Source organism: Nicotiana sylvestris, chromosome 4 (assembly GCF_000393655.2).
Source record: "Nicotiana sylvestris chromosome 4, ASM39365v2, whole genome shotgun sequence".
NCBI classification, from domain to species: Eukaryota; Viridiplantae; Streptophyta; class Magnoliopsida; order Solanales; family Solanaceae; genus Nicotiana; species Nicotiana sylvestris.
The window spans coordinates 156,051,069-156,123,157 of NC_091060.1; the positions used below are offsets into that span (position 1 = coordinate 156,051,069).

A 72,089-nucleotide genomic window follows, 5' to 3' on the forward strand; every position below is an offset into this window, starting at 1 on the left:
TGGATCCAACACATTATTGTCACACCTCCTTTTTCTATCTGGAAGGGTATATAAAGTAGTTTTTACAATTTAAGTGACGTTATTCGAAATGGAATTATTTTATTTAATTTTTCAGAGTCGCCACTTAGAATAATTTGTTTGGTGTTCCAAGTCACCGGTTTATTTTAAAATCCCAAATCGAGGAAATTGCGACTTTATTTTGATAGTCTGCGAACCACAAATTCTAAGTAAGGAATTTTGTTAACCTGGGAGAAGGTGTTAGGCATTCCCGAGTTCCGTGGATCGAGCATGGTCGCTTAAACTATTAAAATTGGCCTAATTATCTGATTAATTACATGTTTTAACCTATTGTACATTTTAGTTTAACGCCGCTTTTAATTACTTTAAACCGCTTTTAGGAAGATTCAACGTTATTTAAAACACGTCTTAAATCACGCTACATGAAATGCACCCGCGATTCGCGACACGTTCTATTTAACATTGTTGAGAACTTGAAATTGGGTCACATGAAATGTACACCCGGATTTAGTAATTAAAAAATCACAACTACGTCACGGGAACCGTACCCGTAGCTATGATGAATTATTTAAAGAACGCGCCTAAAGCAACTACAACAACAACAACAACAACAACGGCCCAGTATAATACCACAAGTGAGGTCTGGGGAGGGTAATATGTACGCAGACCTTACCCCTACCCCCAAGGGGCGGAGAGGTTGTTTCCAGGAGACCCTCGGCTCAAGAAAGCAACAAGAGATGATATATTAGTACTATTAATAGACTCATAATAAAATAACATAAAATAACATAACATAACATAAAAATAACAAAATAACAGCAATATAAGAAATATAGGAAATACGAAAATGGAAGGTATAATGATATCCAATAGATAAAGCCCTGCATCAGTAGCTGACCAGTAGCATCCTAAGACTAACTCCTAACTGGCTAGTCTCACTCTAGTGCGCTGTAGAAATATTCACAATGTCCCCCTAACCTACAACCTTAATGCTCGACCTCCACAATTCCCTGTACAGGGCCATGTCCTCAGTAATCCTAAGTCGCACCATGTCCTGCCTGATCACCTCTCCCCAATACTTCTTAGGTCTCCTTCTACATCTCCTCTTGCCCACCACAGCCAATCGCTCACACCTCCTCACCGGTGCATCAGTGCTCCTTCTCTGAATGTGCCCAAACCATCTGAGTCTTGCTTCCCACATCTTGTCCTCCATGGGGGCCACACCCACCTTCTCTCGAATATCTTCATTCCTAATCTTATCCATCCTTGTATGCCAGCACATCCACCTCAACATCTTCATCTCTGCTACTTTCATCTTCTGGATGTGTGAATTCTTAATCGGTCAACACTCGATCACATACAACATGGCCGGCCTAACTACTGCTCTATAAACTTACCTTTTAGTAATGGTGGCACTTTCTTGTCACACAAGACTCCTGACGCTAACCTCCACTTCATCCACCCCATCCCTATACGGTGTGTGACATCCTCGTCGATCTCCCCGATCCCCTGAATAACTGACCCAAGGTACTTGAAACTACCCCTCTTAGAAATGACTTGAGAGTCAAGCCTCACTTCCACTCCCTCTTCCGTCGGCTCGGCCCCAAATTTGCACTCGAGGTATTCCGTCTTCATCCAGCTCAACCTGAAACCTTTAGACTCAAGGGCATGTCTCCAAACCTCTAGCCTCTCGTTGACGCCGCCTCGTGTCTCGTCAATTAGAACTATGTCATCAGCAAATAACATGCACCATGACAACTCCCCTTGAATATGATGAGTTAGTGCATCCATCACCAGGGCAAATAGGAAAGGGCGCCTAAAGCAACTACGAAGGTTCAAATTAATAAAAACATTTATGAGGGCCATGGAAACTTTAATTGATAACACACCTCAATTTTTACAAGGTTTGCATTAGTTTCTTGAGGGCCATGGGTTATTTAATGGAAAATGGCACACCTCAAATAAATCCAACTATAACAGTTATTCTAAACTCGAATTCTGAATCCTGAACCAGAGGTTCTGGGTTCTTGTCCCCAACGAAGTCGCCAGAGCTGTCACACCTGGAAGGGTATATAAAGGAGTTTTTCCAATTTAAGTGACATTATTCGAAATGGGATTATTTTATTTAATTTTTTAGAGTCGCCACTTGGAATAATTTGTTTGGTGTTCAAAGTCACCGGTTTATTTTAAAATCCTAAATTGAGGAAATTGCGACTTTATTTTGAAAGTCTGCGAATCAGAAATTCTAAGGAATTCTGTTAACCCGGGAGAAGGTGTTAGGCATTCCCGGGTTCCATGGTTCGAGCACGGTCGACTAAACTATTAAAATTGACCTAATTATCTGATTAATTACATATTTTAACTATTTTAGCTTAACGCCGCTTTTAATTATTTTAAACTGCTTTTAGGAAGATTCAATGTTATTTAAAACACGTCTTAAACCACGCTACATGAAATGCACCCACGGTTCACGACGTGTTCTATTTAACAATGTTGAGAAATTGAAATTGGGTCACATGAAATGTACACCCATATTTAGTAATTAAAAAATTACAACTATGTCACGGGAACCGTACCCGTAGATATGATGAATTATTTAAAGAACGCGCCTAAAACAACTACGAAGGGTCAAATTAATAGCAAGATTTTTGAGGGCCATGGAAAGTTTAATTGATGGCGCACCTCAATTTTTACAAGGTTTGGATTAGTTTCATAAGGGTCATGGGTTATTTAATGGAAAATGGTACACCTCAGATTTTCTATAAGAGCTAACTAGTTTTATGACGGCCATTGGCTTAGGAATTTTATTTGGCATGACACGCCTCAATTTATTTAAAAAGGTTTTTATTACATGAAATGCACCCCCGAATTTGGGAATTAGGTATCATGACTATGTCACGGAAACCGCACTCATATTCACGATAATTTTATTATAACACGTCTAAAGCAACTACGAAGATTCATTGGGTTGCAGTAGCGGTAATATAAAGATATAAGACTACTAAGCTACAAACAAATAAGTTGCAAGAATGCGGGACATTTAAATAGGTAGTCTGTAACTCAGTATTGGAAATCTTACTCCTGCAAATATAGTAGGCAAATAATATTTTTCCATTGTTTATAAAAAAACATTTAGTTGTACAATTTGATAAGCCTACATTCAGAATCAATAAAATAGAGAGAATGGTTCCAGAAAAAGTTAAAGAAAAAACCAATATCACATCCGTTTATGTTACCCAAATTCTAAAAAAAATGAGCTACAACAAATGAATAGCAATTAGTTTCAAAGCTCTAGCTAGAATTTGGTATATAGCTTGACTATTAGATGCTAATCAGATAAACAAACAGATTAATGACTATTTCTATACAGTTAGGCGTTCAGCACATTATTGCTAAATCAAATCCAGTTTTACATGAGATCTGTCTATTAAAAGCGAATAGGCCCAAATCTAAGAAGGGCAACCTAACAAATTTAATCAAATTTTAAGTAAACGCAGACTCAAAGAGCTTTAATTTGATAGGTTGTGCATCATACAACTCTTTATATCCATGTAGATATACTCCGCCAAAGTGAAGTCTTGCGCGTACTCATTTACAATTTTAGTCTATTATGTAATTTTCCAACTTGGCTTAGACTTAGAACTTTCCTTAAACCTCATATCACTTATAGTATGTTTCGTACACTTGCTACCATATCTAATTGGTATCCATCATGTTAATAGGTCGTCGGATGAGAAGTAGAGTCCGCCCCCAAACGCATAACATAACTTACCTTTTTTTTCGCACATTTCAATTTTCCCGAATTTTTTTTACTAACTCCCAAAATTTTCAAAAATTTTGCCAGTGTTTACTTTGTAACTGGGCCTATCCACCTATTAGAGAATCCAAGAAACCAATCCTAATAACATATACATAATCCAATCAACGTAACCCAATATGAAAACAATACCAACATTGGCCTCATAAGTAATATATTACTAGAAAAGGAACGATGTTCATATTAACTATTCAGGTGACACTAAACTCATATCAGGTAAGTTCTCGACATTTTCATAAAACACAGATAAATATCTAAATTAAAGATGACATTTTTGGGTCATCACATTCTCCACCACTAAAATAAATGTTCGACCTCGAACAGAATTAGAAAATCACCTGAGCTGGTGAAAAGATGTGGATATTTACTCCGCATGTCCGCTTCGGACTCCCAGGTCGATGCCTCAGCAGACTGACCTCTCCACTGAACACGAACAGAAGGGAAATTCTTCGACCTCAACTGACGAACCTGCCGGTCTAGAATAGCTACCGGCTCCTCCTCGTATGAAAAGTCCTTGTCCAACTAGACAGTGCTGAAGTCTAACACTTGGGATGGATCGTCGTGATACTTCCGAAGCATGGACACATGAAACACTGGATGCACGGCTGATAAGCTCGACGGCAACGCAAGTCTGTAAGCCACATCTTCTACTCGATCAAGAATCTCAAACGGGCCAATGAACCTAGGGCTAAGCTTGCCCCTCTTCCCAAATCTCATCACGCCATTCATAGGCGACACCCGAAGCAATACCAGCTCACCGACCATGAATGCCAAATCACGAACCTTACGGTTGGCATAACTCTTTTGCCTGGACTGAGCTGTACGAAGCCTATCTTGAATAATCCTGACCTTGTCTAAGGCATGCTGCACCAGATTTGTACCCAACAACCGAGCCTCTCCCGGCTCAAATCATCCAACCGACGACCGACACCGCCTACCATACAAAGCCTCATAAGGAGCCATCTGGATACTCGACTGGTAGCAATTGTTGTAGGCAAACTCTGCTAAAGGCAAAAACTGATCCCACGAGCCTCCAAAGTCAATGACACAAGCTCGAAGCATGTCCGCTCGGACTGCCCATCCGTCTAAGGATGAAACGTTGTGCTCAACTCAACCCGTGTGCTCAACTCTCGTTGAACTGCTCTCCATAAATGTGAGGTAAACTGCGTACCTCGATCCGAAATGATAGACACGGGCACACCATAAAGACTAACAATTTCCCGAATATAGATCTCAGCTAACATCTCGGAAGAAAAGGAAACTGCCACAGGAATGAAATGTGATGACTTGCTAGCCTATCAACAATAACTCACACTACATCAAACTTCCTCTGAGTCCGTGGAAGTCCAACAACAAAGTCCATATTAATACGCTCCCACTTCCACTCAGGAATCTCAATCTTCTGGAACAAACCACCAGTCCTTTGATGCTCGTACTTAACCTGCTGACAATTCAAACACCGAGCCACATGTGCAACAATGTCCTTCTTCATTCTCTGCCACCAATAATGCTATCGCAAATCCTGATACATCTTAACGACGCCCGGGTGAATAGAGTACCAGGGAACTATGGGCCTCCTCTAAAATCAACTCTCGGAGTCCATCCACATTAGGCACAAAAACTCGACGCTGCAATCTCAGAACTCCATCATCACCTAAGGTAACTGCTTGACACCTCTGTGTTGCACCGTGTCTCTAAGGACACACGAATGGGGATCATCATACTGCCGATCATGGATACGCTCCAATAAAGAAGAACGAGCAACCGTGCAAGCTAACACACGACTGTGCTTAGAAACATCCAACCTCACGAACTGATTGGTCAAAGCCTGAACATCCAAGGCAAGCGGCCTCTCACCGACCGGAATATAAGCAAGACTGCCCATACTAGCTGACTTGCTATTCAAGCATCGGCCGCCATATTGGCCTTTCCCAGATGATATAAGATGGTGATATCATAGTCTTTCAACAGCTCCAACCACTTTCTCTGCTTCAAATTTAGCTCATTATGCTTGAACATGTACTGCGAACTCTTGTAATCCGTGAACACCTCACATGCCACGCCATACAGATAATGCCTCCAAATCTTCAACGTGTGAACAATGGCTGCTAACTCCAAATCATGAACCGGATAGTTCTTCTCATGAATCTTCAACTGCTGCTAAGCATAGGCAATGACCTTGCCATCCTGCATCAACACCGCACCAAGTCCAATACGAGGTACATCACAATAAACTGTATATGGGCCTGAACCTGTGGGCAAAACCAACACTGGCGCTGTAGTCCAAGCTGTCTTGAGCTTTTGAAAGCTCGTCTCGCACTCATCCGACCACCCAAACTGGGCATTCTTCTAGGTCAACCTGGTCATCGGGGCTGCTATAGATGAAAACCCCTCAGCGAACCGACGATAATAGCCTGCTAAACCTAAAAAACTCCGGATCTCTATAGATGATGTGGGTCGAGGCCAGTTCTTGACTGCATCTATCTTCTTTGGATCTACCAGAATACCCTCTGCTGAAACCACATGACCCAAGAAAACAACTGAACTCAACTAGAACTCACACTTCGAAAACATAGCATACAGATGACTATCTCTCAAAGTCTGAAGAACCACTCTTAGTGCTGCTCATGCTCCTCCTGACTGCAGGAATAAATCAAAATATTGTCAATGAAAACTATCACAAACGAATCCAAGTAAGGCCTTAACACTCGGTTCATCAAATCCATGAAAGCTGTTGGGGCATTCATCAGCCCGAACGATAATTCTCGCACCGAGTGCAGAAAGCTGTCTTAGGGACATCGGACGCCCTAATCCTCAACTGATGGTAGCCAGATCTCAATTAGATCTTAGAAAACACTTGGGCATCCTGAAGCTGGTCGAACAAATCATCAATCCTCGGCAATGGGTACTTATTCTTGATTGTGACCTTGTTCAATTGCAGGTAATCGATACACATTCTCCTTGATCCGTCCTTCTTCTTGACAAGCAACCCCGGTGCACCCCATGGCGAGACATTGGGCCTAATGAAACCCTTATGAAGCAAGTCTTGCAACTGCTCCTTCAACTCTTTCAACTCAGGCGGGGCCATACGATATGGCAGAATAGAAATGGACTGAGTGTCCGGAGCCAAATTGATGTAAAAATCAATATCCCTGTCGAGCGGCATACCCAAAAGGTCTTAAGCAAATACCTTGGGAAACTTACGGAAAATAGGTATAGAATCAATAAAAGGAACCTCGGCACTAAAATCGCGAACATATGCCAAATAAGCCAAACACCCCTTCTCAACCATCCGTTGAGCCTTCATATAAGAGATAACGCTACGGGTAGAATGACTAGGAGTCCCTCTCCATTCTAAACAAGGTAGACCCGGTAAGGCTAAGGTCACCGTCTTGGCATGACAATCTAAGATGGCGTGGTAAGGTGATAACCAGTCCATCCCTAGTATGACATCAAAATCAACCATGTCCAATAGTAATAAGTCTACTCAGGTCTCAAGACCCCCAACCGCAACCACGCAAGAACGATGAACACGATCTATCATAAAAGAATCACCCGCCGGGGTGGACACATAAACAGGAGCACTCAAAAAATCACTAGGCATGACCAGATACGGCGCAAAATAAGATGACACATAAGAGTATGTAGACCCTGGATAAAATAGCACTGAAGCATCCCTACTACAAACCAGAACAGTACTTGTGATAACTGCATCGGAAGCCTCGGCCTCGGGCTTGGCTGGAAGAGCATAACATCGATGCTGGGCCCCACCACCCTGAACTACATCTCTAGGACGGCCTGCTGCTGGTTGGCCTCTACCTCTAGCACCTCTACCCCCACCTCTAGCTAGCTGGGCGGGATGTGGAACACTCGGTGCCTGAACCATGGCATGGGAACTCTGATGTTGTGAGCTGCTCGATGCTCGAGGGCAAAACCTAGCAATATGGCCCATATCACCATAAGTGTAACAAACCCTCGGTTGCTGAGACTACTGACCCTGACGACCTGAATGACCACCCCGAAAACTCTAGAGTGGCGGTACACTAATAGGAGCTGGTGGTGCACTGTAGGACTGCTGAATAGAATACTGCATATGAGAACCATGACCACCTGAAGCACTGTGAGAAACCTGAAGTGCTGACTGAAAAGGCCTAGGAGGATGGCCTCTACCATACGAATCCCTGCCTTCAGACGAGGTACCACTGAATCGGCCTGAATGATGAGGCCTATTGTCAGACCCCTGACCACCTCCCTACGATAGAACCATCTCTACTCTCCTGGCCACATTAGCCGCCTCCTGAAAAGAAATCACACTCCTTGTCTCCTTAGCCATCCGAAGTCAAATCGGCTGAATAAGTCCCTCAATGAACCTCCTCACCCTCTCTCTCTCTTTCTCGGTAGGGTGTATGATAAGAGCATGACGAGCCAAGTCGATGAATCTGGTCTCGTACTGAGTAACAGTCATAGAATCCTGCTGGAGACGCTCAAACTGCCTCCGATATATCTCTCTCTGAGTGATGGGGAGAAACTTCTCCAGAAATAGCTGAGTAAACTGCTCCCAAGTCAAAACTGGTGATCCAACCGGTCTAGCTAAGCAATAATCTCTCCACCAAGTCTTGGATAATCCAGACAAGCGAGAAGTAGCAAAATCGACCCCATTGGTCTCCACTATCCCCATGTTCCTGAGAACCTCATGACAGTTGTCTAAATAATCCTAGGGATCCTCAAAAGATGCACCGCTGAAAAGTAGTAGTGAAGAGCTTGGTAAACATGTCCAATCTCCACAAGGCACCAACAGACATAGCTGGCTCATCTCTAGTCTATGCTACAATACCAGGTTGAACTGCTCTAACTGGCTGAGCTGTTGGAGTCTAAAACTGGCGAGCCATCTGCTCCAAAGTGCGGTTATTAGGAGTTTGGGTTCCTCCCCCAGCCTAAGAGATGGTTGGTGCTGCAAGGAGAAAACCTGCCTGGGTGACGCTCTCCTTGAGGTCTACTAGACAGACCAGAGCATCCTGAAGTACTGGGATAGCAATGAACCCCTCTGGGACCTGAGTTGGGCCCACTAGAGCTGTCTGGGCCGGAACCTCCTCATCAAACTCAACCTGAGCCTCCGCCATTGGTGTCGCTGCTCCGGGCTGAGCTCTACCCCTACCTCAGCCTCTAGCACAGCCTCGGCCTCGGCCTCGCCCTCTGCCCCTCGTGAGAGCTACTACTGGGGGCTCAGGATACTGATCAACGAATGAAGAAGCGCGTGTTCTCGGCATCTACGAAAGAACATAGTAGAATTTCAATTAGCATTAAGAAACTAAACCGCACGACATGAAAGAATAAATGTGATGTTTTGCCTAACTCTATAGCCTCTAGGGTATAAATACAGACGTCTTTGTACTGATCCCTCAGACTCTACTAAGTTTGTTTGTGAATTGTGAGACCTTTGTAACCTAGAGCCCTGATACCAACTTGTCACGACCTAGATTTCCCACCCTGGGGAGTCGTGATGGCGCCTGCTAGTGAAAGCTAGACAAGCCAATCAGCTGAATTATTTGCCTTGTTTCTATTTTTAAATTCATTAATAGTTATAGGCCAACAGTTACTGATCAACAAAATTTAACAAGCGAAAGATTCAAGTTCAAGGTATAATAATCCTGCTAATACCACTCCATAACAAATCTGCCCCAGATTGGAGTCACAACTTCACAGACTATCTAAGAGTACTACAAATAATAGTCTGAAAGAAATAACAAAATATTGCCGCTGGGATTATATAAAACAAACAGGAAAATAGATAGAGAGAGACGCCAAGGCCTGCAGGACTACCTCGGGTCGCCTGATGAACAAGGAGCAGAAATCTCACTGCGGTCCGAAATCTACAGCACTTGAAGCTGCACAAAAGAGTGCAGAGTGTAGTATCAGCACAACCGACCCCATGTGGTGGTAAGTGCCTAGCCTAATCTCGGCGAAGTAGTGATGAGGCTAGGGCCAGACTACCAAATAAACCTATGCATGTCACTAATGTACAACGGAAAATAGAAGCAGAAATATACAGTCAAGGATAGGAGGGGAAACATGTTGTGGGGAACTACCAAATTGCAATAGGAGTACATCAGTTAAATATATGGAACACCACAATTCAATTATCAACAAGAATCAGAAATCAAATAAGTGCACGGCATCACCCCTCGTGTTTTTACTCTCATCCTCACCATAAAATCAATACAAACTACACGACATCACCCTTCATACTTTTACTCTCATCCTCACCAAAAAATTAATATAAGCAGTACGGAATGGTACATCGTGTGGCACGACATCACCCTTCATGCTTTACACTCTTTCTCACAAAATAATACACAGCATCACCCTTCGTGCCTGTGAGCACGTGATTTTTGCCCTATATGAATTACTCCCATAAATTCAAAACAAAATAATTTCTTTTCATTATTTGGAATTTGTGGATATTGTAGCATTTTCTGCTAATTGTTTGCAGTTGTCTGCGCATTTTTATTTTTGTTTAATTAACGAAAATACAAAAATATGCTGCATTTGCATTTATAATCTAATTTTGCATTCTTAAATTAATTAGTAAATTAGTTTTTTTATAAAAATGGAAAGATCACAAAAATAACTTATTTTGCATTTTTAATTTTTAGTTTTGAATTTTGGTGGTTTTCCTTTAATTTGGTATTTAATTAGTTATGGTAATTATTATTTAGGGTTGATTAATTTAATTTGGTAGCATAATTTGATTTAGAGAGTAATCTAGGTGTTATTTTTAATTTTTCTTGAAAAAAAAAAAGAAAAGGGTAAAAGAATTTTGGGAAATAAAAAGAAAAAGAGAAAAATTTGATTTAAAGAGGATCAGGTTTTTGGGCCAAAATTAGCTCATTTTCCCCCAGCCCAATTAAAATCCCCAAAACTCGCCCCGTCTCAGCCCAATACTCGCGCCCCAACCCAGTTTAGACCCCTCCCTCACCAAACGACCCCGTTTAGTTTAAGTCTAATCTGGACCGTCAAGGTTAGTCGATCTGACGGTCCAGAACTAACCTCGTCTGATATATAAATGTCCAAACGCCCCTACCCCTCACTCATCTTCCTCACCCTTCAGAACTCCCTTACCCCTAACAAACACTAGCGACGCCGCCTTAACTCCCACCGCCCTGGCCCGGCGGCGCCGGCTCCAAACGCCACCAGAATCACACCACTAAACCACCATGGCTCCCTCTTCCCCAATCCGGCACCATTTCCCCTCGAATCACCCTAATCCTTTTCGAATCTTAAATCGAAGATCGGAGCGCTAAAATCCCAAGACTCCAAATCGTTGAGTTGATGAAATTTTGAGGCCGAAATCGATCTTAATCGTGTATTTTCGCTTGAGAACATACGATTAAGGCGCGTTTCGATCAAAAAATCGAAGATTCCTTTAAAAGTTTGCAAGATTTTACCCTCCTGGTTTTAGGTATGTTCAGTTTCATTTCTTTCCTTTCATTTTTTTCTCTTCTTCTTCTTTTTGTTTCATTTAAAGTCCTAGTCTTCATCTCCTTTTACTTCGTTTTTTTAACAAATTGGTTCTGTTTATGTGTTTTCAAATCAAAGTTGTTCGTGCATGTCGTTTAATTTCTTTGTTCTATGTGTTTTCAAAGAAAGGAAATCTAAATTTCTCTTGGGCAATTCTGTCTAGCCCAACGATTCTATATGGGCTCTGTTAGACGGAGGCCCAGGAGAAAGGATTCAGCCCGGTCTTGTAGACCAGGTCCGGTTTGAACCATTGGGTTAATTTGACCCATTGGTTTCCTAAGGAAAACGGGGGGTCTGGGGGGTTATTTTACTAAGTTAGGGAATCTTCAATAACTGAACAAGGATGCTTCTTAGAAGCTGGGGTTCGGACTTGTGTGAAAACCTGATTTTTAAGTTAAGGATTAAATAGCAAAAACGAAAACTTCAGAAGGAAAAAAGTGCAAAAATTGATCTCATTATGGCTGCCCTAGTAACTTGCCTATAAAGGCATTGTTACTTGAGGCTCAATTCAGATTTCAGAGAGCTAGAATTCAAGAAAAAAGACGGACAAAAATTGTTAACGTTTCATTAATTTCTTTATTGATTTCTGAAATTTTCTAGTTCCGAAATACTTTCTGTTTCATTCTGAGATTGAGTATGAATTGATGTGGGATTTAAAACTGCTACGAAGTTGGGTCCTGGGGCATGTTTTATACCATTGGGTTGGGGTTGGTTTTCTGCTGATCGTTCTTGGATCTGGGAGCTGTGTTATTAGCTACTAGCTACTGATCCTGCTTTGCTTTGGATTCTGTCTTATTCCAGGTACACACTGTGAGGCTTTGTTGTTTTTGAAGTTGGATTTGGAAGTTGAAAATGAAAGAAATAGTCTGAAATGTAGTATCAATTTGCCTTCGACTTTTCTGTATTGCTTTGGAGTATTGTGTTTATTTTATCAGTTTGTTGTTATGGAATACTTGATTCTATTCTGTTTTGAGTTAAGGACTTTGATATTTTAATTGATTGGGAAATGTCATGAAGTTTGAGGGAAAGTATTGGTCTGACTGGATCAACAACTTAGTTTTTGCACTCATTTGTGATTTTATATAGTGTGCACTTTAATGCTTTTGGGTTGAATGGGGTATGGCTGTATGAGATTCATTGGACTAACTATAAGCCATACACTTATCAACTCATTTATTCCTGCTGCTAGTCAAATGAATCTGGTTTCATCTATATTTCCCAGTAATGTGTGTTCTGGATTTGCTTCTTCACTCTTCTTTAGCTCTAGTTTGATTTCAGGTTTAGTTTAGTTTTTTTTTAGAATCTGAGTCTTGCATCAAAGTCTTTTATCACATTTCCTTTTAGAATTCAATGTTCTCGTTATTCTTGTTCACTGTTCAGTTTCTCTTTCCCATAAAGTTAATGATCAGCTGGGGTATTGTTGCAAGCCATTTTGACATGTTCTTATGCGTTATTGAAGGCTCGATATAGAGCCTTGCACTCGTTGATATCAGGCTACAAGGATCTGGGCTCTACTGGGCCAATGCTAGTTGTTCATATAAAGAGACCATGCGAGTCTAAGGCAGACTCAGGCCCAAATCACGTTAGGGATTTAAAATTCAGTTCTAGTTAACTTATTTAAATAATCAGTGATTCACAAAAAATGAAATGTTAGTTTTATTACAAGTCTCATGTACCTTCAGCTGATGGATATCTAGTGGTTTATTGACTCATGAACTTTGGGCTTTATGCCAGGCCCAAGCAAGATCTTTAAATAATCAACCCTTTCTTTTAAAAAGGTATCTTTAGCTAGTTTGGGTCATAGTACAATCATAACTCTCTTAGTATTTTAGATAATTAAGTTCTTTAATTGATAGAAGTAAGCCATACTAGATAACACAATTCGAATTCCCTTTTTTAAAATTGGAATTGAGGGGTCGTGCCAAATAAAATCTTCAAATGCATGGCCCTCGCTTAGTTAATATTTTAATTCTTAGAATTCGAGGCGTGCCATTTAGCGAAATTTTCCATGGCCCTCGTAAAGTTAAAACGCGTAGTTGCTTTAGGGCGCGTTATTTAATAATTTTACTTTCTTAAACTCGGGTGCGCAATTCATGTGACCCAAATCAAATCTTAAAACGTTGAATGAAATATGTTTAGGATTCTGGATGCATTTCATGTGGCGCGATCCAAAGATGTGTTTTAAACGACATTCAATCTTCTTTAAAAATAATTAAAAGCGATTAAGGGTTTAAAACCTGCATATATGTTCAAAATGTTCTAAAATCAGATAATTAAGCTGATTATAACAGTTGAGCGACCGTGCTAGAACCACGGAACTCGGGAATGCCTAACACCTTCTCCCGGCTTAACAGAATTCCTTACTCGGATTTCTAGTTCGCGGACTGTTAAAACAGAGTCAATCTTTTCCTCGATTCGAGATTTCAATCGGTGACTTGGGACACCATAAATCTCCCAAGTGGCGACTCTGAATCTGTTAACAATAATATGATCCCGTTTCGATTGTCCTTTAATTGGAAAAACTCCCTTTATACTATAACCCTTTACATGTGTAGGTAAAAAGGAGGTGTGACAGCTCTGGTGATTCTGATGGGGATCAAACCCAAAATCTCTGGTTCAGGGTTCAAGAATTCGAGCTTAGAATAATTGTTATGGTTGGCTTTATTCATTATCTGATTTTGTTACATGATTTGGGCCTAATGTGCTAATTGATTGTTTTTACCGCTTTGATATTCCGTGAACTGTATATAAATTATTGTGAAATCCCTCTTCTCTCTGAGTCTTCTAAATCATGAAGAAGTGTGCACTTCGTGTGACTTCTTCTCTGTTAGAGTCATATTCCAAATTTAGAACGAGGTTCGGACAAGTTGCAAAGACGGTGAAGCTTCTGTATTCCCAGTACGCTGCCCCCCCCCCCGGCTCGAGCTGTCTGCTCGGGTAAGCCAGGTCTAGAACAATAAACCCCAGGATTTAAACCTAGTATAACAATACCTCATGTCGGATCCCTAGTAGGAACGTTTATTTGCATCATGTGCATTTTGACTTTGGAGACTCAACACAGGGATTGGGTCTGTCTAGGACAGGTGCACCCGAAACAAAAAGACCATCCAGATGCATCCTACTTGCTACTTGTACATTTATTTGCTTCGGACTTGCATGCTGACCGGCTTATGAATATCGGGAAAAGTCCAGGAAAGAGAAATAGCAGTATGAGGGGTAAAAAGAGTTAATCGCCTGTTCGGAAAAACCAATGTCCAAATAATGTCAAAAGGCTGCCGAATTTTCGAGAAAATGAAAAGAAAAAAAAAAGAGAAGGCTCTTGTTTTCGCAATAGCCTGTTTTGTTTTAATGGAAGAAAAAACGTTTTGTGTTTTCAGAAATGGCTTTATTTATAAAATAAAAAAAGAGAGAAAAAAGAGACTCTTGTTCTCAAAATAGTTCATCTTATTTTCCCGAACTACGCAAATTTATTTCTCACAAGGTGTGAGATACGTAGGCAACCCCCATCGGGTCCAACTTTCTTTTTGCAAAAATAGCCCAAAAGCCCAAAAAATCTACTTTAATTTGAAAATAATCAGGGTGATGCCATTCTTGTCAGAAACAGCCGAATGTTCCTTAAAAGGGCACCGGAAGGCTATTTTTGCAAGAACAACCACTTTTGGTCACTTTTAAAGGTTTAGACTGGTTAGCCGACACAGCCTTAAAATCTTCGTTTTCGAAGTGCTGAAAGGCCGTGTTGGCAAAGCCGGATGTTTTGTGGAAAATTTTGAAAACGGTCTTTTCTCTTAAGTCAGAATGAGTCATAGTTTTCTTTTAATTAAATTCACCTTAATAAATGTGCAGGATGAGCACAGATCAAAATGAACCTTTCTCAGTCCGTGAAGAGATTCCTTTGGAGCTACATATGTGGTGGCATGATTTGGGGGACGACAGCAGGAAAGTTGTGACAAAAACATTGGGCAGTCTTATTGGGCTTTTGAAGGTTAAGCCCAGAAAAGATGTGATTGAGGCCTTGATAGCGTTTTGGGACCCAGGACATAATGTGTTCCACTTTGCGGATTACGAGCTAACTCCTACGCTGGAAGAGATAGCAGGCTATGCCGGGTTCGAAGGGAATCTCAGAAGTCAGTACCCAGTAGCACTAAGAGCAGTGACCCCTCACAAATTTTTGGACTTGTTAAGCATCAGTCGGGACATCCGAGATGGAAATTTGGCCAAAGGAATTTGTACCTTCTACTTTTTGTACCGACGATACAGGAATCCCCGTGGCTTCGAAACACCAGATACTGGTCTTACTCATGCTGGGAATCAAGACAAGTGGGAAGCTCGGAGAGGATTAGCTTTCATAGTGGCGTTCTTGGGTATTTTGGTTTGCTTGAGAAAAAACGGGAACATAGAGATGGGGCTAGTAGGGATAGCTGACTTTATGATGAAAAAAGCAAATGGGACTATAGTGCTGTTGATCTTGGCAGATATTTACCAAGCTCTTACTCGTTGTCGAGAAGGAGCAAAGTTCTTTGAAGGGTGCAATATGCTGTTACAAATATGGATGGAGGAACACCTTTTCCACCGTCCCGGATACTTGAATTGCGGTATGACTAGCCTCGAGTGCGTTGAAAAACATGAAAAGCGAGTAGAGGGTTACGAGTTTCCAGATGGTACGGAAGCATGGCATGCTCATCTGAGATCTTTGACCGCAAATAAAATCGAATGGACATTCGATTGGCTTTCAGTCGACGAAATAATCTATATGTCGGCTGAGGTATGTTTTTTGCTATTGATGGGTCTTCGGAGTATCCAGCCTTATGCTTCGCACAGAGTCTTACGTCAGTTAGGCTGATACCAGACCATCCCGCACAATGAAGATTTGAGTCAGGAAGTCATTGAGTTAATGCCAAAAGCGGCCTTCACAGAAGAAAAAGTGTGTCGGGTTTGGCATCAGTGCAGATTCTTAGGGCCTAACACTCAAGTACGAGACCTATCTAGAGGCGAGGTGGAGCCTAGTTATATTGCTTGGTATGCTAAAAGATCCCAAGTTCAACATGAGCATGACAGGCCCGCAAAGAGGCCCCATGTCCAGCAATTCACCGACGGAGCTCAAGTACAATGGGATTGGCTGACCAAAGAAAACGAGTACAGGGCTACCATAAGCAAGTTAGAAAAGCAAGTCAGAGAACTTCAATTCGAGAATAGCTTGCAAATGGCGGCGGACGAAGGAGAAAAGAAAAAGCTAGCCAAATAAAATGAGGCCCGTCGAGCTCAAATTCAGAAATTGAAAGTAGCGGCAGAAAATCCAGTCCGAAGTGACAGAGATGAAAAGCTCATAGCTAACCTGAGACAGAAAGTGAGTGACTATAGTTTCGATTTGAACAAAGCATAAAGTGAACTAGCCAAGGCTCAAAAACAATTGGCTAAGAACGCAGACGAACGAGTACGCCTGGTTAAGCAATTGAGAGAAAGGTACGACGATGAGGTCACAGGGTTGAAGAAAAGGGTCATCGCCACGGAAAACAAAATGATCAAATAGGCCAAAGACTTCAAAGTTGAAAGGGAACATTGTTATACGGCATTGGTGCAATTAGAAATAGATTTGCAAAAACTTCAGGAGCAAAATCATGCGGCTAAGCAAACTTTGGAAGCCAGGGCCCAGCAGATTGGGCGTTTGTTACAAGAAAAGGGCGCCATAAGAGAGAGAATTAGAAGCATTGCTGACTACATCGTTATGAAGTGCCAGATTTGTGAGGATATGACTCGCACTACCTTCTTTGCAGCAGTAATGACATTTGTTAAACAAATAACGAACGACTTGGATCGACTTCAAAGGGAGCTTGCATATAGGCCCACGGCAAGACCGAATGATGTCCCGCGGGCACCAGGAGCATTGATGTATTCATGATTTTTTTCGCTTGAGTCTGCATTTCCCTTTTGTTAAGCGTCCGTCAGTCATGTTGAGTTTTTCTTTCTGATAGAGTCCATCAAATTGTTTTCGAGTCTGTATCTTCTGTTGGAATATGATGTCTATTTTTGGAGTCTGCATTTCATCTTTGCATCTGTTAGTCTTTCGGAATTTGTTAGTTTTGTAATGAAAGCATTTGTTTTTTTTATGAAAACTGAAAATCCCAAAAATGTTTTATTTCGCACTTATCCACAAGAACTACGCTTGGTCTGATTCATGCGGGGTCATGATACGTAGGCAATCTCTATAGGATTCGACCGTAACCAAATAAAAGAGAGAAAGAAAGAGCGGAAAAACAAAAGAGAGAGAAAATAAGAAAATCAAGAGAGAATAAAAACAAAGAGAGAACAAAAGGAAGGAAAAGAAAAAGAAAGAAAAGGGGGAGGTTTGCAATCAAAGGTAAGAAAAGGCCGGAATGACGCATGCAACTGATCAAATACATAATAGAGACGGTTAACTGTTTAGGTGCATTCATGCCCAATGTGCGGTTACCAATCTGTTAAAGCCTAATCGCTAACAAGGTTGTTGTTTGATGTATTAAGTTCAGGCAGGTGGTTAGTTGACTGGCATTCTGGCAACTCACTCCTACAACACCCGATCGAAAGACAGGTTGAATATGGTTGAACAGGAACCGAAAACAAGTATTGTCGACCCATCGAAAGAGGAGGAAGAAATGGACGTTAATGCGATGAGGGAAGAAATGTATAAGCTGAAGAAGCAAATGGCTGAAATGTACCAAGCTTGGGCGAAGGGGCATCCACCACCGGTTTATCCCGCCAATCCTGCTTATATCCCACCATCAGCCCAACCTCTGGAGCCTCCCACTGTGAACTCATCTCCAGCCTTCCACCTCTACCAACAATGTCATGGAACCACTTCCCATACTTCTCAAGCTCTACCACTCAAACAAGTCCCATACCCTCCTCCACCAATTACACATGTTTTTGTGGCACCTCCACCTGCTACATTACACCGATCTTCCAGTGAACCCCTGTTCCAAACTCACGACAACCAGTACTATCCCCCTGAACCCATCTTCAAAGTTCCAAAGCCATATCCTTACACTCTTCATCTTGATATCCCGGCAGAGACCGAGAAACCGCCTAAAAACTCTGAGCATGAAGAGATGATCAGAAAGGTCAAAAGCTTAGAGCAATCGTTCCGAGATATGAGGGGGCTGGGAGGTCAAGTGAGTGTGGCCTATAAGGATTTATGTCTGTTCCCAGATGTTCAGTTGCCAGCAGGGTTCAAAATGCCCAAGTTTGATCTGTACGATGGGCATGGTGACTCGGTAGCACACTTAAGGGGGTTCTGTAGCAAGATGAGGGGAGTAGGTGGAAGAGATGAATACCTGATGGCGTATTTCAGCCAAAGTTTGAGTGGGTCGGTGCCAGAATGGTACACCAGACAAGATCATAGCCGGTGGTACACATGGGACGATTTGGCCCAAGCCTTCGCCTGTCATTTTCAGTATAATCTTGAAATCATCCCAGACCGTCTGTCATTGACGAAGATCGAGAAGAAGCCCGGTGAGAGCTTCCGAGAATATGGATTCCGTTGGAGAGAGCAAGCAGCGAGGGTTGACCCCCTAGTGAAAGAGAGTGAGATAGTTGATTATTTCTTGCAGGCTTTGGAACCCACTTATTTTGGTCATTTGGTGTCAGCAGTGGGCAAGTCCTTTAATGAAGTTGTGAAAATGGGAGGCATGGTTGAGTAGGGACTCAAGTCCAATAAGATCATAAGTTATTCAGTAATCAAAGCAACCACCCAAGCCATTTAAAATGGTACTGGGGGTGTGCTCGGGAAGAAGAAGAAAGAGGATGTTGCGACGATCGAGTCGGCAGCTTGGGCCGGATCCAGAAACCTTCCCCGTTACTACAACCAGCCTCAACCCTATCCCCAAACTTACCCCCACACACCATATAGCCCACCACAACACTATTACCCACCGCCAGATCCCCATTTTTCTGTCCATCACACACAAACCAATACCCAACCCTCCGCTCACGCAAAATGGCGTGCGCCAGCTCCACAGAGTCCCTACCAAGCTCCACAAAATACTCATCCACCCCCAAAAGCCTACAGAAATCCTCCTGGAACAGGTTTTCGGCCCAATCAAGCTTTTAAGAATGAGAGGTTGCAGAAGCAGAAGACTTTCACTCCATTGGGAGAATCATATACCAGCCTATTCCACAGACTGAGACAGTTGGGTATGTTGAATCCGATCGAGGCCAAAATGCTGAATCTCCTTCCAAGAAATCTTGATCGCTCGGTGAGTTGTGAGTATTGTTCAGGGGGCCCAGGCCATGAAACACAGAAATGCTATAAACTGAAAAAAAGCTGTACAAGAGCTCATTAATACTCATCGGATCGAGGTTCAGGCCCCAGAAGCACCAAATATCAAGCAGAATCCGCTGCCAGCTCACCATGAGACCCATATGATTGAGTTGATACACAAGAGAGGGGAGGCTAAGAAACCCTCGCAGACGGTAATGATGATCCGCTCCAGTGAAACCAGTTCAAAGGAAAAGGTAACCAGTGGGAAATCAATGGTCCAGTTGAAAGGGGTAGAAATAAGCCAGCTGTGGTAGCCGGGAAAGGGTCGTCAAGCGCTGTCACAGTGAAACCAGAGAAAGCTAAAGTGGTGGTACCTAGGGTTACAAGTAAACCTGTTGTGGTCGTAAAGGGTGCTCGCATAGAGCCTGTTGTTATCCAACCGGTAGCTCAATTACCGATAGTTGACAGCAAGGCAGTCCCGTGGAATTATGAACGAGTGACAGTAACTTACCAGGGGAAAAAGGTTAAAGAAGAAGTGTGTGGGGCCCATGGTTTAACTCGATCGAGGAGATGCTTTGCCCCCAAAGAGTTGAGGAAAGCTAAGACCTCAAAAGATAACCCGGTGTTGGTGAAGAAAGTCGTGACCGAGGAAGAAGCAAAGGAGTTCTTGAGAAAGATGAAAGTGCAGGACTATTCCATTGTGGAGCAGTTAAGGAAAACACCGGCTCAAATTTCATTATTGTCATTATTGATCCATTCCGACGAGCACCGTCGAGCTTTGATGAAGATCTTGAACGAAGCCCACGTTCCTGACAAAATCTTAGTAAACCACTTGGAAAAGATAGCTAACAAGATATTTGAGGTAAACCGAGTCACTTTTTCTGATGATGAGTTACTCGTGGAGGGTATCGAGCACAATAGAGCCCTCTATCTGATGGTGAAATGCGAAGATTCTGTGATTACTCGGGTACTGGTTGACAACGGGTCTAGCGCGAACATCTGTCCTCTCTCCACATTGAACAAGCTGCAAGTGGAGGATGAAAGAATTCACAAGAACAATATTTTGCGTTCGAGGATTCGACGGTGGAGGGAAAGATTCAGTCGGGGACATAGTGCTTGAGCTCACAATAGGGCCTGTTGAATTTACTATGGAATTCCAGGTGCTCGATGTGGCTGTTTCGTACAATCTGTTGTTGGGACGACCCTGGATCCATGCGGCCAAAGCAGTCCCGTCTACTCTGCATCAAATGGTCAAGTTTGAATGGGATCGACAGGAAATTGTTGTGCACAGCGAAGATAATTTGTATGTGCCCAACGGTGCCATTGTTCCATTCATAGAAATTGACGATGACAAGGGACCATGGGTTTATCAGGTTTCCGACACAGTATCGGTAGAGAAACTTCCGGAAGGAAAGTGTGTTTCAACTCCAAAGATGGCTGCGACATTAGTTATGGTAGCTGTTGAAATGTTGAAAACTGGTTTCGTACCAGGCAAGGGTTTAGGTGCGTCTCTACAAGGTATTGTGCAGCCAGTTTCTCTTCCAAAGAACCTGGATACTTTTGGTCTTAGGTTCAAGCCTACCATTGCAGACGTGAGAAGAGCTAGAAAAATGAAAAAGAAAGCATGGGCATTGCCAAAGCCAATCCCGCGTCTGTCTAGGTCATTCGCCAGGCCGGGTACCAGAAAGCAACTGTTGTCAAAGGTCCCTGGACCACTGATTGGTGCCGATGGAGACTTGGAGAAGGGGTTCGAAAGGTTATTCGTCGAGGTCAACATGGTTCAGGCTGGGGAAGGGTCAAGCAAGGCAGATGTGCAATTCGTGGGACCACGTGCAAAAGTCAACAACTGGGAAGCTACTCCTCTTCCTACCCGGAGGGAGTCTTGGTAGTGGGTTTTGATTTTCTTTTAGTTGTCTGGATTATTCCAGGGTCTGTAATTCAGATATTATGTTCCGTCCAGTTGGATGTGTTAAAACCCTGTTATCTTTATATTCAATGAAATGCAATTGTTCCTTTTCCTTCATTTCTTCTAATTTTATTTTTGTTTTCTTCTTTTATACAGTTCTTTTTATGCTGATATCAATGACATGACATGCATGAGGAATCTTCGGCCCAGTTTTTAAAGCCAATCTAACTCTGAAATAATAATACAAGAAATTGAGTGTGATGACGAGTTGGAATTTGAGGATGATGAGGCCTATGAAGAAATTATGTAAGGAACTAAGTCATTTTGAGGAAAAGTCCAAACCTAATTTGAATGACACAGAAGCAGTTAATCTAGGGGACTAAGAAAATGTTCGTGAAACTAAAATAAGTGTCCATCTGGAACCTCAACTCAGGGAAGAGATAATTAAAGCACTGTTCGAATACAAAGAAGTTTTTGCATGGTCCTATGATGACATGCCGGGTCTAATCACTGATTTAGTGGTTCACAAGTTGCCCACTGACCCGGCATTCCCTCCTGTCAAACAGAAGCTGAGAAAGTTCAAAACGGATATGAGTGTAAAGATCAAGGAAGAGGTCACCAAGCAGTTCGATGCCAAAGTCATTCGGGTCACCCGGTATCCCACCTGGTTAGCCAATGTTGTGTCTGTACCGAAGAAGGATGGCAAGACCAGGGTGTGTGTTGACTATTGGGATCTCAACAAGGCAAGTCCAAAAGATAGTTTCCCGTTGCCGAACATCCATATCTTGATTGATAATTGCGCCTAACATGAGATTGGTTCTTTTGTGGATATTTACGCGAGTTATCATCAGATCTTAATAGACGAGGAAGATGCAGAAAAGACGGCATTCATCACGCCGTGGGGAACGTACTGCTATCGGGTCATGCCATTTGGTTTGAAAAATGTTGGGGCAACCTACATGAGGGCAATGACAACAATATTCCATGATATGATACACTAGGAAATCGAGGTGCACGTGGATGATGTGATCGTGAAGTCTAGAAAGCAGTCTGACTATGTCAGGGATCTGAAGAAGTTCTTCTGAAGGCTTCGCAGGTACAATCTCAAGCTTATCCTACAAAGTGTGCTTTTGGGGTGCCGTCTAGAAAGTTGTTGGGGTTCGTAGTCAGCCGTTGGGGTATTGAATTGGACCCATCGAAAATTAAGGCCATCCAAGAATTGCCACCTTCGAAGAACAAAACCGAGGTGATGAGTTTGTTGGGGAGATTGAATTATATCAGCAGGTTCATCGCTCAGCTCACGACAACTTGTGAGCCTATCTTCAAACTGTTAAAGAAAGACGCTGCGGTCAAGTGGGCAGATGAATGTCAGGAGGCGTTTGATAAAATAAAGGGGTATTTGTCAAATCCACTTGTGTTGGTCCCGCTAGAACAAGGGCGACCTTTGATTCTATATTTGACGGTGTTGGACAATTCATTCGGCTGTGTATTGGGTCAACATGATATCACTGGCAGGAAGGAGCAGGCCATATATTATCTCAGCAAGAAATTCACACCGTACGAGGTCAAGTACACTCAGCTCGAGAGGACATGTTGCGCCCTAACCTGGGTGGCGCAGAAGATGAAACATTATTTGTCATCTTACACTATCTATCTCATATCTCGGTTGGATCCATTGAAGTATATCTTTCAGAAGACTATGCCCACAGGGAGGCTTGCAAAGTGGCAGATCCTGCTCACAAAGTTTGACATTGTCTACGTGACTCGAACTGCAATGAAAGCACAGGCCTTGGCGGACCATTTGGCCGAGAACCCGGTTGATGAAGATTATGAACCTTTGAAAACTTATTTCCCTGATGAAGAGGTGATGCACATTGATGAGTTGGAACAAGTCGAGAAGCCTGGATGGAAACTTTTCTTTGATGGAGCCGCAAACATGAAGGGCATGGGGATAGGAGCAGTACTTATTTCTGAAACAGGGCAGCACTACCCTGTTACAGCTCAGCTTCGTTTTTACTATACCAATAACATGGCTAAGTACGAGGCATGCATTTTGTGTTTGAGGTTATCTGTGGATATGGGTATCCGGGAAGTCTTGGTCTTGGGTGACTCGGACCTCCTAGTGCACCAAATTCAGGGAGAATGGGAAACACGGGATTTGAAACTCATACCGTATAGACAGTGTTTGCATGATCTTTGTCAACGATTTCAGTCAATAGAATTCAGGCATATCCCAAGAATACATAATGAAGTCGCTGATGCTTTAGCCACTCTGGCGTCAATGTTACATCATCCAGATAAGGATTATGTGTGACCCTTTGCAGATTCAGGTCCGTGATCAGCATGCTTACTGTAATATGGTAGAAGAAGAACTTGATGGGGAGCCATGGTTCCATGATATCAAAGAATACCTCCGGATGGGGGTATATCCGGTACAGGCCACAGGTGATCAGAAAAGAACAATTCGACGATTGGCAAGCAAATTTTTCTTCAGCGGAAGGGTGTTATACAAAAGAACTCCAGATCTTGGACTGTTAAGATGCATAGATGCAAGACAGGCCACAACAATCATGACTGAGGTACACTCCGGAGTTTGTGGACCACATATGAGTGGGTACGTTCTGGCAAAGAAGATTCTCCGAGCAGGTTATTACTGGCTCACTATGGAGCGGGATTGCATCAGTTTTGTGCGTAAATGTCATCAGTGTCAAGTGCATGGAGATTTGATTCATTCCCCACCATCTGAATTGCATACAATGTCGGCACCATGGCCCTTTGTCGCTTGGGGCATGGATGTCATTGGGCCAATCGAGCCAGCAAGATCAAACAGACACAGGTTTATTCTGGTAGCCATTGATTACTTTACCAAGTGGGTTGAAGCGAAAACTTTCAAATCTATGACCAAGAGAGCAGTGGTCGATTTTGTGCATTCAAATATCATCTGTCGGTTTGGGATTTCAAAGGTAATCATCACGAACAATGGCGCTAATCTCAACAGTCATCTGATGACAAAGACATGTCAGCAGTTTAAGATTATACATCGCAATTCCACCCCATACTGCCCTAAGGCGAATGGAGCAGTTGAGGCAGCCAACAAGAATATAAAGAAGATACTTCGAAAAATGGTAGAAGGTTCTAGACAGTGGCATGAGAAGATACCTTTCGCATTGTTGGGTTATCGCACTACTGTTCGTACGTTAGTAGGGGCCACTCCTTATTTATTGGTGTATTGCACGGAGGCAGTAATACCCGCAGAAATTGAAATCTCATCCCTTCGGATTGTCGCTGAGGCAGAAATTGATGACGTTGAATGGGTCAAAACCTGCTTGGAACAATTAAGTCTGATTGATGAAAAGAGATTGGCAGTAGTGTGTCATGGCCAATTGTACCAACAGAGAATGGCGAGGGCATATAACAAGAAGGTACGTCCATGGAAGTTTGAAGTGGGTCAGTTAGTGTTGAGACGTATTTTGCCTCATCAGGCTGAAGCAAAAGGAAAATTCGCCCCAAACTGGCAGGGGCCATTTGTTGTATCTAGAGTATTGTCTAATGGTGCGTTGTATTTGACAGATGTAGAAGGGAAATGTGTAGAAATGGCTATCAATTCCAATGCAGTCAAAAGATACTATGTATGATTTCTTCTTTTGATTGTACTTGTTTGTATTTGGCATATTTGGAAGATTGAAATGACGAAGGCGTTTTGTTCTATTATCTAAACACTTTATCCTTTGTTACCCCCTTTTGAGCCTTATTTATTTTCTTTCATACCCCTCTTTCGGGATCAATGGTACAATTTAAAAACGCAAGTGCGGAGGATAAGTAAGTGAAAAGAAAAAGAAAGAATGAACAATAAAGGAAAAGGGAAAAGAAAAATGAAAAGAGAAAAGAAAGAGAAAGAGAAAGAAAAGAAAAAGAGAAAAGCAAAAAGAAAAAGGGAGGAAAAAGAAGAAAAAAAGAGGAACAACAGAAGAAAAAAAAAAGAAAGAGAGAAAATAAAATCACAACAACAAGGTGATTTCTACGATATGAACTACGTTCGACCTGATTCCTTTTAAGGATACGTAGGCAGCCTCATGATTCGGTCTCATCGAAACAAAATCCAAAAATCCCCATGCAAGAAACTGGGGCAGAAGTTGTGGTTGTTGTGAGAAACCTGATTCCGAAAGTTGTAATTTTAACTCATTTGTATTGTTTTGAGCCTTTTATACCCTTTCTTTTTAACCCTGACCAGAAGCCTACATTACGGTCCAAAGAAAGACCTTCTGATCAGTCTTTGAGAAATGCCAAGTCAAGCAGGTAAATGTAATTCATGTCAGGGGCAACACTCTGGTTCAAGCAGGAAAAATAAAAATGAGAGTCTTATTGGTGAAAACCTTCACAGGCACCGTAAGGCGACGGGAGTTGAGAGAAATAAAATGAGAGAGTCTTATTGGTGAAAACCCTCACGGGCACCGTAAGGCGAAAGTGAGTTGAGAAATGAACAAATGAAAGAGGTCTGTTGGTGAAAACTTTTCAAGGCGTCGCAGGATGAACAAGGTCAAGGTTTGGGTAAAGTAATCAAGTCATGGAAATTCTGGGGCAACGAAGTACGGCAACTGAAAGTTGATTGGTTGGACAGATTGGGCCGATTAATCCGAAATGCATGTCATGATCATTGGTACCAGCTGTTCCACTCAGATAAGTTTCTTTCTCTTTTTCCTTTTGTAGTAGTCATCTGGTTTTGGATTCTTCTTATCCTTAACACGCAAAGTCATTGCATTTCATTTTCTTTTGGGTATTTATCTAAAGATGTTTCAATGTCAGTCTTGTTCAACTCAAGTGAAAATGATTTCAAAGCTCACTACCAACTTCCAAAATTGCAAAGCACGGAGTGGTCAAAACATACTAAGGATAACATGATGTAAGAGGGAGATACAAGGAATCACCGGAAGTTTCATCGGGGGAATGGTTTGGTAATGTCATGGGAGATGCAAACGTTCAGATAAAGGGGTCAGAGGTAAAACAACAGCGGGGGTATAGAACACTCGGTTTGTCAAAGGTCATGGGGTTTGAAAGTCGGTCAGAAAGTCAAAGCGGTTCAGGGCCAGTTCGGGGAAGCCATTCAGAACAAAACAATGCAGCGGAAGATCTTTAGCAAGAATGCCATCAGCTAACCACCACTTTAAACTGACAAAATTTTCTTTGATTGAAACAGGGGCAGAAATAGGAGCAAGCACCAAAACAAGTTTGATTTTTGATTTTCAGGACCCTCCTGGAAAATGCGACCTAGTTTAAAGTTCAGAAATAGCATAATCTAGCATAAATATATCCCAAAGGAATATAAGTTGGTCTAGAAGTTTGCATGCTTGAGATAAGAATCAATTAAGAGTTTTCAGGACCTTCTTGAATAATGGGACTTAGCTTTAAGATTTCGATTAGATAACAACATTTAGCGTAAAGTTTGTTGTAAGGTAATATAATTCAGCCATAAAAGTTGTCACTCTTAAGATAAAATTGGATTTTTGATTTTCAGGACCCTCCTGGATAATGGGGAGTAGTTTAAAGATCCTCTTAGATAGTAAGGTTTAGCAGAAGTCACACCTGAGAAGATATAATTTAGATTTTAAATTGTCGTTTAGTTAAGAGTCGTCAGGACCCCCCTAAATAATGGGACCTAGCTTTCAAATCCTTAGTAATACTTGGTAACATGATTTAGTTTTACAATCACATGTGTCCTCAGCCACCAAACTGGGGCAGAAAATTTTCTTTGTTTTTGTTTGTTTTGTTGAAGTCAGGAGCCCGCCTGGAGAGCAGGAAATACATTTCAAGTTGAAGTCAGGAGCCCGCCTGGAGAGCAGGGAATATTTTCAAGTCAGCAATCAGGATCCCGCCTGGAGAACAAAGGAATACGATTTAAGTTTTAGTTTTCAAATTCTTTGCTTTGTTTATGTTGAAGTCAGGAGCCCGCCTGGAGAGCAGGGAATACATTTCAAGTTGAAGTCAGGAGCCCGCCTGGAGAGCAGAGAATATTTTCAAGTCACCAATCAGGATCCCGCATGGAGAACAAAGGAGTACAATTTAAGTTTTAGTTTTCAAATTCTTTGCTTTGTTTATGTTGAAGTCAGGAGCCCGCCTGGAGAGCAGAGAATACATTTCAAGTTAGCAGTCATGAGCCCGCCTGGAGAGCGGGGAATACATTTCAAGTTAGCAGTCAGGAGCCCGCCTGGAAAGTAGGGAATACATTTCAAGTTAGCAGTCAGGAGCCCGCCTGGAGAGTAGGGAATACATTTCAAGTCAGCAGTCAAGAGTTCGCCTGGAGAGCAGGGAATACTTTCAAGTCAGCAGTCAGGAGCCTGCCTGGAGAGCAGGGAATACTTTCAAATGCAGCAGTCAGGAGCCCGCCTGGAGAGAAGGGAATACTTTCAAGCGCAACAGTCAGTAGCCCGCCTGGAAAACAAGGAAGTACAGTTTAAATTTAGCTTTCAAATTCTTTGTCTTGTCTATTTTGAAATTAGGAGCCCGCCTGGAGAGCAAGGAATACATTCAAATTTAGCAGTCAGGAGTCCGCTTGGAGAGTAGGGAATACATTTCAAGTCAGCAGTCAGGAACCCGCCTGAAGAGCAGGGAATACATTCAAGTTCAGCAGTCAGGAGCCCGCCTGGAGAGCAGGGAACACATTTCCAGTCAGCAATCAGGAGCCCAGCTGGAGAACAAGGGAGTACAATTCAAGTTTTAGCTTTCAAGTTCTTGTTGATATTCGGATCCCGCCTGGATAGCGTGGGAAAACGTTCACATTTTGAAGTTAGGAGCCCGCCTGGATAGCATGGGAATACGTATCAAGTTCAGCAGTCAGGCACCCAGCTGAAGAAGGGGAAGACATCTCAGCTTACAATTCAAGGCGACAACAAAGAGACTCCACAGAGAGAATAGAGGACAACAAGGTAACAAAGAACTACAAGATCAAGTTTGAACATATAGATAGAACTTTTGTAATCCATAGATCATAGTCGAGTCTAGCTTCTTGTTTTATTTTGACATGGTATAATAAGGGGGTTCAGTAAGCAGTAGTAGCAGCAGCAGCAACAGTGAAATCACAGCTCCATAGTAGTCCCAGCTACCAGACATTCCTAAACTACACTGACTTGATTCCTTTTTAGCCAAGGATATGTAGGCAACCTCAGAAGCAGGGCGCGGTCAACTCTTTCAAAAATGCTTCCCACGGAGTATTCAAACGGGCAAAAATCGCTCGTATCCGCTCACTTTATCTTTGCACGAAAACTCTTCGTGTTTCCGGGCAAAGAGGGGCAGCTGTGAGCACGTGATTTTTGCCCTATATGAATTATTCCCATAAATTCAAAACAAAATAATTTCTTTTCATTATTTGCAATTTTGTGGATTTTGTGGCATTTTCTGCTAATTGTTTGCATTTGTCTACGCATTTTTATTTTTGTTTAATTAATGAAAAATACAAAAATATGTTGCATTTGCATTTATAATATAATTTTGCATTCTTAAATTAATTAGTAATTTAGTTTTTTTATAAAAATGGAAAGATCACAAAAATAACTTATTTTGCATTTTTAATTTTTAGTTTTGAATTTTGGTGGTTTTCCTTTAATTTGATATTTAATTAGTTGTGGTAATTATTATTTAGGGTTGACTAATTTAATTTGGTAGCATAATTTGATTTAGAGAGTAATTTAGGTGTTATGTTTAATTTTTCTTGAAAAAAAAAAGAGAAAAGGGAAAAGAATTTTGGGAAATAAAAAGAAAAAGAGAAAAATTTGATTTAAAGAAGGTTTTTTTGGCCAAAATTAGCTCATTTTCCCCCAGCCCAATTAAAATCCCCAAAACCCGCCCCGTCTGAGCCCAATACCCGCGCCCCAACCCGGTTCAGACCCCTCCCTCACCAAACGACCCCGTTTAGTTTAAGTCTAATCTGGACCGTCGAGGTTAGTCGATCTGACGGTCCAGAACTAACCTCGTCTGATATATAAATGTCCAAACACCCCCTACCCATCACTCATCTTCTTCACCCTTCAGAACTCCCTTACCCCTAACAAACCCTAGCGACGCCGCCCTAACTCCCACCGCCCTAGCCCGACGGCGCCAGCTCCAAACGCCACCATTGAACCACCATGGCTCCCTCTTCCCCAATCCGGCACCATATCCCCTCGAATCACCGTAATCCTTTTCGAATCTTAAATCGAAGATCGGAGCGCTAAAATCCCAAGACTCCAAATCGTTGAGTCGATGAAATTTTGAGGCTTAAATCGATCTTAATCGTGTGTTTTCGCTTGAGAACATACGATCCCGTTTCGGTCAAAAAATCGAAGATTCCTTTAAAAGTTTGCAAGATTTTACCCGCCTGGTTTTAGGTATGTTCAGTTTCATTTCTTTCCTTTCATTTTTTTTTTCTCTTCTTCTTCTTTTTGTTTCATTTAAAGTCCTAGTCTTCATCTCCTTTTACTTCATTTTTTAAAAAATTGGTTCCGTTTATGTGTTTTAAAATCAAAGTTGTTCGTGAATGTCGTTTAATTTCTTTGTTCTGTGTGTTTTCAAAGAAAGGAAATCTGAATTTCTCTTGGGCAATTCTGTCTAGCCCAACGATTCTATATGGGCTCTGTTAGACGGAGGCCCAGGAGAAAGGATTCAGCGCGGTCTTGTAGACCAGGTCCGATTTGAACCATTGGGTTAATTTGACCCATTGGTTTCCTAAGAAAAAATGGGAGGTCTGGGGGGTTATTTTACTAAGTTAGGGAATCTTCAATAACTGAACAATGAAGCTTCTTAGAAGCTGGGGTTCGGACTTGTGTGAAAACCTGATTTTTAAGTTAAGGATTAAATAGCAAAAACGAAAACTTCAGCAGGAAAAAAGTGCAAAAATTGATCTCATTATGGCTGCCCTAGTAACTTGCCTATAAAGGCATTGTTACTTGAGGCTCAATTCAGATTTCAGAGAGCTAGAATTCCAGGAAAAAACGGACAAAAATTGTTACCGTTTCATTAATTTATTTATTGATTTCTGAAATTTTCCAGTTCCGAAATACTTTCTGTTTCATTCTGAGATTGAGTATGAATTGATTTGGGATTTAAAACTGCTACGAAGTTGGGTCCTGGGGCATGTTTTGTACCATTGGGTTGGGGTTGGTTTTCTGCTGATCTTTATTGGATCTGGGAGCTGTGTTATTAGCTGCTAGCTACTGATCCTGCTTTGCTTTGGATTTTGTCTTATTTCCAGGTACACACTGAGAGGCTTTGTTGTTTTTGAAGTTGGATTTGGAAGTTGAAAATGAAAGCAATAGTTTGAAATGTAGTATCAATTTGCCTTCGACTTTTCTGTATTGCTTGGAGTATTGTGTTTATTTTATCAGTTTGTTGTTATGAATTTCTCGATTCTGTTCTGTTTTGAGTTAAGAACTTTGATATTTTAATTGATTGGGAAATGTCATGAAGTTTGAGGGAAAGTAGCTGGTCTGACTGAATCAACAGCTTAGTTTTCACACTCATTTGTGATTTTATATAGTGTGCACTATAATGCTTTTGGGTTGAATGGGGCATGGTTGTATGAGATTCATTGGACTAACTATAAGTCATACGCTTATCAACTCATTTATTCCTGCTGCTAATCAAATGAATCTGGTTTCATCTATATTTCCTTGTAATGTATGTTCTGGATTTGCTTCTTCACTCTTCTTTAGCTCTAGTTTGATTTCAGGTTTAGTTTAGTTTTTTTTAGAATCTGAGTCTTGCATCACAGTCTTTTATCACATTTCCTTTTAGAATTCAATGTTCTCGTTATTCTTGTTCACTGTTCAGTTTCTCCTTCCCAGAAAGTTAATGATCAGTTGGGGTATTGTTGCAAGCCATTTTGACTTGTTCTTATGCGTTATTAAAGGCTCGATATAGAGCCTTGCACTCGTTGATATCAGGCTACAAGGATCTGGGCTCTACTGGGCCAATGCTCGTTGTTCATATAAAGAGGCCATGCGAGTCTAAGGCAGACTCAGGCCCAAATCACGTTAGGGATTTAAAATTCAGTTCTAGTTAACTTATCTAAATAATCAGTGATTCACAAAAAATGAAATGTTAGTTTAATTACAAGTCTCATGTACCTTCAGCTGATGGATATCTAGTGGTTTATTGACTCATGAACTATGGGCTTTAAGCTAGGCCCAAGCAAGATCTTTAAATAATCAACCCTTTCTTTTTTAAAAAGGTATTTTTTAGCTAGGTTGGGCCATAGTGCAATCATAACTCTCTTAGTGTTTTAGATAATTAAGTTCTTTAACTTATGGAAGTAAGCCATACTAGATAACACAAATGGCTTATGGTCCTCCAAAGTCTAGTTCGAATTCCTTTTTTTAAAATTAGAATTGAGGGGTCGTGCCAAATAAAATCTTCAAATGCATGGCCCTCACTTAGTTAATATTTTAATTCTTAGAATTCGAGGCGTGCCATTTAGCGACATTTTCCATGGCCCTCATAAAGTTAAAACGCGTAGTTGCTTTAGGGCGCGTTATTTAATAATTTTACTTTCTTAAACTCGGGTGCGCATTTCATGTGACCCAAATTAAATCTTAAAATGTTGAATGAAATATGTTTAGGATTGCAGGTGCATTTCATGTGGCGCGATCCAAAGACGTGTTTTAAACGACGTTCAATCTTCTTTAAAAATAATTAAAAGCGGTTAAGGGTTTAAAACCTGCATATAGGTTCAAAATGTTCTAAAATCAGATAATTAAGCCGTTTATAATAGTTGAGCGACCGTGCTAGAACCATGAAACTCGGGAATGCCTAACACCTTCTCCCGGGTTAACAGAATTCCTTACTAGGATTTCTGGTTCGCGGACTGTTAAAACATAGTCAATCTTTTCCTCGATTCGGGATTTCAGTCGGTGACTTGGGACACCATAAATCTCCCAAGTGGCGACTCTGAATCTGTTAACAATAATATGATCCCGTTTCAATTATCCTTTAATTGGAAAAATTCCCTTTATACTATAGCCCTTTACGGGTGTCGGTAAAAAGAGGTGTGACAGTGCCTTAATACTCTCTCACCAAAACAATGCATGGCATCACCCTTCGTGTTTTACACTCTTCCTCACCCAAACAACAAATATAAACAATAAGGGCAAGGAATAAATGAATCATAATAAAATTCCGGCAAGGGAACAATATCAAAACAACAATATCCGGTAAGGGAACAACATTAAAAGCCACAAAGTCCCGGCAAGAGATCAATACCATAATCCTCTTCTCATTTTTTTCATATTTACTTCACAACATGATTCACAATTTGAGTCAATGCTCTATAAGGTTCAATTGCCAATTTTATTTTCACAACCTTTGCTCAACAATAGCAACCACCACATTAAACATGAACAATACAAATGGAGTCACATTAATCATAACATAAGACTCACGGGCATACTTGACACTAACGTATAGATACTAGTCACCATGTCTATACGTCGTACTCAAAAATAACACATAAAAAATAGGACACAACTCCCAATCTCTCAAGCTAAGGTTAGACCAAACACTTACCTCGCTTTGCAACCAATTCAAAATTCCAACAAGCCTTTGCTTCGCGAATTCGCGCCCGAAATTCTCAAATCTAGTCATAAACAATTCAAAATACTCAACACGAATCGTAGGAACTAATTCTATATGAATTTACAAATTTTCCGGATTACAATTTGAAATTTAGCTCAAAAATTGGTCGTGGGGCCCACGTATCGAAATCCGACGAAACTCATAAAATCCGACAACCCATACCGATACGAGTTCAACCATATAAAAATTATTGAATGATGATGTCAAATAGACCTTCAAATCCTAAATTTTTATTTTTGGAAAGTTTTAAAAAAACTAGAATTTCTTTCATCCAAGTCCGAAATAAACGACGAATATTGATATAGATTCACGAAATGTAATCACTTCCGGATATGCCCAAGTCAAAATCGTGGAAAACTCCTTTAGAATCACCCAAATCCGTGCTTGAGTGACTAAAAATAGGAAATATTTTGGACTTTTCGGTTTATGAACTGTCCAGTGCAATTTTACTAGCGCGGTCGCGCTCAGGCCGCGCTCACAAGGCAGAAACTTTCGAATATGCGCAGTCGTCGCGGACCTGGGCGCGCATATGATACAGGTCCAGTAAAATAGTCATAACTTTCTGTATACACCTCCAAATGACGAACGGTTTGATGCTCTGGAAACTAGACTCAAAGAGCTTTAATTTGATAGGTTATGCATCATACAACGTGTTATATCCATGCAGATATGCTCGTCTAAAGTGAGGTCTTGCGCGTACTCATTTGCAACTTTAGTCTATTATGTAATTTTCCAACTTGGCTTACACTTAGAACCTTTCTTAGACCTCATATCACTTATAGTATGTTTCGTACACTTGCTATAATATCCAGTTGGTAACCATTATGTTAATAGATCGTCGGATGAGAAGTAGAGTCCGCCCCCAAACGCATAACATAACTTACCTCTTCTTTCGATATTTTCATAAAACACATAAATAAATATTTAAATTAAAGATGGCATTTTTGGGTCATCACAAAGCCACATGAATGCACACTTCCCAAATGATTTAGAAGACTCAGAGAGAAGAGGGTTTCGTAACAATTTATATACAGTTCAAACAGTATCAAAGCGCTAAAAAGCGGTATTTAGCACATTAGGATCAAACATGTAAAAATTAGATAATAAATAAAGCCAAGTATAACAGTTATTCTAAGCTCGAATTCTGAACCCTGAACCAGAGGTTCTGGGTTCTTGTCCCCAGCGGAGTCGTCAGAGCTGTCACACCTCCTTTTTCTACCTGGAAGGGTATATAAAGGAGTTTTTCCAATTTAAGTGACATTATTCGAAATGGGATTATTTTATTTAATTTTTCAGAATCGCCACTTGGAATAATTTGTTTGGTGTTCCAAGTCACCGGTTTATTTTAAAATCCCAAATCGAGAAAATTGCGACTTTATTTTGAAAGTCTACGAACCAGAAATTCTAAGTAAGGAATTATGTTAACCCGGGAGAAGGTGTTAGGCATTCCCGGGTTCCGTGGTTCGAGCACGGTCACTTAAACTATTAAAATTGGCCTAATTATCTAATTAATTACATGTTTTAACCTATTGTGCATTTTAGCTTAACGCCGCTTTTAGGAAGATTCAACGTTATTTAAAACACGTCTTAAACCACGCTACATGAAATGCACCCGCGGTTCGCGACACATTCTATATAACATTGTTGAGAAATTGAAATTGGGTCACATGAAATATACACCCGAATTTAGTAATTAAAAAATCACAACTACGTCACGGGAACCGTACCCGTAACTATGATGAATTATTTAAAGAACGCACCTAAAACAACTACGAAGTTGTTATAATCGGGTTACATGAAATTCACCCCCGAATTTGGGAATTAGGTATCATGACTATGTCATAGGAGCCGCACCCATAGTCACGATAATTTCATTATAATGCGTCTAAAGCAACTACGAAGATTCATTGGGTTGCAGTAGCGGTAATATAAAGATATAAGACTACTATACTAAGCTACAAACAAATAAGTTGCAAGAATGCGGGACATTTAAATAGGTAGTCTGTAACTCAGTATTGGAAATCTTACTCCTGCAAATATACTGGACAAATAATATTTTCCATTGTTTATAAAAAAATAACATTTAGTTGTACAATTTGATAAGCCTACATTCAGAATCAATACAATAGAATGAATGGTTCCAGAAAAAGTTAAAGAAAAAACCAACATCACATCGGTTTATGTTACCCAAATTCTAAAAAAATGAGCTACAACAAATGAATAGCAATTAGTTTCAAAGGTCTAGCTAGAATTCGGTATAATAGCTTGACTATTACATGCTAATCAGATAAACAAACAGATTAATGGACTATTTCTATACAATTGGCGTTCAGCACATTATTGCTAAATCAAATCCAGTTTCACATGAGATCTGCCTATTAAAAGAGAATAGGCCCAGCCTAACTAATTTAATCAAATTTTGAGTAAACGCAGACTCAACCAATTACGGAAGATAGATTACAGAACTTCTTGAACGTTGCCAGAGATACAATCCAATTTGGAGATTGTGACAGATTTATGGCAATTAAAATAAGAAATCATAATTTCAGCATGCTTTGGGTTTCTATTCAAGTTCGAAACTCCGACCTTCGTTTTCAATGTTATTAGGATAATTACAGCAAATTGTCTCGACGCCCACGTGTTTCATCAAAAATAAGCTATGAAATTCAAAGGTTAACAGATGAAGGGATTCAAACTAATTTAGCCTTCACACACTAGATCTATTAGTATAGAGAAACAAACAACTCGAGCTTCATTCATAGTTTTGAAATCAAAACAACCGAGGCATATGAACATACCTATGAGCAGAAAACAAACTGAACAGCAGATAAATCAACCGAAAAGGGTGTCAAATAAGGGCTGATGAAGCTCAACGAAACAGAAATAGCACGCAGCGATTCACGACCAGAAAAACTCAACCCTTCGATAGCTTTAAAATCTGGACAAGAGTTCTCAAAATCTCAACCTCATATCTCTGTTTTTTTTTTGGCTTCAAATTTCTAATCAATGAAGGTGTGGGAGTGAGGTTTTGTTCTTCAGAGGGATAGGAAATTAGAGGGGGGGCGGCAGTTAATGGTTGAAGATGGAGAAACGTTCATCTTTTTTGTTGCTCCTTGCGCCGTTCTCTGTTTCTTTTTTGGGGAGCGTTTTTTTGCTTTTGATTTGGAAGGGAGCAGATGGAGCGTCGTTTCTAGGGGTAAGGGATTTAGGATCTGATGGATCTATTTTTCAGGTTTTCTAATTGTGTTTTTATATGTAGGAGGTAGGGTAAAGGGCAATGGATATTTGGGTAGTGGTATTGGAATTGGTTTGGGGTTTAAAAATTAATTATTGGAATTGGTTTGGGGTTTAAAAATTAATTTGGGCCTTTAGGAATTGGTCCAATTTTAAAAAAAAATAAGACCAAAAATATGTTCTTCCTATTTTCCTTTCTTTGTTTTTCTCCTTTTTTAATCAATTAAAATCCTAAATCAATCTATTTTGTCGAAATTAAAATTCTTTATTTATTTTTAACATTAAAACAACTAATTAACTTAAAACTAAGGAAAAATGCTAATTTTAAAGGCTAAAATTTAAATATGTAAAAATGATCATTTTTTTGTGATTTTTTGCTTAATAAAATTAATTCCTACATGCAAACTGAGCCTAAGATGTCATGAAATTAAAACGTGATAATTTTTTATGATGTTAAAAATATTAAAAATGCATGAAATGCAACTAAATAAAGAAAAACTCCTAAAAATCAGTTAACATCATTTTTGGTCTATTTTTATGAGTCATTTTCATGTAGGGCAAAAATTGGGTGCTCACAATTATCGCTCGACTTCACGTAGTCAATTATGATAATTCCCCTAGAGAATAGTTGCCTAATGGTTTTATGTCTTCGTCGTATATGACGAGATTTCTCGTTATACAGAATGCTCGTAGTCTTTCCTAATGTCGTCTGACTATCGCAATATATGCATATATGTGCCAACAATTTGGGCAAAAATGACATATCTTCAAGAAAATTTAGGAGCCATTCAACTTCTTCATCGGCCTTATCTAAGGGTATAAACTCAGCCTCCATTGTAGAGCAGTTAATGCACGTTTGTTTAGACCTTTTTCAAGACATCGCTCCTTCACCGATTATTTAGAATCGGTTGAACCAGTGATCTAATTTGCATCACTATATCCCTCTATTATCGCATGATACTTATTGTAATACACCACATAGCCATGGATATATTTCAAATATTTCAAAACTCATTTTATTGTCATGACAGTTCAATGTGAACTTCCTTATGTCGTAGACTAATATGTCTCGATTTTCTATTGCATATCAGACTACTGACTTTACTTAATGTAGCAATAGTACATTATAACAATAGCCAGAATAATTAGCATCAGTTGTGGCCATAACCTTTTAATATATAACACATTTTTCCATCACTCCGCCATTTTCAAGTATTTGTATGCTATTTATTCATAAGTCTATATAATATGCAAATTATAGCACCTTCATTCATGAAATAAATCCAACTTGCAATAGATTTAGGTTATGTTCATTGGTTGGTTCACCTCATTATAGACCAACGTATTAATATATTTGTTTATGAACGGTCAAGTTTATACAAAATATACAAATACACTTTTCATGAAAAGTCACAGCCTTCTAGGCGACACCCTTTTATAAAAGAGCTAAACATTATAAATGTTCCATAAAAAACAATTCATTTCTGAAAAGGCATGTAAACAACTTTCAAATTGTAGTTTCATCACTAATCATCACTAAGACTGAGCAAGTGATGAATTCACCGACTATCATATTAATATCCACTAAGGATTGGTGGGGTTCAAAAATTATATCATTTAGACATTATGTCTAACATTTGCTTTTGTCATACATAAGCTAAATGCCCCAACATTTCAAACATTTCATCTGCCTTTTCTACTATTCATTAATATGTAAAACTATTTGATACCATTGTGTGTTCAAATTTCATATGCCATTAATTGGGTTCTTGTTTTAGTCCAAAAAGAGAGAAATAAATCTACACACCTTCATTTCTTTTGCAGGAACCACAAACACTTTAGGTTGTTCTATATAAATTTCTTCCTTCAAATCTTCATTTAAGAAGGATGTTTTCACATTCATTTGATAGATTTCAAGACCATACACCGCAACTAATCGAGGCCAACCCTGTACTACTATGAAGTAGCAAGAGGGGTCGAAGCAGCTTTTACCCGAGAAAGTCGGGATCAATTTCCACAGGGAGCTAGATATTGGAGTTGAGTTTCTATCTAAATGGGAGTTGTGTAATAGTTCTTAATTGCACTTCTAAATATTGTTGGTTTTGATTTTACTTCTAATTTTATACTACCACGATGCTAAATTAGGCTAAGTAAAGCTAAGATTAAACTATTGCAAGTTGTTCAAATAGATAAAAGGCACTAGGGTAGTGACTTTCTCCTAGGTGGTCAATTGACGGATTCTTGAGTCCAAGGCTAAATTGTCACATTTGAGGAGTATGATATAACAATTGCACGATTCTACTCACTCTATACCTCTCGGTAGTTCGAGTGATTTTGCCCGAATTAACTTTCCCAAGATCAATTGGGCATGCAAATTTGTGCAAGCAATTGAGGTTCAAGTCGAGTATTACTATGTCTAGGTTTAACCGTTTAATTGGAGCTATTGATGATAGGCTATAATTACGTATTTTAGTCGATTATTACACTCTAATTTACTGCACTTTAGTTGAGTTTGCGCTTTAATCGCTAGTATTTTGCACTAATTGTGTGTTTTATGCCTTGTAGGTGTGATTTCGAGCTATATAGATGTTATGTAATGAATTTAAGTGGTTTGGAGCTTTGAAGTCTGAGTAATAGCTCAAGGAATTAAGTCATGATCACGTTCGGGGATCAACGGATGATAAAACAACAAAACGAAAACTCGAAGAGGCATACTTCACACTGTCTAGTAAAATAGACATATAATTTTACTCCGAACTCCATTTGAGCTCCACAATATATAGTTGGAAAGCTAACCCAAAGGGCTATAACTTTCATGTTTTACGTTTTTCCAAATTCCAAACGGAACAGGGTCAAAAACCGCGACCACGGCAGAACCGCAGCAGAACTGCGGCAGAGGGCAGTCGCGGACAACTGAAGAATCTGAGAGGGTGTTTGGTCGCGGTTCCGGCGCGACCGCGGTAGAACCGCGGCAGAATGCATAAATTTCAGGGACCAAAGTGCAAAACACGGGATTTTAAGCCCTAAACCCTATATTAAACCAAGGAAGCCGGCCAAGAATTGAAGAGGACATATTTTTGACATAGATTTGACCTAAGGAGGCAGAGACACAATAAGAGCAAGGCTTGGGAATTCTTCTACAAGTTTTTTCTTTTCTCTTCCTATTTTTTATTGTTGGTTATGACTTTTAGTATTGTAGTTTTACATACTATTATGAATAGCTAAATTGTTATCTAGAGTTTTGATAGAACCTTTTGTAGGATAAATTCTTGTTATGTTTTTATATAATTGAGCCGTAGTATAATCTCTATTTGTTCAACTACGTTCTTATTGTAGTTAATTGAAGAGCTCTCAATTAGCTGTGCCTATTTAGTGTGCATAACTCGGGAGAGAGTGCATATTTAGGTAATTGTTGAACAACACCACTCCCAGAGTATATGAGGGATCAATAACCGAGGGTTTAAAGGCGGGATTAGGGATAACGAAGCCTTGGGTGCGATCTGAAGTGAGCTGTATCAAAAGCCAGCTAGCGTAGCTCGGGAGAGTGCGTCTAGTAAATTGTCGTGATTACTCGGGAGAGATTTACGGTAATAAGAGTGCTCATGATCGGTAGAGAATACTTAGGCGAAATTATAGAAGACATAGCGGGAAGGATTCCGACAATTGGGGAAATTATAACTCTAGACCTCCTTAATCTTGTCTCTAACTCTTAGTATCTTTAGTTGTTAATTTATTAATTTAATTTGTTAATCATTAGTTCTCTGTGGGATTCGACTCCGGACTTGTAAACCGGATTATATTTACAACGACCGCATTGTCCTTTTTATAAGGCATAGTTGGGCGTGATCAGCTATCAATCTCTTGAATACGCCCTAATTCCTTGTTGGACCAATTTCATGGACTTAGGCTCTCTTTATCAAGAAGAGCCAAAGTCTACTAGGCATAAACTAGTGTTTACAACCACTAATTCAACATTAAAACCCTAAATTAGTCCAAATATCAAACACTCATAGACAATCAAGCATCAAAACACAAGACCCATCAATTACCCACACTAGGGTTGAGCCACAACCCTAGCTAATGGGTCTAGCTACTCATAATTATAGAAGAAAACAAAAAAAATAGATGAGAAAAAACCCATAATAATTAATTACTAGATAAAACTTGAAGATTCAATATTGAAACTAAGCTAAAATTGCTCAAAATGGTAAAAGAGAAGAAGTCACGAGCGCAGCTCTGTCCCAAAATCTATCTGATGACCTAAAAATGGGAAAAGAAACTATTTATACTAGGCTGAAAATTCTGGACCAAAATACCCTTGCGGGGCTAGTACGGACCGCCCAAAATCGAGTGTGGCCGCACTAAGGCTCTTGGATTGACTAATCTGCTCTCTAAAGTTGGCCACCGCGGATCGCACAAAATGCACCACGGCCGCAGTGGCTTCTACTGTGGTCCTCACAAAAATGGACTGCAGACCACATTGGGCATAATCCTCCAATTGTCACCTCTCTGAACTTTGGCTGTACGGGCCGCATGAAAACGAGTGCGGCCAAAATAAAATCAATGTGGTCCGCACAAAATCCTTTGCGGTCACATTGCTTGGCTGGCTGAGAAGCATACTCTCTGATCTTCATCTTTGCGGACCGCACAAAATGGTGTGTGGCCGCATTGGCCCTGTTTGACTGAGCTTGGTCTTGGTCTTGGTACTTGTGCATGTTTCACTATTTTTGAGCTGGTTTTTGACAAATTGTCATCTTGTTGATCAAACCCTGTAATCAAGTACAACTTGTGAGCCTTTGGGACTATTTTGTACACATTTCTAATCAAAACTTAAGCATGAAGGAGTGTAAAATGCATCATAATCCCTAGTAACTCCCCCAAATGTAAGCTTTTGCTTGTCCTCAAGCAAACAAAATAAGACCCACCCTTTAAGAGTCAATCCAAGAAAAATCAGCCGACCTAAAGTGACCTCATCTAGCATCATTTGAGACTAACAATTGCCCTCAATTCAAATGAATTATTAACAACATTCACTCTTTTAAACACCATGGATTTAGTGCTACACATGAACATCTAGAGTTGACTCAACACATCAAAAAAACTCTTTATATTACTATGGTCGTTGTGGAACCCAAACTCACACATCCGCAACTCTCCCTAAGCAAACCTCACCTTTAAGATTGTGGCACTCAGAACGAGGTTAATGGAACTACACTCATTTCTTTCAAGGAAAAGTCACAAGTCCGGCTCTAAGTACCATATGCTTGCCCCTTATGTGAGTCATCACTAATGTAAGTTTCATTCAACTCAAGATCATATAGGGCTTTTGTGGAGATACAGTGAAGGCTTTTGGTTCGGGGTAGGAAATGTTTGGTCTAAGTAGGTTCCATCATCCCTTTAGCACTTCTTTTGCTTCATTTTTTGCACGCATTCACTTGACTTTTTAAGGAATTTCACTTCTTTCTAAGGGGTCAGAGAGACACATCGTCACTCTTTCTTGTTCATTTCATACCTTTTCTCCTTTCTCAACTTTCCACACCTTTCATTCTTTGCTTTTATTGAATCTCTTTATTCATTTCTATATTGAACATTCTTTTTGTTTTTTTGCTTTTCTTTCTTTTTCATTGCCTTTCCTTTTCCTCATTTTGTACCTTTTTACCACTTTGTTGCAATCCTCGTCTCTCCCCCAAACTTATACTTTTGCCATGTACTAAGGAAAGATCAGGTGCCAAGAGAGGGTATCTTAAAAATGGGTAAAGGCTTGTATCGTGATTCTTGAAAGAAAAAGGTCTAAGGCTCAAAAGGGTTGACTAGGGATTTTATCATTGGTAGGCTATGGGCATGTTCAAGATATCATTTGGATCAAAGAGAGTCTATAATCATGTCTCAAGTCAAATTACACTTAAGATTTCGCCTAGACAAACATTCAGGACAAGTTCTAGACCAATGGCTCGTGACCTGGACTTGGAATTTCAAATTCTCACCACACAAGCTATGGGATTGCTTAAAGACATAGTGTTGGGGCCCACAATAACCTTAGATAAGATTTGAGCACACAATGGTCCCAAAAAATCACTTGATGATTATCGGCCAACACAAGAGTCTCAAGGTCACAACTTTCACCATCCAATACACAACGATTTATTTTTTACCATAAGATCAAAGGCAAATGTGTTAGGCCCAAATGAAGCTTTGCTTGAGGCACCAATACCAACTAACTACTAAAAAGTAAAAAGAAAAAACAGACTCAAACTCTTAAGAAGGTTTTCATGCCATCCATCATCGGGAAGAGCCACCCGGTTCACACAAATTCCACCTTTGGACAGAACCATGGCATTAAGAAAACCAAAGGCTTATTGCAAAAACTCAAACCAAGAAGCTACGAATATAAAATAAGAAGCTAAGAAAAAGAAAAAATGCGAAAAGTAAACTGAATATGTACAAGAGGGGATTTAACCGAATATACAATAGGGGAGATGAATACATACAATGAAACATAACTTTTATATACAGACCCAAGGTAAAAAGTACGAAAAATGTAATGAAATGCTGAAATTATATACATACCAAAGATAAAAAAGAAAGTAAGAACTCATAAAATCTGTCATATATATACAGTCATCCAAATCCAAATAGGGCTACCCCCTCAAATAAAAGCTGGCATTGACCTCAATGCCAACTAAGCAAAATAAGCACAAAATAGATGAAAGAGGAAAAAGGAACTCCCTATGGACCATCCGTTTGCATGGGGTCCTCTGTATGGGTCCCTGGGTCCTCTCTATGCTCGGGAACCTGAGATTGGCTCCTTGTGATCTGTGGCTCTATTGCTGGGACCTGGGCCTGGACCTGGGCTGCATCTTGGGGCTGGCTAGAGGCATCCTCCGGTAGGTTCGCCAACTGAATGATTGCATCATCAGACTAGGGGATCACCTTCTTCCTCTTAGGAGGCCTCTCGGACTGCTCTGGCTGGGGATGGGCTATTGGTGCTGGGTCATGGAGTAGCAAATCCAAAGGTAGGTGATCCGCCTTCAATCTCTCGAACCTCAACCCGCAACTCCTTTACGAACTTTTTGGAATCCCGAGTCTTCTTCATCTTCTTTGCCTCTCTAGCAAGCTCCTTGAGAGCCTTTCCATATGAATCAATAGCATCCGTGAGCAATTTCTGGTTCTCAAGGATCTTCTTCTTGTTGTCCAGAAGATCTTTGAGAGTGTCCTCAATGGACTGTGGGACCTGTGGAGGAGGTGCTGACTGAGCTGTCACAGTAGTAGATAATACAGATAGCTTAGAAGTAGCTATCTGCATCTAGTTGTTGATGCTGGTGAGAGACTGGCTCAAACGGTGGGCAGTCAATGGATAGGTAGTGGTGGAGGGTATCTCTGGATCTGCTGAAGTGGATGGGCTTGGGACCATGTCTGCTGAAGTGGAGGGAGGCTGCAGAGTAGTCACTGCCATTACTGGCTCTTCAAACTGGCTAGTTGAAGTAGTGGATTTTCCCTTGAAGTGCTTGCCCTTAGGATTGTCATCACCCTGTAGGATATACCACGAGAAAGGTGATTTTGCCTTCACTTTCACGTCAAATCTGCGTTTCTCCACATTTTGTTCCTTCAGGTACATGGTCAGGAAGTTGGGGAATGGGTAAGAACTGTCACCCTCATTCACTACCTGTGTAATGACTCAGGACATCACATTCCCGACATTGATCGGGTACCCCGCCATGATGGATGCTACTAAGATCGTTCGGTGAATTGGGAGTGAGTTTTCATGGGTGGTAGGATATAGCCTGCTACACACAAATGTCTCCCACCCCTTCGCCTCGAAGTTCAATGTCCTCCTCAATATCTTTACCCCCGCAGTCAACCACTCGGGGGTGGTACCTGGGATTTCTAAGTACTCCGCCAATCATGGACGAGCTTCTTCACCCAACTTCATTTTGTCCAAGTACATGGACATATCCTCCTCCGTGAAGCCCAACTAGGCATTGATGGTCTTGCCATCAGACTTCACTTTCAGATTCCGCACTTTTGTGACCGTGGTACCCTTTTTGATATGGGCCACGTTGGTGTAGAATTATTTCACCAAGTTCTCATTGGAGTCATTCACCTGCCCTATGAAGTAGTCCCATCCACCTCTTTCTCTGAATAGCCTCAGCACATTGGTATTGTGAGGCAAAAGATCCCCGGTGATAACTTTTCTCTCAGGTATCAACCTCTTTTCTGCCCATCACTCTCTGAATTTATGGTAGGCAATCTCACTGACGAACTGGTCGTCCCATGCCTCCGGGTTCCTAGTCTGCTCTACCCCACCAACTTGGGGCTCACCCCTTCTGTTTCTTCCCTTTCTTCTGCTACTGCTCCCTCTCCGGATAATGAAGCCATAGGAGAGGTAGAGTACTCATCCCCACTGCCTTCAGCTGAGCCTTTAGACAACTCAGAAGATATATGAATTGAGGCTTGGGCAGTGGGGGATGCTGGAGGTGTATCTCTTAATCGATTCCTCTCTGGTCAGTCAGGAACACACTCTAGCACGGAATCTGAAGATGCCTCCCTGTAGAGCTCATACTCACTCCTTGACGGGTCAATGGCCCTGTCTGCAGCTTTTATAATCTTCCTTGTGTTTTTTATGTTTTGTCGGGCTTGTGGGGTTAATTTTATCATTTCTTGGTTCCCACCCTGGGGGGACTCTTCTCTTCCAGTTTGTTTACCACCTTTTCCTCTTGATCTCACCATTGTCTGCAAACAACATTCATTCATGCTTTGTTAGTATCAATAGGAACACTGAATTTCAAAGTTGCAGATAGTTTTATTGCATAGTGCGGACTGCACAAAATGCAGTGCGGCCGCAAAGAGGCAATTGCGGACCGCACAAAATCCATTGCAGTCCGCACAGAGGTGGGGTTTAGACTACCAACTATCTGAATATATACACCACGGACAACACAAAATCCATTGCGGTCCACACAGAGGTGGGGTTCAAACTACCCACTCTCTGAATCTATGCACTGCGGACCGCACAGAGGCACTGCAGACCGCAAAAAATCCACTGCGGTCCGCACTGAATGCCCAATAGTAACACCAACCTAGGGTTCCTGATTTGTTCAATTTTAGTCCAATTTTACACCTATTGATGAGTCCCTAAGTGTTGGTTCAGTGTTTTAACTACCTAGTCCTACTTTAAACAAAAATTAACTAACCTAACCTACAAATATTGAAAGAAATACGGACAGGTAGAGAAGAAGAACTAAGAAAAATAAAAATTCAAAGAAAATAAATCCATTAAACAACTAAGAAGAAGTTAATGTTACTAGAAAATAGATGAAATGCTGAGCAATGAACTTGAGCAGTTGGAAACGTGCAGATTAGAGAGATGAACAGTGAATTTTTTGTGTTCTAAGAGTAGAAAATTCGAAAAGTTCAAAAGGAGGGCCTCAGGTCCTATTTATAGAAAACGGTCCTGGTCCCCAGCTCACCTACCCACTGCGGACCGCACAAAATGGCACCGCAGTCGGCGGTACTCGAAACCAAAGGGCACTGACAAATTGACCGTTGTGGACCGCACAAAATGCAATGCGGCCACAGTGGACCACTGTGGACCGCACAAAATGCAATGCGGCCGCGGTGGTAAACTTCAGAGAACCCCAGCTTTTGTCAAATCACTAGTGCGGTCCGCATTGATTTCTTTCCCCTGCACAAGGGTCTTTGCGGCCACACAAAATGAGTGCGGTCCGCATTGAAAACTTCAAAGAGTGATTATTTCCCAACTTTTTCCTTCACTGCATCAACACAATCCTACAATATCTCACAACCAGTCAGTCCAAAAATAAATCCTACACTACACTAAAAACCAAAGAAAAATAAGAAGAAAAACACATGGGTTGCCTCCCATGAAGCGCCTAATTTAACGTCGTGGCACGACGCATGTTACCATCAAATCATTTGAGATGAAGAAGTGTCACCACGTGGCTATCATCAATTTTTTCCAAGTAATGCTAGACCCTATGCCCATTCACTCTGAAAACTTCCCCATTTTTGTTCTTCAAGTCAAGTGCACCAAACGGGATCACAAACACCACTTCAAAAGGTCCACTCCATTTTGACTTAAGCTTTTCCGAAAACAGATGTAACCGAGAGTTGAACAATAGAACCAAATCACCCATTTTGAACTCCTTGCCACGAGCATATTTATCATGAAGGTACTTCATCTTGTCCTTGTACAAGGACGAATTGGAGTAGGCATGGAATCGGAATCCATCAAGTTCATTAAGTTGCTCCACACGAAGATTTGTTGCCACATTCCATTCAAGATTTAACTTCCTCAAAGCCCACATGGCCTTGTGCTCTAACTCAATCGGTAGATGGCAAGCTTTCCCGAACACCAACGGATATGGAGACATACCAATCAGAGTCTTGTAAGCAGTCCTATAAGCCCATAGAGCATCATCCAATTTCTTTGACCAATCGGTCCTATTTGCATTGGCCATCTTTCACAATATACTCTTGATTTCCCTGTTTGAGACTTCAACTTGGCCACTTGCTTGAAGATGATAGGGAGTAGAAACATTGTGGTTGACACCATACTTTGCAAGCAAAGAGTCGAAAGCTCTATTACAAAAATGAGACCCCCATCACTTATGATTGCACGAGGAGTGTCAAACCTTGTAAAAATGCTCTTCTTGAGAAATGCAACAACACTCCGGGCCTTATTGTTGGGTAAATCCACGGCCTCAACCCACTTTGAAACATAGTCAACCGCAACAAGAATGTATGTGTTCCCACACGAGCTAACAAACGGGCCCATAAAATCAATGCCCCATACATCAAAAATATCAACCTCGAGAATGGTATTGAGAGGCATCTCATCTTTCTTCAAAATTCCACCCACTCTTTGACATTCGTCACACCTCTTCACAAGTTCACTTGCATCTTTGTACAAAGTTGGCCAATAAAACCCATAACTAAAAACTTTGGAAGCCGTCCTCGCCCCGCCATGATGGCCACCATAGGGAGAGGAATGACAGGCCTCCAAGATACTCAATTGCTCTTCCTCCGGGACACACCTTCGGATCACACCATCCGTGAAAATCTTGAACAAGTACGGTTCATCCCAATAGAAATCCAAACTATCCCGTTTGAGCTTCTTCCTTTGGTTAGAAGAAAGCTCACACTCCACTCGACCTTCATCATCATTGACATTAAGATTCAACAATATGTCCTCTAGAGGGTCCTCCTAATTGATCATTGCACTGGTATCATCAATTATCACTACCGTGACAAGGTCCATAAAAGAGCACACCTCGGAATTGTTGGGCTGCTTCATTGACTTGCACACATTAAAGACCACCTTTTCATCACCCACCCATAAAGTGAGTTCCCGTGCTTCCACATTAACTAAGGCCTTCCCAGTAGCGAGGAAAGGTCTCCCCATAATGATTGGAACTTCATAATCCACCTCGCAATCCAAGATCACAAAATCAGTTGGCAAGATAAATTTGTCCACCCGGACAAGCACATCATCAATAACACTCAATGGTCTCTTCATCGTTCTATCCGCCATTTGTAATCTCATGGAAGTCGGCCTTGATTTCCCAATACCCAAAGTCTTGAAAACTGAGTAGGGCATCAAGTTGATATTTGCCCCCAAATCACATAGAGCCTTAGCAAAGTCTGCACTCTCAATGGTGCAAGGAATGGTGAAAGCACCGGGATCTTCAAGCTTCAGGGCCATTGAATGCACTATTGTACTAACTTGGTGGGTCATCTTTATAGTTTCACAATCTATGGATCATTTCTTTGTCACCAAGTCCTTCATGAATTTAGCATACCCAACATTTGTTCAAGAGCCTCCACCAAAGGCACATTACTGGATAATTGTTTCATCATATCAATGAACTTTTTAAACTGATTCTCATTTTTCTGCTTCGCAAGCTTTTGAGGATAAGGTGGAGGTGGCCTTGGCAAAGCAGCCTTGGCTTTAGGCAAAATCAGCTTCGGCATGTCTATTACGTATTCCCTAGACGAGTTCACATCATTTTGAGTTTCCACCTCGGCATCTTGAATATCAATCCTCACTTTTTCATTCACATTCTCATCAATCACATGTTCAATCACCAAAGGAACTTTATCTTCTTGCAACTCAACTTCATCATTCAAAATTTGCTTTTGTTTGGAGGCATTCACATCCCTGCCTCGTCCACTCCTTGTAGTTACCGCCATAACATGATTGTTCCCACCCTTCGGGTTTACTACCGTATCACTTGGTAGAGCCCCCTTAGGGAGAGTATTCAATGACTTTGAGATTTGGCCTAATTGCACCTCCAAATTTCTAATTGAAGTATTGTGAGAAGACAACTGAGTATCAGAATCCGCATTCTTCTTCATCATCTATTCAAACACTATTTCAATTTTCCCCATATCAGGGTAGAAGAACTAGGACCTTGGGATGGAAATGGGGGTGGATTTTTTGGTTGTTGGTACATTGGGGGCCTTTGAAAGCCTTGCCCCCGGTTTTCTTGATTGTCATTGTTCTACCCACCTTGATTGTTGTTACCACCCCAGTTATTGTTGTTCCCATTTCAATTACCCTGATTGTTCTGATTATTGTTCTGATTGCCCCAGTTGGAGTTTTGGTTGTTGTTCCCCCAATTACCATTACCTTATTATTGTTGATTGCCCCAATTGCCTTGAGGTCTCCATTGTTGTTGGTTGGAAGAATTGCCCCTTTGGCCTTGATAATTGTTTACGTATTGCACCTCTTCATTTTGCCCATCATAACTATCATCTTGGAGTCCACCACAATCATTGTCAAATTGCTCCGATCTCCCTTGGTTCTGTTGACCTATTTGTCTTCTTTTGTTGACTAGCATGTTTACACCCTCCATGACCTTCACTTGGCGAGGATTTTGAACTTGTTGCAACTGTGCCTTTGCTAGTTGGTTCATTGTAGTTGTCAACTCAGCTATAGCCTGCCCATGATCATGTAACTCCTTGTGCAAATTAGTGATCGTGGGGTCACCCTGGGGCACATTGGCTCTACTTTGCCAAGTAGAAGAAGTGTCAGCCATCTTGTCAAGAATGTCACAAGCTTCATCATAAGTTAGCTTCATGAAGTTGCCCCAGCAAGTTGGTTCACTATGCATTGGTTTGTTGTGTTAATGCCCCGGTAGAAAGTCTGTTGGATCATCGCCTCAGTCATATCATTGTTGGTCATTCCTTTACCATTGTTCTATAGCGCTCCCAAATTTCATGCAATGGTTCAGTGCGCTCCTACTTGAAAGCCAAGATCTCATCTCTCAATGTTGCCATATGCCCCAGTGAGAAATATTTTGCAATGAACTTGTCCGCCAACTCATCCAAAGTAGTGATGAAATAGTTGGTAAGTCGCTCAAGCCAATCCAATGCCTTCCCTCTAAGTGAAAATGGGAAGAGTCTCAACCGAAGTGCATCCTCGGACACATTAGTTTGCTTGCTCCCCCAATAGGTATCTACGAACCCCATAAGATGTTTGTAAGAATTTTGATTGGCAACGCCCGTGAAATACCCACGCTACTCCAGCAATGTCAGCATCACAATGGTAATTTGAAAATTGCCACGCCCGAATCCGGGGTGGGACAATTGCACTTACATAGCCTTGGTTTGGAAGCACTCGAGGAGCCACTCTTGGAGGTGGTTCGGGAGGGTCTGGAATATTATCATTGGCCTGGCAGCCTCTCCTTTGTCCATGAGGCACAATAGGGACCTCATAATCAACATTGTCATCTACATCCTCCATCGGCAGAAGAACTCCAATAGGTGTATTGTTTAAGTTTGCTGCCATTTTGTACCTGAAGTTGTGACACATACAAATTAGTAACACGGAAGGAAATAAGAACAATAGACAAAACTATTTAGATAGATATCCAAAACCGTTAGCTCCTCGGCAACGGCACCAAAAAGTGATTGAGTCCAACACTATACTACTATGAAGTAGCAAGAGAGATCGAAGCAGCTTTTACCCGAGAAGATCGGGATCGATTTCCATAGGGAGCTAGATATTGGAGTTGAATTTCTATCTAAATGGGAGTTGTGTAATTGTTCCTAATTGAACTTCTAAACATTGTTGGTTTTAATTTTACTTTTAATTTTATACTACCACGATGCTATGTTAGGCTAAGTAAAGCTAAGATTAAACTATTGCAATTTGTTCAAATAGATAAAAGGCACTAGGGTAGTGACTTTCTCTTAGGTGGTCAATTGACGGATTCTTGAGTCCACGGCTAGATTGTCACATTTGGGGAGTATGATATAACCATTGCACGATTCTACCCACTTTATATACCTCGTAGTTCGAGTGATTTTGCCTGAATTGACTTTCTCAGGACCAATTGGGCATGCAAATTTGTGCAAGCAATTGAGGTTCAAGTCGGGTATTACTATCTCTAGGTTTAACCCTTTAATTGGGGCTATCAATCTCTTGAATACGCCCCAATTCCTTGTTGGACCAATTTCATGGACTTAGGCTCTCTTTCTCAAGAAGAGCCAAAGTCTACTAGACATAAACTAGTATTTGCAACCACTAATTCAACATTAAAACCCTAAATTAGTCCAAATATCAAACACTCATAGATAATCAAGCATCAAAACACAAGACCCATCTATTACCCACACTAGGGTTGAGCCACAACCCTAGTTAATGGGTCTAGCTACTTATAATTATAGAAGAAAACAAAGAAATAGATGAAGAAAAACAAATAATTAATTACTAGATATAACTTGAAGATTCAATGTTGAAACTAAGCTAAAATTGCTCAAAATGGTAAAAGAGAAGAAGTCACAAGCGCAGCTCTATCCCAAAATCTATCTGATGACCTAAAAATGGGAAAAGAAACTATTTATACTAGGCTAAAAATTCTGGACAAAAATAGCCTTGCGGGGGGCTAGTGCGGACCACACAAAATGCACCGCGACCACGGTGGCTTCTACTGCGGTCTGCACAAAAATGGACCACGGACCGCAATGGGCATAATCCTCCAATTGTCACCTCTCTAAACTTTGGCTCTGCGGACCGTACGAAATCGAGTGCGGCCGCAATGAAATCAATGTGGTCCGCACAAAATCCTTTGCGACCGCATTACTTGGCTGACTGAGAAGCATACTCTCTGATCTTCATCTTTACGAACCGTACAAAATGGTGTGCGGCCGCACTGACCCTATTTGACTGAGCTTGGTTTTAGTCTTGGTACTTATGCAAGTTTCACTCCTTTTTGAGCTGGTTTTTGACAAATTGTCATCTTGTTGATCAAACCCTGCAATCAAGTACAACTTGTGAGCCTTTGGGACTATTTTGTACACATTTCTAATCAAAAATTAAGCAAGAAGGATTGTAAAAAGCATCATAATCCCTAGTTATCAGCAGCCAATGCTACTAATATCCATATGTACATAATATTCATAACTAATGAGTATGTGTTAGAATAGTCAAGGGCTTCTCGTTTTTTATATCCTTTGACAATAAGTCTTGCCTTATACATGTCAATAATGCCATCATCTTTTATTTTCCTCTTGAAAATCTATTTGGAACCCAATGGTTCGTTACCTAGAGTAAGATTAACTAACTCCCAAGTATGTTTATTTAATATAAATTCTATCTCACTATTGACTGCTTCTTTCCGAAGAAGACATAATCTATTTCAAAGATTGAAGCTCATTTTCCAACAAGAGTGTCAGAAAATCTGATCCAATGGAAGTAGGTGTCTTTTGACGTTTACTATGTCTTGGATTCACCTCTTTAGGTGTACTTTCCTTTGCTTTTTGTAACAACCCGGCCGGTCGTTTCATGAGTTACCAATCCATTTCCCCCATTTATGCTTTTTATTATCTTGTTCAGCGGTATTATGTGTTATCAGGTTGGTTGGTTTGGGTTCGGAGAGGTTTTGGAAAGGAATGAGACACTTAGTCTCTTTTGAGTAAGCTTAGGTTGGAAAAGTCAACCAGATGTAGACTTATGTGAAAAAGGGCTCGGATATGAATTTTGATTGTTCGGATAGCTTCGGGAAGTGATTTGGGACTCAGGAGCATGATCAGAATATGTTTTGGAGGTCTGGAGTAGATTTAGGCTTGAATTGGCGAAATTAGAATTGCGACATTTTCGGTTGAATGGTAAGATTTTGATATTGGGGTCAGAATGGAATTCTGGAAGTTGGAGTAGGTATATCGTGTCATTTGTGACGTGAGTGCAAAATTTTAGGTAATTCGGACGAGGTTTGATAGACTTTTTGATCAAAAGTGGAATTTGGAAGTTTTTGGAATTCTTAGGCCTGAATCCGATGTCAATTTGGTGTTTTGACTTTGTTTGGAGCGTTCCGAAGATTCGAACAAGTTTGAATGAGGTTATGAGATAGGTTGGCATGTTTCGTTGAGGTTCCGAGGACTTCGAGTGAGTTTCGGGTAGTTGAACGGATCAATTCTTGTTGGAAAAAGTTGCAGAAAATCTGTTGTTGGTGTTGTAGACTTTTGGCCTTCGCGTTCGTGATGGGTGTCCCCCGTTCGCGAAGGGTTAGGTGTTGTGTTCATTGAGAACTCTAAGGAGGTCCCGCGTTCGTGTAGAGTGTTTGGGGTAGCTGGGATCCCAGAAGCTTTGTGCTTCGCGTTTGCGAGGGGTCTTCCGCGTTCGCGAAGGTTTGGTCGGGTGAGACATCGCGTTCGTGAAGGATCTTCCGCGTTCGCGTAAGAGAATTTTGGTCAAAGGAAATTTTGTACTTCGCGAACGCGAGGCATTGACCGCGTTCACAAAGAAGGGATTTCAAGTGCTGGGCAGAATGTTTAAAAGACCCCTTTCGCGATTTTGGGTCTAAATTTCACAATTATTGAGCGATTTTGGAGCTTTTTGAGGGAGATTGAAAAGGGAATTCAAGAGAACTTCTTGGAGGTAAGATTTATGGACTTAATACTCAATCTTATTGTGATTTGTACCTAATTAAACATGAAATTTGGGGGATTTGAAGCCTAAAATTGGGGAGTTAGGGCTTGGAAATTGGAGACCTTAATCTAGGGATTTGAGGGGTTATTTATAGTCGGATTTTGGCATTCTTGGTATGTATGAACTCATGGGAGGATAAGGATTCCATTTATGTGACTTTTATTGAATTTTGAGACGTGGTCCCGAGGATCGGGTTGGACCAATTTCGAGATTTTTGGTATAATTTGATTATTTTCGCATGGGCTTCGTTCCCTTAGAATATTCTAATGATATGATTGTGATTTTAGGTATATTTGATGCGAGTTGAGGCTGAGTCGAGAGGCAAGGGCATTGCGGAGTAGTATTTCATCTGGTTTTAGGTAAGTAACCATTGTAAATCTGGACCGGAGGGTATGAAACCCCGGTATTTCATATTGTTTTGACAAATGAGGTTACGCACATGCTAGGTGACGAGCGTGTGGGCGTGCATCGGTAGGGATTGTGACTTGGTCCGTCCCGTAGCAACTATTAATCCACGTATTTGATTTGAAATCTTATGATATCCCGTATTTTAGAGATTGATACTATATTTTAGGTTGTATGCCATATTTGGGGCCTTGTGCCGACTTGTTTAGACCCTTAGGGGCATTCTTACTATTTTCCCCACTCTGTTTGTTTTGAAAGTATATCCCCAGTTATATTTTACCTGTTTATTATTTAAATCCAATTTTATCACTTTACGTCTTAATATATGAAAACTGTTTCGGCTGAGTTCCCTGATTTCCACTAATATGCCCGAGTGACTGTGAGGTTAATGACTGAGAGAGGTTGAGGACCAAATGGTAAGGATTATATATATTATGAATCGGGATGCACGTCGTATCAAAATTATATATATTATGGATCGGGTTGCACAGCGCATCGATATATATATTGGATTGGGTTGTGCGCCTCAGCGATTTGACGCTTGGGCTGTAGGAGCCCCTCCGGAGTCTGTACACCCCCAGTGAGCGTAGTCTACTATAAACATAGATCGTGTTGCACACCGCAGCGGTTATTATGATTATTACTACTATGAGATATTATTGAGTCAGATTGCTGAGTGTGAGTATTGTTGACGAGTGACTGAGACGCTTCCCCGAGAGGCTATACTGTGAGTGATACCTTGCCCGAGGGGCCCTTTTATGACATTTTGATATTTTCACTCTTCTTTTATATTAAGCCTCTGTTGAAAGATGTTGAATAAATGATTTCAAAGTATTTCAATTGAAACTAAAGTTTTTACGGAGTAACTGGCTATTAACTGTTGAGTTTGACTTGATATTTTGTTGAACACTCTTATATGATTTCTAACTGCTCATCACTACACTCAAACCTTATTTACTTTAGTTACTTACTGAGTTGGCATACTCACGTTACTCCGTGCACCTTGTGTGCAGATCCAGGTACCCGAGCAGTAGAGTAAGGGTTCCCAGCACTCTCAGAGCTTTATCGAAGACTGCAAGGTAGCTGCACGGCGTTCGCAACCCTGCTTTCCTCTTTCCTATCTTAGTTTCCTGCTATTTTAGACTTATGATGTATTATTCAGTCAGTTTGGGTTGTATTTAGAGGCTCTTGACTTGTGACACCGGATTTATGGGTTGTGTTGGTATATTTTGTATTATTTTCTGCACATTTTAGTTGATATGTATATTTCTTATGAGAATTCGAGACTTAATCAGTTTCAGAAAATGGTTTTATAAAAAGAATTCATTGTGGTTACTTGTTGGGTTGGCTTTCCTAGTACTGTGATGGGCGCCATCATGATCGGGGTATTTGGGGTCGTGACAAGTTGGTATCAGAGCCTAGGTTACATAGGTCTCGCGAGTTATGAGCCGGTTTAGCAAAGTCTCTCGGATCGGTAAGGAGACATCTGTATTTATCCTCGGGAGGCTACAAAACCATTAGGAAAACTTCTTTTTTGAATTCCTGTCGTGCGAATCTGTTGATTCTAGTACTAAACTTTTGTTATTTTATTCTCTTACAGATGGTGAGGACATGTGCTACCAGTCAGGACAGACGACCACCAGTACTACCAGCTAGGGCCACTAGAGGCCGAGGACGCGATCGACGTCGTGGTAGGGGTAGGGGTGTAGCCCGTATAGCAGCTAGGGCAGCACCTGTAGATCCACCAGCCGCCCCAGTTCAGGATCAGGTACCAGTTGTGGACACTCCAGCAGCACCAGCTCAGGCACCGACTGTGCCTGTTGTGATTCCAGGCCTTCAAGAGGCTTTAGCTCAGATTCTATCAGTATGCACTGGCCTGGCTTAGGCGGTCTCAGTTACTACGGCCAAAACTACTTCTCAAGACGGGGGAGGTACTCAGACTCCCGTTGCTCACACATCTGAGCAGGTTGTGCAGGGACTTTAGACACCCGGGGCACCTCTAGCCCAGCCGGTTGCACCAGCTCAGAGTATGTGGTACCAGTTATGCCTGACGATGAGCAGCATCGATTGGAAAGGTTTGGTAGACTTTAGTCTCCGAATTTCAGTGGTACTGAGTGCGAGGATGCCTAGGTTTTCTTCGACAAGTGTCAGAGGATTCTTCATACCACGGGTATTCTGGAGACCAGTGATGTAGCATTTACTACTTTTCAGTTTTCTGGAGCTGCCTTTACTTGGTGGGAGGCTTATGAGAGGCGTAGGCCTATCGATGCAGCACCCCTTACCTGGCAGCAGTTCTCTATTCTCTTTTTGTAGAAGTATGTGCCACAGTCTCGTAGAGAGGAGTTGCGCAGGCAGTTCGAGCAGTTGCGTCAAGGAGATATGATTGTGACACAGTATGAGATGCGGTTCTCTTAGTTAGCTCGCCATGTGGTCTAGTTGGTTCCCATAGATCGAGAGAGGATCAAGAGGTTCGTTGATGGCCTCACATATCAGCTTCGGATTCGCATGACCAGGGAGAGGGTGTCAGGTTCTACTTTTGAGGAGGTTGTTGACATTGCCCGCGAGATTGAGTCAGTTCGTTTCCCGGAGCGAGATGAGAGGGAGGGCAAGAGCCCTCGGGGGTCTGGTAGTTTTGGTGGTGCTCCTTCGAGAGGTCAGTTTCAGCACGGCAGAGATTATCCATTCAGGCATGCTCAGTCAGCTCGCCCAGGTTATCGTAGCGCATCATCGGGTCATGGTTCTCATAGTTCTCATCAGGGCCATTCATCACGCAGTGCGCTTCCAGCCCAGAGTTCGTCCCGTGCTCCATCAGTGCAGGGCTCTTCTATGCCAGGTGCATCTACTAGTCATCTCGTTGCTATGGGTTCCCTTCAGTCCCCGTCTCCAAGATCGGGGAGTTGTTACAAGTGTGGAGAGTGTGGGCATATGAGGAGGCAATGTCCTCATCTTCTTGAGCGTCCGTCTCATCAGAGGGGTCATCCCTCGACTTCAGCTCCAGTTACTTCACCACCCGCTCAGGAAGCTAGGGGTGGGGGTCAGTCAGCTAGGGGTTGCCCTAAAGAGGGAGGTCGATTAGGTGGTGGTCAAGCCCGTTTCTATGCACTCCCAGCCAGACGAGATGTTATTGCTTCAGATGTTGTGATTACAGGTATTGTCTCAATCTACCGCAGAGATGCCTCTGTATTATTTGATCCTGGTTCCACTTTTTCATGTGTCATCATACTTTGTCTGTTATTTGGATACGCCCCGTGAGTCTCTTGTTTTATCTGTTCATGTATCTACTCTGGTGGGCAATACTATAGTTGTGAACCGTGTATACCGGCCGTGTGTGGTGACTATTGGGGGTCTGGAGACCCGAGTGGACCTATTGTTGCTTTGTATGGTGGACTTTGATGTGATATTGGGCATGGATTGGCTATCTCCGTGTCGTGCTATATTGGACTATCATGCTAAGACAGTGACGTTGGCTATGCCAGGTGTGCTACGGATTGAGCGGCAAGGTTCGACTGATTTTGTCCCCAGTAAGGTGATCTCATTTCTGAAGGCCCAGCGGATGGTTGGGAAGGGTTGTCTTTCATACTTAGCCTTCATGAGGGATGTCAGTGTAGAGACTCCTAGTATTGATTCTGTTCTGGTTGTGAGGGATTTTCCTAATGTTTTTCCTACAAACCTGTCGGGCATGCGATCGAACAAGGACATTGATTTTGGTATTGATCTGGTGCGGGGCACTCAACCCATTTCTATTCTACTGTATCGTATGGAACCGGCAGAGTTGAAAGAGTTGAAGGAGAAGCTTCATGAACTCCTCGATAAGGGGTTTATTCGGCCTAGTGTGTCGTCGTGGGGTGCGCCTGTTCTATTTGTGAAGAAGAAAGATGGCACGATGAGAATGTGCATTGATTAAAGGCAGTTGAACAAAGTTACAATCAAAAACAAGTATTTGTTGCCTCGCATTGATGATTTATTTGACCAGCTTCAGGGAGCGAGGGTGTTCTCCAAGATTGATCTCCATTCAGGGTATCACCAGTTGAAAATCAGGGACTCTGATATTCTTAAGACAGCTTTCAGGGCCGGATATGGTCATTATGAGTTCCTTGTGATGTCTTTTGGGCTGACCAATGCCCCAACAGTGTTCATGCATTTGATGAACAACATGTTTCGGCCTTATCTCGACTGGTTCGTGATTGTTTTCATTGATGATATTCTAGTATACTCGCGTAGTCAGGAGGAGCACGCGGAGCATTTGAGAGTTGTGTTGCAGAGGTTGAGGGAGGAGAAGCTTTATGCAAAGTTCTCCAAGTGTGAGTTTTGACTTAGTTCAGTGGCATTCTTGTGGCACGTGGTGTCCAGTGAGGGTATTCAGGTTAATCTGAAGAAGGCAGAGGCGGTTCAAAGTTGTCCCAAACTGTCCTTAGCCATAGAGATTCACAACTTTCTTAGTTTGGCGGGTTATTATTGTCAGTTTGTTCAGGGATTTTCATCAATAGCATCACCCTTGAGCAAGTGGACTCAAAAGGGTGCTTTATTCAGGTGGTCGAATGAGTGTGAGGCGAGCTTTCAGAAGCTCAAGACTACCTTGACCACAGCTCCAGTATTGGTTTTTCCATCAGTTTTGGGTTCATATACAGTGTATTGTGATTCTTCAAGAGTTGGTATTGGGTGTGTGTTAATGCAGGAGGGTAGAGTTATTTCTTATGCTTCTCGTCAGTTGAAGCCCCATGAGAAGAACTACCCCATCTATGATCTAGAGTTGTCTGCCATTATTCACGCGTTGAAGATCTAGAGGCATTATTTGTATGGTGTGTCTTGTGAGGTGCTTACTGATCATCGTAGCCTCTAGCACTTGTTCAAACAGAAGGATCTCAATTTGAGGCAGCGGAGATAGTTGGAGCTGCTAAAAGATTATGATATTACTATCTTGTACCATCCGGGAAAGGCCAATGTGGTGGTCGATGCCTTGAGTAGGAAGGCGGTGAGTATGGGGAGTTTGGCATATATTCTTGTTGGGGAGAGACCTCTTGCAGTTAATGTTTAAGCCTTGGCCAATCGGTTTGTGAAGTTGGATATTTCGGAGCCTAGTCGGGTATTGGCTTGTGTAATTTCTCGGTCTTCCTTATTTGATTGCATTAGAGAGCGCCAGTATGATGATCCTTATTTGCTTGTCCTAAAGGACAGAGTTCAGCATGATGATGCCAAAGATGTGACTATTGGTGATGACGGAGTATTGAGGATGTAGGGCCAGATATGTATGCCTAATGTAGATGGGCTTCGGGAGTTGATTCTAGAGGAGGCCCATAGCTCGCGGTATTCCATTCATCTGGGTGTCGCAAAGATGTATCAGGATCTGAGATAGCAGTATTGGTGGAGGAGAATGAAGAAGGACATTGTGGGATTTGTAGCTCGGTGTCTCAATTGTCAGCAGGTGAAATATGAGCATCAGATATCAGGTGGCTTGCTTCAGTAGATGGATATTCTAGAATAGAAGTGGGAGCGGATCACCATTGACTTGGTAGTTGGGCTCCCACAGACTTTAAAGAAGTTCGATGCTATTTGGGTGATTGTGGATTGGCTGACCAAGTCCGCACACTTTATTCCCATGTGTACTACCCATTCTTCCGAGCGGTTGGAAGAGATATACATCCGGGAGATTGTTCATTTGCATGATGTCCCAGTTTCCATCATTTTAGATAGAGGTACTCAGTTTACTTCACAAATTTGGAGGTTTGTACAGTGAGAGTTGGGTACTCAAGTTGAGTTGAGCATCGCTTTTCACCCTCAGACGGACGGACAGTCTGAGCACACTATGCAGATATTGGAGGACATGTTGCACGCTTGTGTCATTGATTTTGGAGGATCATGGGATCAGTTTCTACCGCTCGTAGAGTTTGCTTATAACAACAGTTATCGGTCGAGTATTCAGATGGCTCCATATGAGGCTTTGTATGGGAGACGGTGTACATCTCCGATCAGTTGGTTGAGCCGGGTGAGGCTAGGCTTTTGGGTACAGACTTGGTATAGGATGCTTTAGATAAAGTGAAGGTGATTTAGGAGAGGCTTTGTATAGCGCAGTCGAGACAAAAGAGTTATACTGACAGGAAGGTTCGGGATATGTCCTATATGGTAGGTGAGACGGTTCTATTGAAGCTTTCACCCATGAAGGGTGTTATAAGATATGGGAAGAAGGGTAAATTGAGTCCTCGGTTCATTGGGCCTTTTGAGGTGCTTCAGAGGATTGAGGAGGTGGCTTATGGGCTTGTTTTGCCTCCCAGCTTATCGAGTGTGCATCCGGTATTTCATGTTTCTATGCTCTGAAAGTATATTAGCAATCCGTATCATGTTTTGGACTTTAGCACGGTTCAGTTAGACAATGATTTGACTTATGATGTAGATCCAGTAGCTATTTTGGAGCGTCAGGTTCGAAAGTTGAGGTCAAAGGATATAGCTTCAGTGAAAGTGCGGTGGAGAGGTCGGCCCGTAGAGGAGGCTACCTGGGAGACCGAGCGGGAGATGCGGAGCAGATATCCGCACCTATTTGAGGCTTCAGGTATGTTTCTTGACCCATTCGAGGATGAACGTTTGTTTAAGAGGGAGAGGATGTAATGACCCGGTCGGTCATTTCATGAGTTACCGCTTCGTTTCCCCCATTTATGCTTCTTATTGTCTTATTCAGCGGTATTATGTGTTATCAGGTTGGTTGGTTTGGGTTCGGAGAGGTTTTGGAAAGGAATGAGACACTTAGTCTTTTTTGAGTAAGCTTAGATTGGAACGTCAACTGGATGTTGACTTATGTGAAAAGGGGCTCGGATGTGGATTCTGATGGTTCAGATAGCTTCGGGAGGTGATTTGGGACTTAGGAGACGTTGACCGCGTTCGCGAAAAAGGAATTTCAAGTGTTGGGCAGAATGTTTAAAAGACCCCTTCCGCGATTTTGGATCTAAATTTCACCATTGTTGAGTGATTTTGGAGCTTTTTGAGGAAGATTGAACAGGGAATTCAAGAGAACTTCTTGGAGGTAAGATTTATGGACTTAATACTCGATCCTATTGTGATTTTTACCTAATTAAACATGAAATTTGGGGGATTTGAAGCCTAAAATTGGGGAGTTAGGGCTTAGAAATTGGAGACCTTAATCTAGGGATATGAGGGGTCATTTATGGTCGGATTTTGGCATTCTTAGTATGTATGAACTCATGGGAGGATAAGGATTCCATTGATATGACTTTTATCGAATTTCGAGATGTGGGCTCGGGGGTCGGGTTGGACCAATTTCGGGATTTTTGGTATAATTTAATTATGTTCACATGGGCTTCGTTCCCTTAGCATATTCTAATGTTATGATTCTGATTTTGGGTAGATTTGAAGCGAATTGAGGCCGAGTCGAGAGGCAAAGGAGTCACGAAGTAGTATTTCATCCGGTTTGAGGTAAGTAACCATTGTAAATTTGGACCCGAGGGTATGAAACCCCGGTATTTCGTATTGTTTTGATAAATAAGGTGATGCACATGCTAGGTGACGAGCGTGTGGGCATGCACTGGTAGGGATTGTGACTTGGTCCGTCCCGTAGCGACTATTAAGCCGCATATTTGATTTGAAATCTTATGATATCTTGTATTTTAGAGATTGATACTATATTTTGGGTTGTATGCCATGTTTGGGGCCTTGTGCCGACCTATTTAGACCCTTAGGGGCATTCTTATTATTTTCCTCACTCTATTTGTTTTGAAAGCATATCCTCAGTCATATTTTACCTGTTTATTGTTTAAATCCAGTTTTATCACTCTACTTTTTAATATATGAAAACTGTTTGTGCTGAGTTCCTTGATTTCTACTGATATGCCCGAGTGGTTGTAAGGTTAATGACTGAGAGAGGTTGAGGACCAAATGGTGAGGATTATATATATATATATATATATATATATATATATATATATTATGGATCAGGATGCACACTGCAGCAATATTATATATATTATGGATTGGGCTACACATCACAGTGATACTTATATGGATCGGGTTGCACGCACAGTGATATATATATTGGATCGGGTTGTGCGCCGCAGCGATATGACGCTTGGGCTGTAGGAGCCTCTCTGGAGTCTGTACACCCCCAGTGAGCGTAGTAGATTATAAACTATGGATCGAGCTGCACGCCGCAGTGATTATTATGATTATTACTATTATGAGATATTATTGAGTCGGATTGCTGAGTGTGAGTACTGTTGGCGAGTGACTGAGAGGCTTGCCCGAGAGGCTATACTGTGAGTGATACCTTGCCCGAGGGGCCCTTTTATGATATTTTGATGTTTTCACTCTTCTTTTATACTGAGCCTCTGTTGAAAGATGTTGAATAAATAATTTCAAAGTATTTCAATTGAAACTGAAGTTTTTACGAAGTAACTGGCTATTTAACTGTTGAGTTTGACATGATATTCTGTTGAACACTCTTATATGATTTTTAACTGCTCGTCACTGTACTCAGACCTTATTTACTTTAGTTACTTACTGAGTTGGCGTACTCACGTTACTCTGTGCACCTTGTGTGTAGATCCAGGTACCCGAGCAGCAGAATAAGGGTTCCCAACACTCTCAAAGCTCTACCGAAGACTGCAAGGTAGCTGCACGGCGTTTGCAACCCTGCTTTCCTCCTTCCTATCTTAGTTTTCTGCTATTTTAGACTTATGATGTATTATTCAGTCAGTTTGGGTTGTATTTAGAGGCTCTTGACTTGTGACACCGGATTTATGGGTTGTGTTGGTATATTTTGTATTGTTTTCTGCACATTTTAGTTGATATGTATATTTCATATGAGAATTCGAGACTTAATCAGTTTCATAAAATAGTTTTATAAAAAGAATTCATTGTGGTTACTTGTTGGGTTGGATTTCCTAGTACTGTGATCGGCACCATCACGATCAGCGTATTTGGGGTCGTGACACTTTTTCCTGAGGATGCTTAGATATTTTACTGGACGACTCACATTCCTATTTATACGGATAAATATTCTCAAAGAATTCAGCATTATTTGATTCGATTACAGTATTTATACGAATATCGAAATTTTCTGATTTATGAACCAAAAAATGGTATGCCTTACTATTTGTTGCGTATCTTATGAAAACACAATCAATAATTTTTTTGTCCAACCTTTACCCTTTTGGGTTTAGGAACTTGCACTTTAGCTAAGCACTCCATACTTTAAAAAAATATTTTAATTTGGATTTTCGTCCTTTCCATTTTTCATATGAAATGGATTGCGCTTTGCTACGAGGAACTCGGCTGAGTATTTTAGCTGTAAAAATAGCTACCCCCATAAGTTCTCGGGTGAACCAGAACTTATCAACAAGACATTCATCATCTCCTTTAACATTATAAGCTTTCTTTTCTTCAGCCATCCCATTAGACTGTGGTGAGTAAAGGGCAGTTGTTTGGTGAATGATGTCATATTCCAAACATATTATTCAAAAGGAGATTCATACTGCCCGCCCTATTACGTTGTAGAACCAACCACAAGAACTATTATTTGTGTCACGACGGTGCCAGAATTAATAAATTATAAAATTTTTAATCTTTGAATCGAGTAATGTCTGACACAACCAGATTTAATAAACGGTGAAGTTTTTAATCTTCATACTGAATAATATTTGACACAATCAAATTTAATAAACAATGAAGTTTTTAATCTTCAAACCAAATAAGTGAAGTAAAAAATCACTAAGATTTTAATCTCCGGAATGAGATAAAATCACTTAGACTTTAATTTCTGACAAATGAGTAGAAAGTCACGAAGACTTTTATCTAAATGAAGGAGTAAAAAATCACGCAGATTTTGATTTCAAAGCAGGAGTAGAAAATCATGATGGTTTTATTCTCCATTATAAGTGTAGAAAATTACGAGAATTTTAATTCCTTTTCCAAATGGTTTTTCAACTAAACCATTATAACACCTTAAACAGTTTGATCTTTCTCTAATCAAACACATATATGTTCATCTTTATATATATTATATTCATGATCTCAAAAATACTTTCAAGTATTAGTGTAAGCCTAACTCACATCTTAAAAACTTTGAAAATAATTTTATGCATGTTACCAAATTCTATATCAACCAAATTGATTAAAACGAATAACAAAATTAATCTTTAAAGTGTTATTCCCAATCATGCATATAATTATATATTTGTTATATGAGATCATCACATAATAAACATATATATATATATATATATATATATATATATGGAGTTCTGTATTGCTTTGCAATTCGTATATTTTCAAAAGTTTTGCCTTCACGCTTTAACACTGAGAACAATTTTCATTAGCGCATCTCCAACCTTTACACTATTTACACCAAAATGGTGTAAACATCTAAATGGTACAAATTAACTTCAATTCATTACACTATTTTTTACATCAAAAAAGAATATTCTTTTTATATTCTTCTCCCTTCTATATTTTATTATTTTCTTTATAAAACAAATCTTTTTTTTTCTTTTTCACATATTATCCCATATAATTCATATTTCTTTCTTATATAACTATTTAATATAAAAATAATTTATACCTTTAATTTTTAAATAATATAAATTATAAACAATATTATATATTATACATATTAATGTATTATTCAAATATTAATGTATAACACTTGGACATCTGGCAAACAACTTTCTATGTCGTCCGTGAGCCCGCTAGACATAACGACGCGGACGTTCATGTGGCAGTGGACATGATCAATGTTAAGACAATTCTATTCCTTTATTTTTTTTCTCTTTTTTCAAAGTACATATCTGGAGACATTTCAAAAGTTTCTTCTCTAAAACTTGAATGAAAGCATCTCTATTTTATAGGATTTAACCAAATCGATGACATAGAGAACCGTATGAAGCATCACCAATTGCAAAACATTCAAATTCTTCCTCTATTTGCTTTCTGCTTTCCGATCAACTATTACAAAACTTAAATTCCTTAAGATTGTTAATAATCGTGTTCAAAACCAGAAAATGAGAGAAGTAAGGAAACGTTAGCTTGATAAATAAAACAGAAAATAATTCCGAGCCCAGAAATTGTTTTTTTGTTCTTAAGGTATTTAATCCCAGGTTTTTGGACTAATTCCTCCCAAGATAGAACGGAAAAATTTTCTATGATAACGGCACTATAAATCACAGAACTTTGGCGAACTCAACAAATGGAGCAAATCACACTTAATACTTATACTTATGTTTATTTGGAAAAATAATGCAACCATATAAAAAAGAGGTGCAACCAAGAGGTGCCTCTTCTATTTCCTATGCACACCCTTAACAAAGAAAACCCAACAAAACTGGTATTCCATATCTAAAGGTCATGGCTTGAAAGCTATTACCGTTAATTTGGATCTAGTAAATGAGTATTGTTTAAAACATAAGCAAAAAAATTAGAAAATTTTCCATGTATCTTTGGTGTAAAATAAAGGAACAAATCTACTCCTCTTCATCACTCCGGTAGCTTGCACTATCGGGAAATGCAACCAAAATCAGGATCCACTGCTTTATCAACTTTCGGCACAAACACTAAATCCGTTGATTGTTGCAATGACGGCATAAAGAATGCAACCAAAAAATAAATAAATAAATAAATTACATGTTACGCCTCCTCATGTTTGACATTGGGTGTTGTTGGGATTGTGATAAATCGATTTGTCTTTGGGTGTTTACAGTTTCTTGTGCTTCTGCAGGTGTTGTTTTTGTCGCGATCCAAAATCCCTCGAAAAGTCGTGATGACGCATAATCTACTTGCTAGGCAAGCCAACACTCAATGATAACAATAATTTAATTATTAAGCCTTTAACTGATTCACGATATAAATAATAAGGTGAAACGAGTCTTAATATTAAAGTATATAAATCACTAGCAGGGTCTAAATACGACCACAACTGCCTCATAACTCTCCCAAGAACTGGTGTCACAACTCACAACATCATTACGAGCATCTAACAAGAGTACGTAGTCTCAACTATTCCACAATATTTGTTCGGAAGTGAAAATACATAGACAGATAAATATGAGTAGGGAAGGGGGACTCCATTAAGTAAGGAAGCTCACTAGGAAGTCTCCAATAAAAATGATCCTACTTGGCTCAAAGGGTACCGCGAACACCAGCCTCAGAATTTGCACAAAATGTGTAAAAGCATAGTATGAGTATAATACCATGGTACTTAGTAAGTATTAAGTCTAGACTCGAAGAAGTAGTGAGAGGGATTGATACTGACACTTACCAAGAACTCAATAAGCATATGAGATTCTATTGGGATAGAGGATGTTGGTCACTTCACACTTGGCTTAGAGAGAAGATGCGGGAAGCCAGTGAAACAAAATCATGGATTCAAGTAATTGTGGATCCTGTTGCGGAAGCCAAATGTATATAGTGTGAATAAGTCACAACTACTATACCAAAAATTATGACAGCCACCAAATAATAAATAAGACAATAAAACAACAATAAAGGGAACACCAGAATTTACGAGGTTCGGCTAATTTTGCCTACTCCTCGGACACAACCAATATTTTATTTCACTCCAAAAATACAAGTGAAATAATACTAAAGAGAGAAGATACAAATGCCTTAAACAGATGAGAAGGCAAATGAGAGGTGTGTTTAAATCCTAAACATTAAGCCTTCTTTTATAGGGGGAAAATCCCCCCAACTTTTGTTTTCCCACCGATGTGGGACAAAATGTTTTGTCAAATTCAACAAATCTCCACCTTGGCAAAATTCCACATCTTCAATTTTCTCTCAATAACAAATTTTGATTGTGTCTTCATCTTCAATCTTCAGTTTTCAACAATGTTGATCAAATCCAAACAATGTTGAAACTTGACCGCAGTCACCACCTTTGTCAGCATATCAGCAGGATTCTCCGTAGTATGAATTTTCTTCACTGTGACTCCACCTTCTTCTATGATTTCTCGTACGAAATGATACCGAACATCAATGTGCTTCGTCCTTGCATGATACACTTGGTTTTTCGCTAATTGAATAGCACTTTGACTATCACAAAAAATTGTGATACCTTTTTGTTCAACACCAAGCTCCTTTAGCAATCCTTGAAGCCAAATTGCCTCTTTCACAGCCTCTGTAATAGCCATGTACTCTGCCTCTGTTGTAGACAAAGCAACTGTTGACTGCAAAGTAGACTTCCAACTAACTGGTGCCTTTGCAAAAGTAAACACATAACCAGTAGTTGATCGTCGTTTGTCCAGATCACCCGCAAAATCTGAGTCACAATATCCAACTACAGACTGATTGTCTTCCTGCTCAAAAACTAACCCGACATCTACAGTATTATGAATATACCGTAGAATCCACTTCACAGCTTGCCAATGCTCCTTCCCTGGATTGTGCATATATCTGCTAATAACTCCAACAGCTTGTGAAATGTCAGGCCTTGTGCAAACCATTGCATACATCAAGCTACCAACAACATTTGCGTATGGTACCTTTGACATATACTCTCGTTCAGCTTCATCCATTGGCGACATATTAGTACTTAGCTTAAAATGGGGAGCAAGTGGAGTACTAACTGGCTTAGTCTTGTCATCTATGCCAAAACGTTGTAGTACTCTTTTCAAATATTCTTTCTGAGATAAACAGAGTTTCTTTGAACGTCTATCTCTTATTATCTCCATGCCAAGAATTTTCTTTGCCTCACCCAAATCCTTCATCTCGAACTCCTTCTTCAGTTGAATTTTCAACTTATCAATTTCTTCCGAATTCTTGGAAGCTATCAACATATCATCAACATATAGGAGAAGATATACAAAGGAACCATCTTTAAGCTTGTGCAAATACACACAATGATCGTATTTGCTTCTCTTGTACCCTTGCCGCAACATAAACTCGTCAAATCGCTTGTACCATTGTCTAGAAGATTGTTTCAATCCGTACAATGATTTTTCAAGTTTGCACACCATATTTTCTTTTCCAGCAACTTTGAATCCTTCTGGCTGAGTCATGTAGATTTCCTCCTCCAAGTTTCCATGTAAAAACGCAGTTTTTACATCCATCTGAACTAGTTCCAAATCCAATTGTGCTACCAAAGCCAACATAATTCTAATGGAGGAATGTTTTACAACTGGAGAAAATACTTCATTGTAATCAATTCCCTCCTTTTGAGCATATCCTTTGGCCACCAATCTTGCTTTGTAGCGAACATCTACTTGGTTAGGAAATCCTTCCTTCTTTGCAAATACCCATTTGCACCCAATTGCTTTCTTTCCCTTCGGGAGATTGGCCAATCTCCATGTATGATTCTGATGAAGGGACTGTATTTCATCATTCATGGCAATCCTCCACTTATCTTCTTCTGAACTTTGGACTGCGTCTTTATAAGTGGTAGGAACATCATCAGCTACAATTGAGGTTGCACAAGCAACTGTCTCTATGAGACGAACAGGTTTCGTTATTGTTCTTTTTGGCCTGCTGGTTGCTATTGATTCAAGTTGTTGTTGAGGTTCCTGAGTTGGAATCTCCTCTACTGGCTCTCCTTCCAGAGGGTAATCTTCATTTGTTTCCTCCTCTGCTTCTTGTGTAGGAAAAATAAATTTTCCCTCAAACTCCACCTGCTTAGAAGCACCTTTATTTTGTTTGGTATCTTCTGTTACCTTATTTACCATAGCAGATTCATCAAAGGTAACATCCCTGCTGAATATTACTTTCTTTGTCATAGGACACCATAAGCGATATCCTTTGACTCCAGAAGTAATTCCCATAAAAATAGCCTTCTTTGCCCTTGGATCCAATTTTGACTCCGTCACATGATAATATGCAGTTGAGCCAAACACGTGCAAAGAGTTATAATCTACAGCAGGTTTTCCATACCATTTTTCAAATGGTGTCTTGCCATCAATAGCAGCAGATGGTAGACGATTAATGAGGTGGCATGCATATGTAATTGCCTCAGCCCAAAATTCTTTGCCCAAGCCAGCATTGGACAACATACACCGTACCTTCTCCAGCAAGGTCCGGTTCATACGTTCTGCCACTCCATTCTGTTGTGGTGTATGTCTAACAGTGAAGTGTCGGACGATGCCATCATTTTCACAGACCTTATTGAAATGATCATTTTTGTATTCACCTCCATTGTCTGTGCGAATACACTTGATCCTCCTGCCTGTTTGATTTTCCACCATCGTCTTCCATTTGAGAAAAATTCCTAGCACTTCATCTTTGTTTTTCATTGTATACACCCACACTCTTCGAGAAAAATCATCAACAAAGGTTACAAAATAGTGTTTCCCACCCAATGAAGGTGTTTTGGAAGGACCCCAAACATCAGAGTGTACATAATCCAAAATGCCTTTAGTATTATGGATCGCTGTACCAAATTTAACCCTTGTCTGTTTCCCTTTGACACAATGCTCACAAAACTCCAAGTTGCAAGCCTTGACTCCTTTTAACAATCCTTGATCTGATAGAGTTTTCAAGGATTTTCCTCCAGCATGTCCCAAGCGCATGTGCCATAGCTTGGTTGCTTCTGCCTCTTTGTCGTCACTGGATGTCACTGTCACTGTCCCAATAACTGTACTGCCACGATAGCGGTACATATTATTATTCTTCCGATTAGCCTTCATTACCACTAGTGCACCGGAGCATACTCTCATCACTCCATTTTCTGCAATGATTTTGAACCCTTTTGATTCTAGGGCTCCCACAGAGATGAGATTCTTCTTCAAATCCGGTACATATCGAACATCTGTTAATGTTCTGATCATTCCATCATGGTTCCTTAATCGTATTGAACCAATGCCATATGAGGTAAGAGGGCTGTTATCCGCTGTGTGGACGACTCCATATTCTCCTTCTTGAAATTCCACGAACCAGTCCCTGTTGGGACACATATGATAGCTACAAGCCGAGTCCATCAACCATATGTCTGATGATGTTGATGACTCTGTTGTAACTAATGAGAAGTCTGAATCATCACAATCAGCTACATTTGAATCCATAATGGCCTTTCCATTGTTATGTTTGGCCTTATTCTTCAACTTCGGACAGTCTTTCTTCCAGTGCCCTTTTTCTCGACAAAAAGCACATTCATCTTTGCCTGGGTCTGGATCTTGACTTGGATCTTCCCTTCTTTGTCCTCGTTTGATTTTGAGGACGACCCCTCACAAATAGTGCTTCTCCTTCTCCGCCCTTCTGTTTTTCTCGCTTTCTTTGTTCATAGCTGTACAAAGCCGAACAAACTTCTCTGAGAGAAACTTCGTCATTTCCATGGAGTAGAGTAGTTTCAAGGTGCTCGTATTCATCAGGAAGTGACGCCAACAACATTAAGGCCAAGTCACCATCATCATAAGTTGTATCCATATTTTGCAAATCTGTGACCAACTTATTGAAACTGGTGATATGTTCATTCATCGTGGTACCAGGAACATAGGTGAAGTGAAACAGTCTCTTCTTCATGTACAATTTATTTTGACTGTTTTTCTTCAAAAATTTATCCTCCAGTGCTTTCCATAATTTACTTGCAGAAGTTTCCTTTGTGTATGGATATTTCTGCTCTCTAGCAAGGTAGGATCGAATGGTACCGCAAGCAACACGGTTGATAATTCTCCAATCTTCTTCTCCAATAACATCTGGTTTCTTTTCTTCAATGGCCAGATCTAGCCCTTGTTGAAAAAGGACATCTAGAACCTCGCCTTGCCACATCCCAAAATGTCCGGACCCGTCAAATATTTCTACCGCAAATTTCGCATTTGACACAATTCTTGTCATAAGCGAAGATGCCAATGATGACGTATTGTTGACACTTGATGTAGATTCTTCTTGTTTATTGTCTCCCATCTTTGACACAAATATTATTTAATAGCTGACGACACAAATCAAGATTATTTCCTTTCTGGTGTGGAAGATCAGACTAAGCTGCAACCACAGAGCATACTCAGACAGAACCTTGACTCAGTTACCAAGATAAATCTTTTCTGATGTGGAAGATCAGACTATGCTGCAACCACAGAGCATACTTAGACAGTACCTTGGCTCTGATACCAATTGTTGCGGAAGCCAAATGTATATAGTGTGAATAAGTCACAACTACTATACCAAAAATTATGACAGCCACCAAATAATAAATAAGACAATAAAACAACAATAAAGGGAACACCAGAATTTACGAGGTTCGGCTAATTTTGCCTACTCCTCGGACACAACCAATATTTTATTTCACTCCAAAAATACAAGTGAAATAATACTAAAGAGAGAAGATACAAATGCCTTAAACAGATGAGAAGGCAAATGAGAGGTGTGTTTAAATCCTAAACATTAAGCCTTCTTTTATAGGGGAAAACCCCCCAACCCTTCTTTTCCCACCGATGTGGGACAAAATGTTTTGTCAAATTCAACAGATCCATCTTTAAGTGGTAACTTTGACTTGGAGAAAATGGAAATTCTATTGAAAGTAGCTTTGCAGTGTTCAGAGGAAGATAGAGATGCAAGACTTATCATGTGCGAGGTGGTGGATAAGATGCTTCATCCAGAAAATCTCAAGTTGAAAATAGACATATTAATCTAAGTTAATCTTAAGTTGTATCTCTTGCAAAAGCTGATCATAGAATGATAATGTAGGTTTGTGCCCTCTTTAATTATTTGTAAATAAAGTGACATCTAAATCTAACTAATGCACGTTTCAACTAGAGTACGTAGTCTTCAGTTGTTTTTGCCTCATCTTGAAACGTGCTCGCTTAATAGCTTTAGAATGTTAAGCTTCTAGATTTTGACTTTTCTTCTTTTGATTTCTAAAATGATTGAAAAAAATAACCTACGATGTGTTAACTGTAGATCTCATAATGTGATATCTGTACTGAATTTGAGGTGTGTAAAGTGTGCTGAAGCTGATGTTAAGTGCCAATAATTCAGAGTTGACATGGCTGGCCATTGTATAAACAATAATGTAAAGAAAAAAAAACATAGATCATTATATCAGTCTATGTTCCATCACATGTGATTTCTTCACTTCATTTCTTGTTTATTTTAGTATGTTCGCATTGCTTCACTTTTTCGAAGGGAACCTTAGCGTAACTAGCAAAGTTGTTGTCATGTGACCAGGAGGTTACGAGTTCGAGCCGTGGAAACAACATCTTGCAGAATGCAGGGTAAAGTTCCATATAATATATTCTTGTGGTTGTTTAACCAAAAAATAGAATTTCAGTCAAAGTTAGAATTTAGAAGAACGCGAGTTACTGATAATCAAAAGAATATGTAGAAGAAAGTAATTTAGAGTAACCAGAGTATAATCAGGAGAAAAACAAGTGAATCAAAGTATATTCCAATTGTATCTTGTGTTTACAAGTGACCAGATACCTCCCTTTTATAGGTATCTTGAAGATATGTGTTTCCTCCAAATCATAATGAGGCTATTATGAATAATTAAAGA

At 40.6% G+C, this 72,089-nt stretch overlaps 1 long non-coding RNA gene across 1 annotated transcript; it reads right to left on the minus strand.

Annotated features, from left to right (window-relative positions):
- Positions 1–8,967: 8,967 nt before the first annotated feature.
- Positions 8,968–36,324, minus strand: LOC138889073 (uncharacterized). The gene is made up of 3 exons (XR_011406639.1): positions 35,889–36,324; positions 9,656–9,720; positions 8,968–9,102 (listed from the first exon to the last, which is right to left on the minus strand). It is a non-coding gene; the product is annotated as an uncharacterized lncRNA (long non-coding RNA).
- Between the last annotated feature and the right edge of the window lie 35,765 nt (positions 36,325–72,089).